Raw genomic sequence first — 72,089 nt, 5'->3', positions numbered from 1 at the left:
TCTTAGGGCTGGTCGGAGGCTTGAAGTTTTTGGACGGACTCAGAGTCGGCTGTGGTCGGGTGCTGGTGCTGCATCGGCAAGTTTGCGGCGCTGGAGGTTCATGGCAGGGAGAGTTTCTCCCTTCTACCATCTGCCTGAGATGATGGGCTATCGGGACCTGAGACTTTTTTTTTTACCGTGCCCATGGTCTGCTCTTTATCAAATTATGGTATTGCTTTGCACTGTTGTAACTATATGTTATAATTATGTGGTTTTGTCAGTTTTAGTCTTGGTTTGTCCTGTGTTTCTGTGATATCTTTCTGGAGGAACATTGTATCATTTTTTAATGCATGCATTTCTAAATGACAATAAACGAGGACCGAGTGTCCTCATAATCTAAAAAAATATGCAAACAAGATCAGTCTTACTGTAAATTCATTATTGTTGAGGACCTCCTTGGGTCTGTAGCCCAAATTCATTGACGATCAACGTCCTCTGACATCATGCTGCATTTGATATTGAGGGATAGTGCAGAGAGCACACCAGGAGGCCCACAGCGAGGATATTGAATTGAACTTTATTGATAACCCTACTTGTACAGTATCTGACCTCCTCCCATGTGGGAGTGGCTAATCGAGTGGCACAGGAATAAACCGTTAACTACCACTATAACAACCCTTTGCCTTTACAACTGCATCAATTTACAGAGATTGACTTCTGTGCAGATTATAAGAAAATCGGCTGGTAGCCCTCAAACACGTCCAAGTCACTGGCCTTTCAGTGCTGTGCATGTCCTTTCTTACATGTTGATGTTACTGGCCTTCAAGCGCAGAGTGCGGAGCAGAGGCCTTGACACCAGACTGACCTCCAACTCCCCCCACATCCTTAAACAGACAGCATTGCTCTATGACTCTATGGCTGCATGTGTTCCCAATATCTTGAGGCACTTTACAACCAGGGATGAATTTTGACAGGCATAACTACAGTTTGGGATCATAAAGTAATCATAATGTCACAGAACACTGAACATTTATGACACAGTCAGAGTCCATTCTACTCATGTTCTCCAGTTGGCCAGACAAAATTAGTTAGATTAATCTTACTTTCTATCTCTTGCTCACAGGCTTATTGGGGAAAAAAGAGTTGAATAATTGTTAACAAGCGTTGAATCAGATAGTGGGCCATGTATTCACAAGGTTATCTCATTTCTTATTACAAATTGGGCCCAAAGTACTCAATATGTCAGATAGAGAGAAAAACAGAGTTAACATTCCAGGTCAAAGACATCTCTTCAAGAGCATCTCTATCCAGAGATGCTGCCCAATCTGTTATTTCCAGTACTTTCTGTTTTATTTCTCAATTCTAGCATAAGAACATATGACAGAGAGGCAAAATTAGGTTATTCAGCCCATTAAATCTGCTCTGCCAATCTATCACGGCCAATTTATTATCCCTTATCTCCATTCTCCTGCCTTCTCCCCATAACCTTTGATGCCCTGACTAATCAAGAACCTTTAAATATACCCAATGACTTGGTGTTACATACCTCATGGATATCTTGTGACTGTCTTATGACCATGATGTAATTGAGTATCTGATGAGCATGAGGTAATTAGATTAGATTAGATTAGATTCAACTTTATTGTCATTGTGCCGAGTACAGATACAAAGCCAATGAAATGCATTTAGCATCTGACTGAAATGCAAAGAATAGTGTTATTTACAAAATAACTGTGAATAAAAAAAGTGCTACAACACACAAATATAAAAGTACTGAGACAGTATAATATGGATGCAGTACTGCTTAGCGCTGTGATGAGAGGTTCAGCAGTGTCACAGCCTCAGGGAAGAAGCTCTTCCTGTGCCTGCTGGTGCGGGAGTGGAGGCTCCTGTAGCGCCTACTGGATGGGAGGTGAGTAAAAAGTCCATGGTTAGGGTGAGATGCATCCTTGATAATGCTTTTCGCCCTGCCCAGGCAGCGTTTATGGTAGATGTTCTCAATGGTGGGCAATTGGGTGCCAATAATCCGCTGGGCAGTTTTCACCACACGCTGGAGTGCTTTGCGGTCCGATACGGGACAATTGCCATACCACACTGAGATGCAGTTGGTGAGTATGCTCTCAATGGTACAGCGGTAAAAGTCCGTCAGTATCCTGGGACAGAGGTGAGCTTTCTTCATGCTCCGCAGGAAATAAAGGCACTGTGGCCTTTTTGATCAGGATGGAGGAGTTCAGGGACCAGGTGAGATCCTCGGAAATGTGGACACCCAAGGAATTTGAAGCTTGATACACGCTCCACTACAACTCTGTTGATGTAGATGGGGACATGAGTGTGGCTCCTAGCATGCCTGAAGTCCACAATGATCTCCTTGGTCTTCTGGGTGTTTAGGGCCAGGTTGTTGTCGGCACACCACGCAGCCAGGTGCTGGACTTCGTCCCTGTAGGCCGTCTCGTCATCCCCTCTGATCAGGCCAACCACCGTGGTGTCGTCTGCAAACTTGATTGTGGAGTTAGAACTGCGCAGGCGCGTGACATAGCGCGCCAAGGTTTAAAAAGCAGAGCACCATATACAGCGGCTATCGTTGTAGCGGCCATCGTCGGAGTGGACTGAGTCAGAGTGGGACGGCTTTGGCTCAAACAGGCTTCGGCGAGAACAGGCAGAGGCCAGGGTAGGTTCTGGTAAGTTTTTTGTTCAGATTGTCTAGCGTAGAGAGAATGCCAGGCAGGATGTTGGAATGCTCCTCTTGCAGGATGTGGGAAGTCAGGGAGCCCTCCGGTGTCCCTGACAACGACACCTGCAAGAAGTGCATCCAGCTGCGGCTCCTAATGAACTGCGTTAGGGAACTGAAGCAGGAGCTGGATGACCTGCGGATCATTCGGGAGAATGAGGAGATTATAGATCGTAGCTACAGGGAGGTAGTTACGCCAAAGGAGCAGAAGACAGGAAATTTGGTCACTGTCAGGCGAGGGAAGAGGAAAGGGCAGGCAGAGCAGGGTTCCCCTGTGGCCATTCCCCTCAACAACAAGTATACCGCATTGGATACTGTTGGGGGGGATGACTTACCTGGGACTAGCTGCAGTAGCTGGATCTCTGGCACTGAGTCTGGCTCTGCAGTGCAGAAGGGAGGGGGGAAAAGAGGAGAGCGATAGTGATAGGGAACTCGATAGTTAGAGGTGCAGATAGGAGGTTCTGTGGTCATGACAGAGAATCCAGGATGGTTTGTTGCCTCCCAGGTGCCAGGGTCAAGGATGTCTCTGATTGATTGCATGACATTCTGAAGTGGGAGGGTGACCAGCCAGATGTCGTGGTGCACATAGGCACCAATGACATAACAAGGAAGAGTGAAGAGGTCCTGGACAGCTTGGTAGGAAGTTGAAAAGCAGGACCTCAAGGGTGGTAATCTCAGGATTGCTACCTGTGCTAGGTGCCAGTGAGGGTAGGAATAGGATGCTCTGGAGGAGGAACAAGTGGCTGAGGAACTGGTGTAGGGGGCAGAGTTTCAGATTTCAGGATCATTGGGACCTCTTCTGGGGCAGGTGGGACCTGTACAAGAGAGACGGGTTACACTTGAACCACAGGGGGACCAATATCCTTTCAGGGAGGTTTGTTAGTGCTATTGGGGAGGCTTTAAACTAGACTTGCAGGGGGATGGGAACCAGAGTGCCAAAGCTGACAGTGTGGCTGGGGTGAAAATAAATGATATTGAAAGTTTAAGCAAATCCACTGATAGAAAGGTTGTGAGTGGTGGTAAAAATCTTCTGAGGTGTATATATCTCAATGCTAGGAGTATTGCGGGGAAGGCGGATGAGCTGAGGGCGTGGATTGACACGTGGAATTATGATGTTGTAGCAATTAGTGAAACTTGGCTACAGGAGGGGCAGGACTGGCAGATTAATATTCCAGGGTTCCGATGTTTCAGATGTGATCGAGGCAGAGGAATGAGTGGGGGAGTAGCATTGCTTGTTAGGGAAAATATTACAGCAGTGCTCAGGCAGGACAGATTAGAGGGCTTGTCTACTGAGTCCTTATGGGTGGAGCTGAGAAACAGGAAAGGTATGGCCACATTAGTGGGATTGTATTACAGACCACCCAATAGTCAACGAGACTTGGAAGAGCAAATCTGCAGAGAGATAGCAGGCAACTGCAGGAAACTTAAAGTTGTGGTGGTAGGGGATTTTAATTTTCCATACATTGATTGGGACTCCCATACTGTTAGGGGTCTAGATGGTTTAGAGTTTGTAAAATGTGTTCAGGAAAGTTTTCTAAATCAGTATATAGAGGGACCAGCTAGAGGGGATGCAATATTGGATCTCCTGTTAGGAAACGAATTAGGGCAAGTGACGGAAGTCTGTGTAAGGGAGCACTTTGGTTCCAGTGATCATAACACCATTAGTTTCAATTTGATCATGGACAAGGATAGATCTGGTCCTAGGGTTGAGGTTCTGAATTGGAAGAAGGCCAAATTTGAAGAAATGAGAAAGGATCTAAAAAGCGTGGATTGGGACAGGTTGTTCTCTGGCAAAGATGTGATTGGTAGGTGGGAAGCCTTCAAAGGGGAAATTTTGAGAGTGCAGAGTATGTATGTTCCTGTCAGGATTAAAGGCAAATTGAATAGGAATAAGGAACCTTGGTTCTCAAGGGATATTGCAACTCTGATAAAGAAGAAGGAGTTGTATGAAATGTATAGGAAACAGGGGGTAAATCAGGTGCTTGAGGAGTATAAGAAGTGCAAGAAAATACTTAAGAAAGAAATCAGGAGGGCAAAAAGAAGACATGAGGTTGCCTTGGCAGTCAAAGTGAAGGATAATCCAAAGAGCTTTTACAAGTATATTAAGAGCAAAAGGATTGTAAGGGATAAAATTGGTCCTCTTGAAGATCAGAGTGGTCGGCTTTGTGCGGAACCAAAGGAAATGGGGGAGATCTTAAATAGGTTTTTTGTGTCTGTGTTTACTAAGGAAGCTGGCATGAAATCTATGGAATCAAGTAGTGAGACCATGGAAACTGTACAGATTGAAAAGGAGGAGGTGCTTGCTGTCTTGAGGAAAATTAAAGTGGATAAATCCCCGGGACCTGACAGAGTGTTCCCTCGGACCTTGAAGGAGACTAGTGTTGAAATTGCGGGGGCCCTGGCAGAAATATTTAAAATGTCGCTGCCTACGGGTGAAGTGCCGGAGGATTGGAGAGTGGCTCATGTTGTTCCGTTGTTTAAAAAAGGATCGAAAAGTAATCCGGGAAATTATAGGCCGGTGAGTTTAACATCAGTCGTAGGTAAGTTATTGGAGGGAGTACTAAGAGACAGAATCTACAAGCATTTGGATAGACAGGGGCTTATTAGGGAGAGTCAACATGGCTTTGTGCGTGGTAGGTCATGTTTGACCAATCTGTTGGAGTTTTTCGAGGAGGTTATCAGGAAAGTGGATGAAGGGAAGGCAGTGGATATTGTCTACATGGACTTCAGTAAGGCCTTTGACAAGGTCCCGCATGGGAGGTTAGTTAGGAAAATTCAGTCGCTAGGTATACATGGAGAGGTGGTAAATTGGATTAGACATTGGCTCGATGGAAGAAGCCAGACAGTGGTGGTAGAGAATTGCTTCTCTGAGTGGAGGCCTGTGACTAGTGGTGTGCCACAGGGATCAGTGCTGGGTCCATTGTTATTTGTCATCTATATCAATGATCTGGATGATAATGTGGTAAATTGGATCAGCAAGTTTGCTGATGATACAAAGATTGGAGGCGTAGTAGACAGTGAGGAAGGTTTTCAGAGCCTGCAGAGGGACTTGGACCAGCTGGAAAAATGGGCTGAAAAATGGCAGATGGAGTTTAATACTGACAAGTGTGAGGTATTGCACGTTGGAAGGACAAACCAACGTAGAACATACAGGGTTGATGGTAAGGCACTGAGGAGTGCAGTGGAACAGAGGGATCTGGGAATACAGATACAAAATTCTCTAAAAGTGTCGTCACAGGTAGATAGGGTCGTAAAGAGAGCTTTTGGTACATTGGCCTTTATTAATCGAAGTATTGAGTATAAGAGCTGGAATGTTTTGATGAGGTTGTATAAGGCATTGGTGAGGCCGAATCTGGAGTATTGTGTTCAGTTTTGGTCACCAAATTACAGGAAGGATATAAATAAGGTTGAAAGAGTGCAGAGAAGGTTTACAAGGATGTTGCCGGGACAAGGATATTTCTGCCAGGGTTACAGAGAAAGGTTGAATAGGTTAGGACTTTATTCCCTGGAGCATAGAAGAATGAGGGGAGATTTGATAGAGGTATATAAAATTATGATGGGTATAGATAGAGTGAATGCAAGCAGGCTTTTTCCACTGAGGCAAGGGGAGAAAAAAACCAGAGGACATGGGTTAAGGGTGAGGGGGGGAAAGTTTAAAGGGAACATTAGTGGGGGCTTCTTCACACAGAGAGTGGTGGGAGTGTGGAATGAGCTGCCAGACGAGGTGGTAAATGCGGGTTCTTTTTTAACATTTAAGAATAAGTTGGACAGATATATGGATGGGAGGTGTATGGAGGGATATGGTCCGTGTGCAGGTCAGTGGGACTAGGCAGAAAATGGTTCGGCACAGCCAAGAAGGGCCAAAGGGTCTGTTTCTGTGCTGTAGTTTCTATGGTTCTATGGTTCTATGTACAGGAACGCAGTCATAGGTGAAAAGGGAGTACAGAAGAGGGCTCAGCACACAGCCTTGAGGCACACCAGTGTTCAGGGTGAGAGTGGAGGAGGAGAGGTTGTCTAACTTAACTGATTGGGGTCTGTTAGTCAGAAAGTCCAAGGTCCAATTGCAGAGGGATATGCTGATACCAAGCTGGCGAAGTTTGGTGATCAGCTTGGAGGAGATCACAGCATTGAATGCCGAACTAAAGTCAATGAACAGCATTCTGACGTAATGGTCCTGTGGAGGTCACATGATGTAATTTTCCTGCCGATGTGAGGTCACGTGATAACATGTTCACCACAGGTATATAAGGAAACCCCTGATGTGACGCAGTTAGTTTTCAGTTTAGTTTTGTGTTAGATACTCCGTTTTGCTGCGTATTCAGCTTATGACGCAGTTTTGTTTTAAAGTGAAGTTCTACTTTCTATTTTAAGTAGTATTGGAGAGTGAAGACCTTCCTTATCAATGTGCAGGAATTTGCCGAGCCGAGTAAAGCTGATATCATTTGGCGTTTTTGAAGAGGATCGACCTTTATTGAATCTTCGTTCAAGAAAAAGTGACCTGCAACTGAGATATCCCCTGCTAAAGTAGGAAGGGTAGTGCAGTGTCGAAACTCCAGAGGAAAAGGTCAGTTCCTTTCAACCGTTTTATTTCCGTCGCCGTGAATCCTGCGGACAAGGCAGGTTCCGGCTGGGATCAGCAGTAATGACACGCCTTCAAGGAATTCTTTACTTCAGGAAAGTCTCTCCTAATTGACTGTATAAATCTCTTGGACTTTCGAATTTACCATTCTAAGAACTGTGTTTGAATTTACCACTTTAAGAACTGTTTTCACATTTACCCTTTTAAGAACTGTTCCAGAGTTGCCATATAGCAGTTAACTTCCGGTTAAGTTAGTCGTTTAAATACATTTCGCTATTTTTGAGCAAAGTTTAATAAATGTTTGTTGGTTTTTATAAAACCTGACTCAATTCTATATTCATTGTTGCCGGTCACATGACACTTGGCCTCCACAGCCATCTGTGGCATAGAATTCCACAGATTCACCAGCCTCTGACTAAAGAAATTCTAACCCATCTCTGTTCTAAAGGGAAGTCTTTGTATTCTGAGGCTGTGCCCTCTGGTCCGAGACACCCCCACTATAGGAAACATCCTCTCCACACCCACTCTATCTGTGCCCTCTGGTCCGAGACACCCCCACTATAGGAAACATCCTCACCATGTCCACTCTATCTAGGCCTTTCAATATTCTGTGGGTTTCACTAAGATTCCCCCCTCAGTCTTCTAGTCTCCAGTGAGTACAGGCCTAGAGACATCAAATGCTCTTTATACATTAAGTAAGTGGTGTCTTGCTTTTGGCTTTCTATGTAAGAAACATCAAAAACTTTATGGTTTAAAAAGCAAAACAAAAAAATTGACAAGTTTTGCTTCATTTGAAACCAATAGTTGATTCAGCCATAGTACATGACAACCAGAGGAAGCTGAGACACAGCCACAAAGGCCAAATGATTCTCAAAAGGAGATTAATGACTTATGAACAAATAAAATCAACTAAGTTGGCTGATGACAATTAAGATCAAGTTATAATCTTAAACAACAGATGGGTGTCAGGGTGTAGATATATCCCTACCGAAGGAGGTTAAGGTGCTCCTTCGCTCCGCTAGCCTGCAGGTCACCTTTGTGCAAGGTGTAGCACCTGCTTTGCCCCCGATCAGGGTAACGTGAAGCCATGGGAGAAGGTGGTGGATAGTTGTATGAGCAGCTGGTACATATCACAAGTCATGGTGATGTGACCACTGACATCAGGCAGACAATCTCTGAGAGTATTGATAATGGCTGGGGTCACTCTGTCTTGTAAGGGCACTGACCAAAAGATGGCAATGGCAATGGCAAACCACTTCGGTAGAAGAGTTGCCAAGAACAACCAAGGTCATGAAAAGACCATGATCGCCCTCGTCATAATGGTACAGCACATAATGAACAAATAATAATCTTAAAATCACAATCTTTTTGAATAAAATCATATTTGTTCAATCTTGATTAAAAATGTGTCTTGTCCCCATAAATGCTCAATTGTATAATATGTTACTCCTCTACAAGTTGTCCTGGGATTCTCAGTGTACATAAGACCATGAGATATAGGAGCTCATCGAGTCTGGTCTGCCATTCAGTCATGGGTTGATTCAATTCTTCCAGTTATCCCCACTCCCCTGACTTGTCCCCGTACCATCTGATGCCCTGGCTAATCAAGAACCTATCTATCTCTGCCTTAAATGCACCCAATGACTTGGCCTCCACAGCCGCTCGTGGCAACAAATTCCACAGACTTATCAACCTCTGACTAAATTTCTCTGCACCTCTGTTCTAAATGGACATCCTTCAATCCTGCCAGCATACTCAGAAGAGTTTAATTTTTGTGAACTGTCCAGCTAACTTCAATTTTATTATTAAGGTCTCATTGGCCTTAAGCTTGGGATATGCATACTCTTGATTGAGCTTTGGTGAATAATGAGTAACAAATTCCTGGGCAGTAACACTTCAGATAACCTGTCCTGTGCTACGCCCATAATGCAATCATGAAGAAGTTGTGCCAAGACATTTGTATTTTCTCACAAACTTAATGAGATTTGGCATGTCACTAAATACTTTAACAAGTTATGATAGATGCATTGTTGAAAGTAGCTTGACTGACTGCTTGATGGCTGGTACAGCAATTCCAAAACACAGGAGTGCAGGAGATTGCGGACGATAGCAGACACAGCCCGGTTCCTCACAGGCACAGACCTCGACACCATTGACACCATCTACAGGACGTGCTGCCTCAAGAAGGTGGCATCTATCATCTAGAATACCCACCATCCGTGGCATATTCTCTTCTCACTGCTACTATATCAAGCAGGAGGTAAAGAATGCTCAAGTTTCGCATGGTAGGCTGATCCAAAAGATTAAGATATGCAAGATCCAGATTGAATTGTAGTCTGGATTCGAAATGGGCTTGCCCATACAAGACAGAGGGTGGTGGGGCATGATTGGAGATCTGTGACTAGAGGTACATCACAAGGATTGTTGCTGGGACCACTGTTGTTTGTTTATATATTATTTGGATGAAAATACATATCAGAATCGGATTTAATTTCATTGACTTATATGGCATGAAAACGAAAATAAAGTGCCAAACAAGAGGAACAATGAAGTAGAATACACAGGTCGATAAACTGCTCAGAAATCTGATGATGGGGGGAATAAAACTGTTTCTGGATCATTGAATGTGGGTCGTTGGGCTCATGTACCTCCTGTCTGATGGCAGTAACAAGGAAGCATATCCTGCATGGTGAGGGCCTATAATGAAGGATGCTGCCTTCCTGAGGCACTGTCTCTTGAGGGTGTCCTCAATGGTGAGGAGTGTTACACCGCGGTACGGCTGGGTGTGACATCGTGATGGAGTGTTACACCGCGGTACGGCTGGGTGTGACACTGCGATGGAGTGTTACACCACGATGGGGCTGGGTGTTACACTGCGATGGAGTGTTACACCACGACGGGGCTGGGTGTTACACCGCGATGGAGTGTTACACCATGACGGGGCTGGGTGTTACACCGCGATGGAGTGTTACACCGCGGTACGGCTGGGTGTGACACCGCGATGGAGTGTTACACCGCGGTACGGCTGGGTGTGACACCGCGATGGAGTGTTACACTGCGGTACGGCTGGGTGTGACACTGCGATGGAGTGTTACACCACGATGGGGCTGGGTGTTACACTGCGATGGAGTGTTACACCATGACGGGGCTGGGTGTTACACCGCGATGGAGTGTTACACCGCGGTACGGCTGGGTGTGACACCGCGATGGAGTGTTACACCACGATGGGGCTGGGTGTTACACCACGATGGGGCTGGGTGTTACACTGCGATGGAGTGTTACACCACGACGGGGCTGGGTGTTACACCACGATGGAGCTGGGTGTTACACTGTGATGGAGCGTTACACTACGATGGAGCTGGGTGTTACACTGTGGTGGAGTGTTACACTACGATGGAGCTGGGTGTTACACTGTGATGGAGCGTTACACTACGATGGAGCTGGGTGTTACACTGTGATGGAGCGTTACACTACGATGGAGCTGGGTGTTACACTGTGATGGAGCGTTACACTACGATGGAGCTGGGTGTTACACTGTGATGGAGCGTTACACTACGATGGAGCTGGGTGTCACACTCTGATGGAGTGTTACACTACGATGGAGCTGGGTGTTACACTGTGATGGAGCGTTACACTACGATGGAGCTGGGTGGGTAATGGTGATGAGTGGATCAGCAAGTTTGCAGATAGCACCAAGATTGGTTGTATTGTTCAGATTGTAGATGGCTGTCAAAGGGTACAGCAGAACATAAGTCACAATCAAAATCTCTGGCATACTGTATATCACGAAATTTGTTAACTTAGTGGCAACAGTACAATGCAAGACATGATAGATATAGAAAAATAAATAAAGTCACTAATTACTACACACACATATATTGCATAAGTATTCCCCCCCCCCCCTTTAATATGACACACTAAATCATCACTGGTGCAGCTAATTGGTTTTAGAAGTCACATGAAGCACTACAGACCACTTTTTGCACTATTAGGGACTTACACTCAGGACTTTAAGAAGGCACCTAATATCGTGGCCTGATTTCATCTTTTTTATTATTGTCTTACTTTTTAGTTTGCGTTCTCTCTTCACTAATATAATTAAAGTATAATTTACTGTATGTTCCATTTATTATGTGAATCTACCTGCCTGGTTTGCTGCTGCAAGCAAGCTTCTCATGTTACAGTACCTACACCTCACCATATATGTGCAGACAATGATAAACTTGGCCTGACGTATTTGGCAGCTCCTTATTTTCAGTCCAGGTTTCCCATATCCAAGATGGCTAATGAGGCTGCTCTGGGGACTAATATAGAGGTGACTGACAGGTGGTCTCGGTGGCTCCAACACCTCAGGACATATTCAAAACCCGGACTCCAGCAACGACCATGGAGACATTCAAAGCGATCGCGCAACCACCAACTGCGACTCCAGCCTTGAACTCCAGGCCGGGTCTTTATGTGCTGCTGTTGTGACACCCATCTCCCCTTCCCCCACCACCACTCCGCAGCCCCGTCTTCCTCAGATCCCACCGTCAACTCCTGGGCCCTCAGAGGCTCCATCTTCCTCTCACCCCAACCCTCCCCTCTCTACTGACACCACCAGCCTCCCCCCTCCCCCCTCTGATCCGAGCTCTCATCCGTGCCGGGTCTTTACCATCCCCTCCGACCTTCAACTGTCGGAGGCAGAACGCTCTGTTCTCAGTAAGGGCCTCACGTTTGTCCCCCTTCGCCCACACCTCAGCGAGTTCCGTGTTCGCCATGATGCGGAACTTTTCTTCCGCCGTCTCCGTCTCCGAGCCTACTTCTTCGGCAAGGACTCTTCCACCCCCATCGATGACCCCTTCTCCCGTCTTCATCCCTCCTCTTCTTCATGGACACCCCGCTCTGGTCTTCTGCCTGCTCTGGATCTCTTTATTGCCAACTGCCGACGGGACATCAACCGTCTCGACTTCACCGCACCTTGCCCCCATTCCAACCTCACTCCTTCAGAACGCTCTGCTCTCCACTCCCTCCGCACTAATCCTAACCTTATTATTAAACCTGCTGATAAGGGGGGTGCTGTTGTAGTCTGGCGTACTGACCTCTACCTTGCCGAGGCACAGCGACAACTCGCGGATACCTCCTCTTATTTACCCCTCGATCGTGACCCCACTAAGGAGCACCAGGCCATTGTCTCCCACACTATCAACGACTTTATCCGCTCAGGGGATCTCCCATCCACTGCTACCAACCTTATAGTTCCCACACCCCGCACTTCCCGTTTCTACCTCCTACCCAAGATCCACAAACCTGCCTGTCCTGGCCGACCTATTGTCTCAGCTTGCTCCTGCCCCACCGAACTCATTTCTGCATACCTCGACACTGTTTTATCACTCCTTGTTCAATCCCTTCCGACCTATGTTCGTGACACTTCTCACGCTCTTAAACTTTTCGATGATTTTAAGTTCCCTGGCCCCCACCGCTTTATTTTCACCATGGATGTCCAGTCCTTATATACTTCCATCCCCCATCAGGAAGGTCTCAAAGCTCTACGCTTCTTTTTGGATTCCAGACCTAATCAGTTCCCCTCTACCACCACTCTGCTCCGTCTAGCAGAATTAGTCCTTACTCTTAATAATTTCTCCTTTTGCTCCTCCCATTTCCTCCAAACTAAAGGTGTAGCTATGGGCACCCGTATGGGTCCTAGCTATGCCTGCCTTTTTGTTGGGTTTGTGGAACAATCTATGTTCCGTGCCTATTCTGGTATCTGTCCCCCACTTTTCCTTCGCTACATCGACGACTGCATTGGCGCTGCTTCCTGCACGCATGCAGAACTCGTTGACTTTATTAACTTTGCCTCCAACTTTCACCCTGCCCTCAAGTTTACCTGGTCCATTTCTGACACCTCCCTCCCCTTTCTAGATCTTTCTGTCTCTGTCTCTGGAGACAGCTTATCCACTGATGTCTACTATAAGCCTACTGACTCTCACAACTATCTGGACTATTCCTCTTCTCACCCTGTCTCTTGCAAAAACGCCATCCCCTTCTCGCAATTCCTCCGTCTCCGCCGCATCTGCTCTCAGGATGAGGCTTTTCATTCTAGGACGAGGGAGATGTCTTCATTTTTTAAAGAAAGGGGCTTCCCTTCCTCCACTATCAACTCTGCTCTTAAACGCATCTCCCCCATTTCACGTACATCTGCTCTCACTCCATCCTCCCACCACCCCACTAGGAATAGGGTTCCCCTGGTCCTCACCTACCACCCCACCAGCCTCCGGGTCCAACATATTATTCTCCGTAACTTCCGCCACCTCCAACGGGATCCCACCACTAAGCATATCTTTCCCTCCCCGCCTCTCTCTGCATTCCGCAGGGATCGCTCCCTACACAACTCCCTTGTCCATTCGTCCCCCCCATCCCTCCCCACTGATCTCCCTGCTGGCACTTATCCATGTAAGCGGAACAAGTGCTACACATGCCCTTACACTTCCTCCCTTACCACCATTCAGGGCCCCAAACAGTCCTTCCAGGTGAGGCATCACTTCACCTGTGAGTCGACTGGGGTGATATACTGCGTCCGGTGCTCCCGATGTGGCCTTTTATATATTGGTGAGACCCGACGCAGACTGGGAGACCGCTTTGCTGAACATCTACGCTCTGTCCGCCAGAGAAAGCAGGATCTCCCAGTGGCCACACATTTTAATTCCACATCCCATTCCCATTCTGACATGTCTATCCACGGCCTCCTCTACTGTAAAGATGAAGCCACACTCAGGTTGGAGGAACAACACCTTATATTCCGTCTGGGTAGCCTCCAACCTGATGGCATGAACATTGACTTCTCTAACTTCTGCTAGGCCCCACCTCCCCCTCGTACCCCATCTGTTACTCTTTTTAATGCACACATTCTTTCTCTCACTCTCCTTTTTCTCCCTCTGTCCCTCTGAATATACCTCTTGCCCATCCTCTGGGTCACCCCCCCCGTCTTTCTTCCCAGACCTCCTGTCCCATGATCCTCTCGTATCCCCTTCTGCCTATCACCTGTCCAGCTCTCGGCTCCATCCCTCCCCCTCCTGTCTTCTCCTATCATTTTGCATCTCCCCCTCCCCCTCCAGCTTTCAAATCCCTTACTCACTCTTCCTTCAGTTAGTCCTGACGAAGGGTCTCGGCCTGAAACGTCGACTGTACCTCTTCCTATAGATGCTGCCTGGCCTGCTGTGTTCACCAGCAACTTTGATGTATGTTGCTTGAATTTCCAGCATCTGCAGAATTCCTGTTGTTTGCGAGTAATTTGTGAAGAGGTTTGCTCCTTCCACAACCTACATGGAGCTTTAATATGCTTTCTTGAAAGGTTCTCCCAAATCCCAAATCCTTTTTCTCCACATTCCCAGGAATCAGTGGGAATGCTGCATTTCTTCAAGGAACCTTTGAACATGCTATTGAATCCACACCAGCACCTTGTCTCAGGCCAAGATCCCCAGTACGAAGGATGTGGTCACTCTGAATTGTTTTTGTTAGGCAAGGTCAATCACTTACATATCTGACACAAGATTCTGAAAACAGGCACTCTGTTCTGAGCTCTGTCTTAAGAGGAGATTATCAGAGCGAGCAGATGAAGTGCATCATGAGCACTCAGTGGCTATTGGAAGCAGCGGAAGTAATACAGCACCTCACTTATCACCTACTTGCCCACCACAATGGCAACCACATGCCTTCATGGAAGAACCAAGCCTAATCTGAAGAAGCAACTAATTCATCTGTTCTCTGTGTAGAGAGAAACAGTGTTAACATATCATAAATGGAAAAGGGAAAGAACATTTTATGTTGCAGAGAGCTTGTCAATGCCTTGGGAGTTGTTTAGTTTTTACATGAATAAGGACAGTTAGCAGGGGAGGAACTTGAACTGTGATAGGCAAAACACATGTTGAAATTCTGAACAAAAGTGAATCATGGATGTAGCTGGTAAGTAGAGCAGCAAACGTAGAAAGAGAAAAACCAATGGCTGAATCACATCAGAATCGGCTGGCTCCGACAAACAGGAAAGACGATTTTTCTGAAATGATTGATGGTGAATCCTGAGAACTATAAAGGGAAGAATGAACTATAGATTCCAAAAGGGAAATATCCCTTTGGAATTCTGAAAGGAGATGGGATGGGAAGATATGACTGATGGTGGGATCTAACTGAAGACAGTGGAAATTTCAGAGAATGATCTATTCAGTATGAAGTCTGGTGCTGTAGAAGGCAAGGAAAAGGGAAGTCCGTTCTTGCTTTGGTTGGGAGGAGTGGGGGGGGGCGAAAGCAGAACTCTATGGAATGGCGTAGATGTGGTTAAAAGCCTTGTCAAACACTGTGGAAGGGAACTTATGGTTAGAAAAAAGGAAGAGACCTCAAAGGCACAACTGGAAGTAGCTTAATAAAGGATGATTTCAATCATACAACAGAAAATGAGGGTGGCGGGGGCTGGTTAACCCTCTGTTCCAGAAGTGGAAGGTCTTCTGACCATTATAATATGAAATGGAGATGTAGAGAGATAGGATGTCTAAAATATGGCCAAAAAAACTGAAGAAAATGTCAAAGTAGCAGAGGGCATCAGAGGTGTCGTGCATGTAAGTGAGAAGGGACTGAGCAAAGGGTAACAATAGAGAATGTATCAAGAAATACAAGAGGATATTGTGTCAACTAGAATAGTCCTAGCTGTACAGGGTTAGGGACAATGACGTTAGAAACTGTAGAGGGAAGATAAATGGGATACAACAACGTGATGTTCAGTACTGGAATCATAGTCCATTAGGAGATATAAGGAGGTGTCTGAGACCTGGTGCCAGACTTCTTTAAGATAGAGGTCAGTTTACCAAGCCACACTAGTACATTCCTCATCAAGGCGGATGAATTGAAAGTGCAGATTGTTATTAATGATTATGATATAGTTGGGATCACAGAGACATGGCTCCAGGGTGACCAAGGATGGGAGCTCAACATTCAGGGATATTCAATATTCAGGAGGGATAGACATGAAAGAAAAGGAGGTGGGGTGGCGTTGCTGGTTAGAGAGGAGATTAACGCAATAGAAAGGAAGGACATAAGCCGGGAAGATGTGGAATCGATATGGGTAGAGCTGCATAACACTAAGAGGCAGAAAACGCTGGTGGGAGTTGTGTACAGGCCACCTAACAGTAGTAGTGAGGTCGGAGATGGTATTAAACAGGAAATTAGAAATGTGTGCAATAAAGGAACAGCAGTTATAATGGGTGACTTCAATCTACATATAGATTGGGTGAACCAAATTGGTAAAGGTGCTGAGGAAGAGGATTTCTTGGAATGTATGCGGGATGGTTTTTTGAACCAACATGTTGAGGAACCAACTAGAAAGCAGGCTATTCTAGACTGGGTTTTGAGCAATGAGGAAGGGTTAATTAGCAATCTTGTCATGAGAGGCCCCTTGGGTAAGAGTGACCACAATATGGTGGAATTCTTCATTAAGATGGAGAGTGACATAGTTAATTCAGAAACAAAGGTTCTGAACTTAAAGAAGGGTAACTTTGAAGGTATGAGACATGAATTAGCTAAGATAGACTGGCAAATGACACTTAAAGGATTGACGGTGGATATGCAATGGCAAGCATTTAAAGATCGCATGGATGAACTACAACAATTGTTCATCCCAGTTTGGCAAAAGAACAAATCAAGGAAGGTAGTGCACCCGTGGCTGACAAGAGAAATTAGGGATAGTATCAATTCCAAACAAGAAGCATACAAATTAGCCAGAGAAAGCGGCTCACCTGAGGACTGGGTGAAATTCAGGGTCCAGCAGAGGAGGACAAAGGGCTTAATTAGGAAAGGGAAAAAAGATTATGAGAGAAAACTGGCAGGGAACATAAAAACTGACTGTAAAAGCTTTTATAGATATGTGAAAAGAAAAAGATTGGTTAAGACAAATGTACTCTACAGACAGAAACAGGTGAATTGATTATGGGGAGCAAGGACATGGCAGACCAATTGAATAACTACTTTGGTTCTGTCTTCACTAAGGAGGACATAAATAATCTTCCGGAAATAGTAGGGGACAGAGGGTCCAGTGAGATGGAGGAACTGAGGGAAATACATGTTAGTAGGGAAGTGGTGTTAGGTAAATTGAAGGGATTAAAGGCAGATAAATCCCCAGGGCCAGGTGGTCTGCATCCCAGAGTGTTTAAGGAAGTAGCCCAAGAAACAGTGGATGCATTAGTTATAATTTTTCAAAACTCTTTAGATTCTGGACTAGTTCCTAAGGATTGGAGGGTGGCTAATGTAACCCCACTTTTTAAAAAAGGAGGGAGAGAGAAACCAGGGAATTATAGACCTGTTAGCCTGACATCAGTGGTGAGGAAAATGCTAGAGTCAGTTATCAAAGATGTGATAACAGCACATTTGGAAAGCAGTGAAATCATCGGACAAAGTCAGCATGGATTTGTGAAAGGAAAATCATGTCTGACGAATCTCATAGAATTTTTTGAGGATGTAACTAGTAGAGTGGATAGGGGAGAACCAGTGGATGTGGTATATTTGGATTTTCAAAAGGCTTTTGACAAGGTCCCACACAGGAGATTAGTGTGCAAACTTAAAGCACACGGTATTGGGGGTAAGGTATTGATGTGGATAGAGAATTGGTTAGCAGACAGGAAGCAAAGAGTGGGAATAAACAGGACCTTTTCAGAATGGCAGGCAGTGACTAGTGGGGTACCGCAAGGCTCAGTGCTGGGACCCCAGTTGTTTACAATATATATTAATAACTTAGATGAGGGAATTAAATACAGCATCTCCAAGTTTGCGGATGACACGAAGCTGGGTGGCAGTGTTAGCAGTGAGGAGGATGCTAAGAGGATGCAAGGTGACTTGGATAGGTTAGGTGAGTGGGCAAATTCATGGCAGATGCAATTTAATGTGGATAAATGTGAAGTTATCCACTTTGGTGGCAAAAATAGGAAAACAGATTATTATCTGAATGGTGGCCAATTAGGAAAAGGGGAGGTGCAATGAGACCTGGGTGTCATTATACACCAGTCATTGAAAGTGGGCATGCAGGTACAGCAGGCGGTGAAAAAGGCGAATGGTATGCTGGCATTCATAGCAAGAGGATTTGAGTACAGGAGCAGGGAGGTACTACTGCAGTTGTACAAGGCCTTGGTGAGACCACACCTGGAGTATTGTGTGCAGTTTTGGTCCCCTAATCTGAGGAAAGACATCCTTGCCATAGAGGGACTACAAAGAAGGTTCACCAGATTGATTCCTGGGATGGCAGGACTTTCATATGATGAAAGACTGGATCGACTAGGCTTATACTCGTTGGAATTTAGAAGATTGAGGGGGGATCTTATTGAAACATATAAAATCCTAAAGGGATTGGACAGGCTAGATGCAGGAAGATTGTTCCCAATGTTGGGGAAGTCCAGAACGAGGGGTCACAGTTTGAGGATAAAGGGGAAGCCTTTTAGGACCGAGATGAGGAAAAACTTCTTCACACAGAGAGTGGTGAATCTGTGGAATTCTCTGCCACAGGAAACAGTTGAGGTCAGTTCATTGGCTATATTTAAGAGGGAGTTAGATGTGGCTAAAGGGATCGGGGGTATGGGGGGAAGGCTGGTACAGGGTTCTGAGTTGGATGATCAGCCATGATCATACCGAATGGCGGTGCAGGCTCGAAGGGCCGAATGGCCTACTCCTGCACCTATTTTCTATGTTTCTATCAATAGGACTAAATGCAGTGATGGGATTGGTTCTCAGGGAGGAGAGAGTTGCAAGTTGAAAGTGGAATGGGTTAGAGTACAGGTGGTGAAACTGAGTTAGCCAACGTTGCCTTGGAACTTGGATCCACAGAGGGTAAGGAATTAGGAGGGTGCAAATAGACTGTGTTATTCTGGTGGTGGAAGAATTAATCCAAAGGTTGGTTAAAAAGAAATAGGCATGGGGTCAAAGGTGATAGTAGAGCCTGACAGGCTCAGTGTTCATTCCGAAGAGGGTAATGAAGGTTGAGGCCTACACTGAAGACCGACCTTTTGGAGTCAGACAGAGGAAAATCAAAAAGGATGGTGAAGACTTGACAAGGAATGGAAATGAGGGAGCAATAGGGTTAGAGAAAATATAGAAGGGAAAAATCCAGAGGAATATTAAAATCCAAGAGTCGGTGAAGTTTTCAAAAGTTGATGCCCAAAAGGAGGGAATAGTCTTACATTATGCAGCTTTTGTAGAAGTGCTAGCAATCAGATTCAAGTTGACAAAAAATGAAGATTGGTTGCTCAAGGCTGTGGAGAGATATTGAGAGATCTATATAGATGGCAAGGGCATGGAATAGAATTCAGATAATAGAGCTACGTCAGAGTGTACAAAATAGAAACAGGTATAGGAGGTAAAGTATTAGACAATCTGCAGTCAATGGAGACTTGAGGTTGGAAAAAAATAAGATGACAATAAAGGGGATATAGAACAACCATTGTAAAGGTAAAATTAAGGAATCCAATAGTAAATAGAAGTAAGTTTAAATCAGAAGGTCATTTCTGCATTGTACAGAATGCCTGGCCAAGCATGAGTTGTCATCACTTCCCCAACATTTCTTTCAATCTTCTCACCGCAGTGCTCCATCTCACGTCCAATCTTGTTCAGCTTCTGGGATCAAGTTCATCCAATCATTGGTGACTGAACTGCAGCATGCTCCGAAGCCAAGATCCATTATCAGTTCATTCATTCTTACATTTGAGTGCATGGACCTTGCACTCAATATCTCAAACACTAACATGTTTCCATTCTACAACACCCCCCTCCAAAAATAATAGTTCATAGATGAAACAAGACCATTTCCCATATTGCATGAGATATTCCCTAGCCAATACAGTCACTGGAAGGACAAGCATACAACAGTTAGTATCCTTTCATGGGCCAACATCACCACTGAGGTCCAGATACATTCAGTTAGCTCCACTAGAAAGTCATATCACCCATCACTGGACTCCAGGAATTGACAGAGTGTTCCAAGCTCTTATTACAAAAAGAAGAGGAAATTGCAATAGAGCAATGCAGTTCACCACTAACTTCCCAAGAGAAACCAAGGGTGGACAATTAAATGTGGCTCAACCTGTGTAGCTAACTCCCCAAGAATGAATAAATACACTGTTTCAAGGATCTGCTCAAAGCCTCTTGAAGAAATAAAGCATTCCTCCATTTCTTGGAAACCTCTTGTCCACTGTTGCTCAAACTGAAGACAGACTACTGTACTCATGATGGTATTGAGGGCCTGAAGCTCTGGATACACATCAGAAGGTGTGAACCATCTAACAAACTACCAGCCACACAAGCGCTGATGTACCTTCAGCCCCATCCGCGATCCCCACATTGGACACAGCAGGTTCTTCAGAAGCAGAGCGGAAACAAGCCATCCTCAGTCTTAAAGGCCTGCCTTAGAGGAAGACTTCATCAATATCACAATGCATCAAAGGAAAACAGCCAGAAGGTAATATTAATACCATGGGTTCAATTCACTGCAGGAATATGGATTTGAATAGATGGCTGATGTTGTGACTATGACTAAGTCACTGAAAAAAACTATAGAAGTTGTGGAATGGAGGTTTGAGATCAAAGTTTTCCTCCTCCTAGCTGGGCTGCAAACTTGCCTTTGACTCCTTCAGGCTGTCATAGCCAGGGAGGTAGTGGAGATAAGCTCCCACTACTATTAAATTCTTGCAATGGCGTGCACCTCCAGTAACCTCTGACAACCAAATCCAGCTCCTTAGCTACTAAGCCCGGCAAAACCATTTCTATTGACAGAAGAAGAGGCAAAGTAAGGCTACTTGTGCCTCAAAATAGTCCCTTTGGGCAGATGGGCCTCGTCAGCTGTGTCTGGCAGCTCATCTAGGAGAAGGAAAACTCCGATCTCAAACCTCCACTGCCTTGCAGCTATACTCACTCATGGGGAAGCCTTCAGGAGTAAACCCTGAGGGAAAATCCGGAGCTGGAATCCCTAAGGCAGTCCTACATTGAGTTCAATGATGACTGGCAACTCCAAAGACATCACTGGAGTCAAACTGTAATGGTCTCTGCTGTTTTTTGGATTCATCAGCTGCATGGAGAGAGGGGATCTGCTCCATGGGCAACGGCTTACTCTCCAAATCGTACTGCTCTGGCTCGTCTATCATGTAGAAAACAAGCACGCAACATCCATGGTTGACCCAGACCAATGGTAGTCTTCAGAAACCAACTTTTCCCCTTCTCGAGTGTAGAAGTGGTTTTGCCAGGCTGAGTAACTAAGCCACACTTGAAGGCCGGGTGCTGGATTTCGTTGTCAGAGGCTGTTTGAGAAGCCCTTCATTGGGAGCATTTAATGGGTATTGGAACTCGTCCCCATTGCCAGACACCCACCCCCAGCTATCGGTACCTTAGGAACCTTGCTTGAATTAATATGCACATAACTCCAGAATCTCCCTAAAAGGTGATAGTACCTTCCCCCAGCATCACAGGGCAAAAGAAGTCTGACATTTTTGAATCTCATTTCAATAGGTTCATACCAATAACAAAAAAAGGCAAAAAAAGTACCATTTCTAATCAGAAACCCAAGGGAATGTTTGAAACACTTCTGATTAACGAATATAAATGTCAAAAATCTCTATAATCTACTGATCAGCCAAATGTGTGAAATTGTCTGCACAAGCAACAGAATCATGAAAAGTACGTTTTTTTTTAAGATACACAATAGCTACAGCAGAAATGTGATAAGTATCTATCTCCATACCCAGAGGTGTAAATAATATAATACTGAAAACTGTGCCTTTCCATTCAATCTAATTTTGGTTATCACTATCTGACAGGCAATGACACATTATTTATCTTCAGTAGAACACAGCCATCTCCTAAAGAATAAATCATTTATGCTTTAAATATTGTATGGTAGTTTAATGAAACTACAGCCCCTGTAATTCTGATCTTTACGTACTCCAAGCCTATCCTTCTGAAGTTTACACTTTGTGATTAATGACCATTAATCAATGATTTTGGACTTGATCTTGTGCAGCGGCTGGGGCTTTGAGTAAAAGGTGACGGAGAGAGTCAGTGTTAAGGTGAAGATACGGCATTTGTTCTGCAACGTTAATGTTAGGTCAACTGGAGCTCTGTTTCACATCAGTTCTAAACGTGTAGATTAACTTTGAGTGAACCCAAAGAAAAAAGACATCTCAGTGTGCCACACTGCCATTCGGAAGAGTGCAAATCCAATTAAATGCCAAAGAAATATCTCTGCAAATATTGTAACTCTGAAAAGAAATACCAAAAATATTGGAAATGCACAGATTACTCAGCACCTATAGTGTTGAAATGTAAACAGAAAATTCTTCAAAGATATGGCAGGTCAGACTGCCGCTATAGAGAAAAATATATCATGTTACTACAGTATTTTAGTTCAAAGACTGGCAGCAGAAACTTTTCAAGGTTAAGTCTCAACCAGGAAGACCACAAGACTAAGGCCATTTGGCTCATCGAGTCTGCTCCCCAACGTTGAACCTGGTTATAAGTTATTTAATGAGTTCGCTGCCTCAAATATTAACAAGATTTAACTCTCCACTTCCTACAGTCCCAGTTTTTCAGCATCTATTTTTTGATGGATGCCATTGCCTTTGTGTGAATCCTAGCATTAATTAGAGCTCTAAACTAAACAATAAAATAAGATCTGTTGCGCAGGAAGGCATACGGAGCATTAGCTATCATCAATCGTGGGACTGAGCTTAAGAGCCGAGAGGTAATGTTGCAGCTATGTAGGACCCTGGTCAGACCCCACTTGGAGAACTGCTTTCAATTCTGGTCGCCTCACTACAGGAAGGATGTGGAAACCATAGAAAGGTTGCAGAGGAGATTTACAAGGATGTTGCCTGGATTAGGGAGCATGCCTTATGAGAATAGGTTGAGTGAACCCGGCCTTTTCTCCTTGGAGCAACGGAGGATGAGAGGTGACTTGATAGAGGTGTACAAGAGGCATTGATCATGTGGATAGTCAAGGCTTTTCCCCAGGGCTGAAATGGCTAGCACAAGAAGGCGCAGTTTTAAGGTGCTTGGAAGTAAGTACAGAGGAGATGTCAGGGGTAAGTTTTTTATGCAGAGAATGGTGAGTGCGTGGAATGGGCTGCCAGCAGGGTGGTGGAGGTGGAATCGATAGGGTCTTTTAAGAGACTCCTGGATGGCTACATGGAGCTTAGAAAAATAGAGAGCTATGGGTAAAGCCTAGGTTGTTCTAAGGTAGAGACATGTTCGGCACGGCTTTATGGGCTAAAGGGCCTGTATTGTGCTGTAGGTTTTCTATGTTTCTATGTTTGACAAAGTAGTACAAATTCAACATTTGAACATACTGGTGGTGGTTGTCTCTTGGGGTCCGAGGAAGACTAAACGTTGTTCAGTCATCTGTGGATACACATGGCTTCGGAGGCTGAAGGCCGAAGCACACATACGGTTGCAGGTTGGACATGGAATGGTGGTTGTTAGAACAGGTGCATACACAGCTTTGTGGCGTTGGTCTCGTGCCGATGCAAGGCGCTGATTTCGGTCATCCTCAAAGTCAGATGCAGCTTTTCTGGTCAGGGCGCGCCACACAGCCCTGGCGGCTGCGGACTCCTCAAGTTGTCGAGGCTGGAGGTCTGCCCATTTGATCTACTATTTCAGATGTCTTTGAATCTTTTTTTGGGGCAACCCTGATTGCGACTGCCATGCTCAAGCTCCCCGTAGAGCAGCTGCCTGGGAATTCTTGTTTCACCCATGCGGATTACGTGGCCAGTCCAGCATAGCTGGGCCTGGACGATCCTTGCCTCAATGCTTGTGCTGTTGGCTCTGTCAAGGACTTCCTGGTTGGTGATTCCGTCCTGCCATCGGATCCTCATGATCGACCGCAGAGAGCGCATGTGAAACTGCTCCAGCTGTTTGATGTGCCTGCAGTACAGGGTCCAGGTTTCGCAGCCGTACAGGAGGGAGGTGAGGACCACAGCCTACAAATCACTAAACTCTCATAGGTGATACACTGAATTAATCACAGGATATTTTATGTGGAAATACAAAAGATGAGAAAAATAAAGACAAGGGTGTTCAGCAGGGGATTCTGTATAGAGCTGGCAAGCTATAATCGCACCTGGTGAATTTTTCAAGTGTGTTTCAAACCACTCGAGCATTGGATTTATTTTAAATTACATTTAGTTGAATGGACCTCACACCTACCATTGTCATCTGATCTTTATCATCCAACAATAAAGGTTCTGAAAAATTAACAGGGGTACCAGCTCTGTGGCATACAGGGCACAGTCCTGGCATGATTTGAAGCTCATTTCACCCCTGCATCAGAAGCACACAGTTCAATTTCTTTATGAGCTATTTCTTGTGTTAAAAAGGCAAAATGGAAGGAAAAGGTAAATATTTGATGGAATGGGAACATCATTGGAGGTTCAGATCTCAATTAGTTTGTCATTTGCATTGTTCACCTATAATAACACAGTGAAATCAAAGATCAATTTTATTCACCAAATACACTTACGAGTATTAGGAACTTACTGTACTGTGTTGGCGCAACATGCAACAAAAAATGCTATTTAACAATTATAAAAATAATAAATTATATAAAGTTCGTGTCATGGTCTGGTCCGTGAAGTCTCCATTCCGGTTCACAGTCCAGTCCGTGGACGCAGGACTCCGGGTCTTCCAGCTGTCCCTTGCTTGAGTTAATCATAGGCACCTGATTCCAATCTTTGGGCTTGCAATATAAGTAGCCCTGGGATTGAGTGTGGGCTGCTTGGTGGTAATGCACCATTAAGCTGGATGCCAACTGCTGTAAAACAAGATACAGACAGTGTGGGCTGCTGGTTTGTCTTGTCAGTCCCCCATGGAGCACCCTGCTGATGGAAGGCTAGTGAAACCATTTGTGATTTCTAGGCCTGGTTGGAGGATCACTGCTTCATGGAGCCTTGTTGCCACTTGTTGGAGTGGTCTTTGTGGTATGGATTTGGCTGTTTCCTGGGCCAGCTCAGTGGCTGCCAGCCACTCTGAGCTAGGTAGGGATCTGGCTGTTTCTGTAGCCAGCTGAGGTTGCTGGCTGAACTGAGACTTGGAGCTTCTGTGGAGCAGAGATGGAACTGTCTGTTGTTCTTTGGTGTTTGTCTCTTCTTGTCCTTGCCTCTGTGGGGTAAGTCAGGCTGTTTTACCATTGCCCTGTTGGGGGGGGGGGTGTGGGGGCAGGGGGGTGTCATGTCTTGTGTTGTCCTTGCCTCTGTGGGGTAAGTCAGGCTGTCTTGCTGTTGCCCTGCGGGGGGACATATCTTGTCTTTGCCTCTGTTAGGTAAGTCTGGCTGTCCTGCTGTTACCCAACAGATGGACCTGTCCCTCCCTGGTGTGCAGAAGTTGAGTCCTGACTTGTCTTAGGATAAGTCCTAGCTCTATGCCTATGTTCTCTCCTGTCTCATGTTAGTGTCATGTTAAAGATGAGTCCTGGCTTGTTGAAGGATAAGTCCTGGCTCTATGTTGATGTTTAGTTCCCAGTCTGTCTCTGAGCTCTGAGAGCCCCATCCTCGATGACCCCGCAGCCAGCCTCAAGAGCTAAGACCCCAGCCTGTCTCCAAACTCAGGCCTCTAGTCCCCAGCCACGTCCTGTCCTGAAGCCATGTCATGTCCTTGCCTGGTTCCAGTTCTGAGCCTGAGGCAAGACCCAGGTTCTGGGTCCTTGCCCAGTCTCTGGCTCGGAGTCCAAGCCTTGTCTCCTGGTCCATGGTTCCTAGTCCTGGTCCTGCGTTCCCTAGCCCAAGTCTGTGTTCTTGTCCCTGCTCCTGGTCTGAATCCTGTCACGTCCCTACTCTAGTCAAGTCCTGTTCCTTGTACTTCAGTGTCTGTGTCTTGCATTTGGGTCTGTTCCCAGCACCCCATTGTGACAGTTCGAGATCAAAGTACGGACATGGAATAAAATGTGTCTAAATACAAAATACAAGCATGTATTTACAATATACATAGCATTATAAAAAATGGTTTAAAGTGTTTACAGTTCAGTGCTGTGAATGGGGTAATAGATAGAGGGTGTGGGGACAGGGTTTCTTGGAATGGTCAATCAGATTAACTGCCTGGGGGAAGAAACTTTTAAAATGGCATGAAGTTTTTGTTTTAATAGCTCTATAGCACTTTCCAGAAGGGAGCTTTTCAAAAAGGGGTAGCGTCCACAATGATGTTTCCTGCCCGCTTCTTTGTCCTGGACACGTACAAATTCTGTAGTGATGGTGGAATACAGCCAGTGACGTTTACTGCTGACCTGACCATTTGCTAGAGTTTTTGTATGTTGTGAGAAGATACTGCACCAAACCAGACAATGATCATTGTATTAAACACACTTTTCCTTGCAAATGATTTGACAATTGAACCTCTGAAGAATGTTGTATCATGTGTTTTTCTACCAGCTGTAATTCTGATAAGATCTTTAATAAATAAGATGTATTTCTAGGGCCATCATTTTTCATAAAATAGAGCCTTAAAATTCTGGACCAATTGAACATCCATTTTACCAGTAAAATCATCAATAACAAGATAATAACTCAGCTTGAAGAATCTGGGGCTCCTTTTTGTTCCAAGTTTGTAAAACTGTGTAACGCTCAGGGCTATTGGCTCATGTTTATCTAGGGGAGCCATTTTTATTATAACATAAGACAGAAGCCATTTTATTAGCCTTGGCAGTAACATAAAAGAAGAAACCCCTTACAACTGGTACCTAAATCACTTTAGCAAGAATATTATATAAGCACCAAACATAAAAAGGGGTTTTAAGCTAACAACCTTATCCCAATGCATTTTACGGAAGTGTTAACATTTGATACCAAGTCACCTAAGGAAATAGTAGAACAGATAATCAAAGGTTTTAAAAGAGATAGGTTTTAAAGAGAATTAGCAAGTAAATTGATCATTTTCAGATCCCACTAGTTGATGCAAGGCTACTAACAGTGGAACAATAAATTTAGAGTTGATCACAAGGTCTGAATTGTCAGAGCAATAGTAAACTCGGCCTTTTCTCCTTGGAGCGACGGACAGAGGCTTTTCCCCAGGGCTGAAATGGCTGCCACAAGAGGGCACAGGTTTAAGGTGCTTGGGAGTAGGTACAGAGGAGATGTCAGGGGTAAATTTTTTTTATGCAGAGAGTGGTGAGTGCATGGAGTGGGCTACCAGCAATGGTGGTGGACCAAAGGGCCTGTATTGTGCTGTAAGTTTTCTACGTTTCTATGTAATAGATATTTCAGAGAGTTGCAGAGCTGAACTAGATTTCAGAGATAAGGAGGAGTGAAGCCACAGAAGGATAAGAGAAGGGTGAGAATGTTAAAGTCAACATGTTGATTGACTTGGAACAAATGTAGGTCAAGACACACAGCGTGGTTGGCTGAATGTTTTTGATCCTCTGTCTCTTTATTTTCCATCACGGATCTATCCACCAAGGAACTTCATCTACAGTTTACCCCAAAGTAACCCAGCCCTTGCTTAATCAGAGCTATTCATTCACTTTTTCCATCCCTGGTCACTCTCAATAAGCAGTCATGGAAGGACAGAGTGAGATGTATTGAGAAGGTCCAAAAGATTGCACATTGTTCTAGGGCTAGCAGACTCCATGTTACAAAATGCTTTTTATGTGCAGAGCACATTCCCATGTCATTATCATTCCTCCAAGTTCTGATCTCTCCTCCTACCTCTGACCCTCCCTTAATAGCTCCTTGGGAAGCACCAATACAAACAGTTATGATTATGAGGACACGCAGTCCCCTTTTATTGTCATTTAGTAATGCATACATTAAGAAATGATAAAAATGTTTTTCCAGAATGATATCACAAAAACACATGACAAACTGACTTTAAAAACTAACAAAAACCACATAATTGTAACATATAGTTACAACAGTGCAAAGCAATATCATAATTTGATAAGAACAGACCACAGCACAGTAAAAGTCTGAGTCTCTCAAAGTCCCATCATCTCACGCAGACGGTAAACCTCCAGCGCCGCCAACTTGCCAATGCAGCATCCCGGAAGCATCCGACCACAGTCCGACTCCGAGTCCGTCCGAAAAACTCTAAGCCTCCGACCACCTATTTGACACCGAGCACCATCTCTGCCGAGCGTTTTGGCCCCGGCCCCGGCAACAGGCGATATGCAAAGCTGAGGATTTGGGGCCTACGCCTCTGGAAATTCTTGACGGCACAGTAGCAACAGCAGCAAAGCAGGCATTTCAGAAGTTTTCACCAGATGTTCCTCTGCGCTTTCACGGCTGTCCCCATCAAATCTGGATTGATGCGCGGCCCCTAGTTACACGTAATCAATATTCATTTGGAACGGCTGCGTCGCGCCACCATCTTCTCCCTCCGTCAGTTGATGTTCAACCAACAGCTTGACTCTTATTACAGTAAAATACCAAAACTGTGCCAGCCAATTATTCACAATTCCTGACAGCATTGGTCACAGCTGATATTTTCCAGGGCTCCACTGATACTCACCAGTAAGCTCCATGGGCAGTCACACAGACCCTGGGTTCACTGGATAAACTGTTGTTACGAGAATACACATAAAATTAAGATGTTTGCTGGCCTGGGTTAGCATCAGTGACATCAGCAGTTGGTCTGCCACCTGCCCTCAGGGGAAGGAGAGATAAGGAACAATGGAGCAGCGTCTGGAGATGTGTAATGAAGGGACGTGGGAGAGAGAGAGCTGTCTGGAGCGGCTCCCCCTTTGAACCCTGAACTGTTTGAAGTGATGGACAGGCGATACCCCAGCAGGGGGATAAAAAGGGACAGGTTCGCTAAGACAGACAGACACGCCACCCGAGGTAACGAGACCCTGGAAGCGGTGCGCCTCTCACGAGTGGGTGAGAAGTATCAGACAACGACCAGGGTGGAAAGGTACGATCAGCGGGAACCCGGTGTGTGTCCGCCCTTGCCTGGGTGCCGGGTTCACTGCAGAGGATCGACCGCATCTGGAGGAGGGGTCACAGTCGGTGACCTCAGGTGACATCACCAAGGACCCGCCCAAAAGTTGCTTGTGAGCCATATCGCCGGTCTGTGAGTGAAGCCGTTCTGAATGATCAGTTGTTCCTGTTCTATCTCTCTCTTCCCCCACGTTGTCCATCGCCATGGCAACGATTACTGCGAACTGAACTTTGAATCACTTTGAAATTTGGTCATTTACCCCTAGACAACGATAGAGCTTGATTGATGCTGTTATCTTAATTCTGTGCACGTGTGTTTATCGTCGCTGAACTGTTGCATTTATTATCCTTTCGATTACTGTGTTGCTTGTTTCTTTAATAAAACTTTCTTAGTTCTAGTACTCCAGACTCCAACTGAGTGATCCATTTCTGCTGGTTTGGCAACCCAGTTATGGGGTACGTAACACTGTCTATCATCTTTGCAGTATTAATAAATTAACATCCAATAGTCCAGAAAGTCTACCAACCCAGATAATTGGTGTTGTATTCAACAACTGAATTTCCTTTAAAAGCCAAATTCTCTCACACTACATTCTGCAAAATTGGCTCAAATGATCTAGAATTCAGCTCCCTGTTGGCTGTGGAACCTGCTTCCCTTCCCAAGCTTACTTTATCCAATGCAGAGGGCAGACCACACTGCCATACCACATCCATTAGGCAAACCACAAGCCCTGAGCCCCAGGCAGTGCTATACTTCACCCATGGAAAACCCCAATGATCAAAGTTAATGACAAATTTACTGTTATATGCACAAGTACACATAAAGATAGATGCAATGAAAAACTCACTTGGGCACCATCACGGGCACACAGCATTAGATAAGCAGTATTCATAAGAAAAATTTCAATTAAACATAAATTTTCCATTTTTTTTTACAAGTAAACACCATTAGAATGTAAAAAAAACAAAGTCCATTTTAGTTCAGTGGTCAAAGTGGTCATAGTTTAGCTGAACTGCAATGATTTGAATTTTGTTGTTTGGTTCTTGACCAAAATAGTTGAAGGGAAGTAGTTCCTCTCGAACCTGGTGGTGTGGGGCTTCAGGCTCCTGTACTTCCTGCCTAGCTGCAGCTGCAAAAAGACAGCATGGTGTGTGCCTCGTGTAGATACTATCAATGGTGGAGATGGATGCGCTCGTGATGTATCAGGCAAAGTTCACCACTCTCCACAACTTCTTGCCTTTCTGCACATTTGAATTGCCATGCACAACTGCTTAAGTTTTTATATAGTATTTCAACTGATAAACTTTCATCATGTGTTTGGAAAAATTAGAACAAAAATATCATTAGGAAAACAAGTAACCTCAAAGCTTTTTACATATATTTCTTATTGTAATTTCTAGCTGTTGTAATTATTATGTATAGCAATGAACTACTGCCACAAAAACCAAATGTCACGCCAAATACCAGTGATGTTAAACCTGATGCAGCTTCCAGTGAATTCGCTTAGGATATAAGTGCTTATATCTGCACTAGTTTCCTTTCACCATTTTTAAGAAATGCGTTAAGAAATTTCAATGATTAAGAAAGCATGCCAGTGGCTATACTTTATTGTGAGTTTGAGAAGAATTTTGCATGTCACCGAAGACTCCAGAGAATTTCTGATGACGTACAGTGAAGAGCATTCTGACTAGCTGCATCGCAATGGGGGCTCCAATGCAGGGAGGATCATGAGAGGCTACAGAGGGTTGTAAATTCAGCCAGCTCCATCACAGGCACAATCATCCCCACCCTTAAGGCTATCTTCCAAAGGTAACACCTCAAGAAGGCAGCATCCATTGTTAGGGAGCATCAGCCTCTGGGATATGCCCTCTTCTCATTACTAGCTGCAGGGAAGAGAGACAGGAGCCTGAAGACCAGCACTTCATGTTTTAGGAACAGCTTCTTTCCCTCCATCATCAGATTTCTGAGTGGTCCATGAACTCATGAGCACCACCTCACTATTCCTCTTTTCCACTATTAATTAATTTATTGTCATGGCTGCACAGTACAACCACCATAAAAAATAATTTCATATTTTACATCAGTTACAATAAACCTGACTTGGATTCTGATGTAATATTGTCACTAGTGGATCTCAAAATTCTCCTATCATTTCCAGTAAATCTCAAAAACAAAATCACCTCCAAGGACAGAAATAGCAAAGGAACTGCTTCCACCAGCAGCCCATACATACATTACTGTACATATCTATAGTTAGGGTGCATACGACTTTTGCACAGTGCTTTCACTTATTGGCCAAAGGGATGAGGTACAACATCCAGTAGGCATTGTTAAGTTGAATTGACTCCAGAAATAGTGACAGCTGATTTGCAAGTAACTGTAGTTGGGATCAAGCATATAGATCGTCACAGAGAATTGATCACATGTTGATCACATGTTGATGAAGAAATTTAATGAATCTGTGAAAGCAACATTGAAAGTATGAAGAAAACAAATCATATCATTGAGCACATGTTGATTTGACAAATTCAGTAATAGTTTCTTTTTGGCAACTACACTTGTGACGAATATAAGTTCACTAGAACTAAGCCAGATTACACAGATTCAACACAGCACCCAAAACTTTGACAAACTTCTAGAGGTGCACAGTGGAGAGTATCCTGCTAAGTTCCTCCAGCATTTTGTGTGTGTTGCATTATTTTATCTTTTTTTGTAATTGCAGTTTGTCTTATGCATTTGTCTATCTTTGTCTGTAGCTTTTTATGGATTCTATTGTGTTTCTTTGTATCTATTGTGAAGACCTGCAAAGACCTGCAAGAAAATGAATCTCAGACTAGTTAATGGTGAGCTATACGTACTTTGATAATAAATTTACTTTGAACTTTGAATGACATGACATATCCTCTAGTCATTGAACACTTAACTATCCTCAATTGCAACACAGCAGACTCCAGAGTTACAAAGATGACCTGTATTTAGTTATCCGAAATCCCTGTGAATGTTGAAATGTCATGAGAAAGTCTTTAGGAAGATGTCATACTTAAGTCATAACAAGCCATTTCTTAGAACACACAGAGACTAATCACTTACCAAAAACTCAGCTAATGATCATTCTGGAACTGCAGACATTGCTACAAAGGAATTTCAATGTTTAGAAACATTGCAGATGAATTTAATAATACTTCCTATATTCACTGAAATGAGCGCATGATCTGTAAAGCTGACGTTGCTCAGCTTGTGGCTTTTCCTCTTCACACTTTGTGGCACATCAGGTGGCAACTTTGCCGTTTCTTTGGCATTTTATCTATTTTCTTTACGAGGCTGACTTGCTAGCTCGATGCTCAACCCAGCACGGATGGAAAGCGTGCAAGGAGCCGGCCAGATTCGAACCTGGGACCACTGGCCTCAAAGTCTGGTGCATCACCAGCCATATTGCGAACTGGCTAGAGTTAAATCCCTGTATACTTCCATCCCCCATTAGGAAGGTCTCTCTCAAAGCGCTCTGCTTCTTTTTGGATTCCAGACCTAATCAGTTCCTGTCTAGCACCACTCTGCTCCGTCTAGCGGAATTAGTCCTTACTCTTAATAATTTCTCCTTTGGCTCCTCCCACTTCCTCCAAACTAAAGGTGTAGCTATGGGCACCCGTATGGGTCCTAGCTATGCCTGCCTTTTTGTTGGGTTTGTGGAACAATCTATGTTCCGTGCCTATTCTGGTATCTGTCCCCCACTTTTCCTTCGCTACATCGACGACTGCATTGGCGCTGCTTCCTGCACGCATGCAGAGCTCGTTGACTTTAACTTCGCCTCCAACTTTCACCCTGCCTTCAAGTTTACCTGGTCCATTTCCGACACCTCCCTCCCCTTTTCTAGATCTTTCTGTCTCTGTCTCTGGATACAGCTTATCCACTGATGTCTACTATAAGCCTACTGACTCTCACAGCTATCTGAACTATTCCTCTTCTCACCCTGTCTCTTGCAAAAACGCCATCCCCTTCTTGCAATTCCTCCGTCTCCGCCGCATCTGCTCTCAGGATGTGGCTTTTCATTCTAGGACGAGGGAGATGTCTTCCTTTTTTAAAGAAAGGGGCTTCCCTTCCTCCACTATCAACTCTGCTCTTAAACGCATCTCCCCCATTTCACGCACATCTGCTCTTACTCCATCCTCCCGCCACCCCACTAGGAATAGGGTTCCCCTGGTCCTCACCTACCACCCCACCAGCCTCCGGGTCCAACATATTATTCTCCGTAACTTCCGCCACCTCCAACGGGATCCCACCACTAAGCACATCTTTCCCTCCCCCCCTCTCTCTGCATTCCACAGGGATCGCTCCCTACACGACTCCCTTGTCCATTCGTCCCCCCCATCCCTCCCCACTGATCTCCCTCCTGGCACTTATCTGTGTAAGCGGAACAAGTGCTACACATGCCCTTACACTTCCTCCTTTACCACCATTCAGAGCCCCAAACAGTCCTTCCAGGTGAGGCAACACTTCACCTGTAAGTCGGCTGGAATGATATACTGCGGCCGGTGCTCCCGATGTGGCCTTTTATATATTGGCGAGACCCGACGCAGACTGGGAGACCGCTTTGCTGAATACCTACGCTCTGTCTGCCAGAGAAAGCAGGATCTCCCAGTGGCCACACATTTTAATTCCACATCCCATTCCCATTCTGACATGTCTATCCACGGCCTCCTCTACTGTAAAGATGAAGCCACACTCAGGTTGGAGGAACAACACCTTATATTCCGTCTGGGTAGCCTCCAACCTGATGGCATGAACATCGACCTCTCTAACTTCCGCTAATGCCCCACCTCCCCCTCGTACCCCATCTGTTATTTATTTTTATACACACATTCTTTCTCTCGCTCTCCTTTTTCTCCCTCTGTCCCTCTGAATATACCCCTTGCCCATCCTCTGGGTCCCCCCCCCCATCTTTCCTCCCGGACCTCCTGTCCCATGATCCTCTCATATCCCTTTTGCCAATCACCTGTCCAGCTCTTGGCTCCATCCCTCCCCCTTCTGTCTTCTCCTATCACTTTGGATCTCCCCCTCTCCCTCCAACTTTCAAATCTCTTACTCACTCTTCCTTCAGTTAGTCCTGACGAAGAGTCTCGGCCTGAAACGTCGACTGTACCTCTTCCTAGAGATCTGCCTGGCCTGCTGCGTTCACCAGCAACTTTGATGTGTGTTGCTTGAATTTCCAGCATCTGCAGAATTCCTGTTGTTAGAGTTAAAATCTTGGTATTTTTTCTTGGGTTTCTTCAGTTTCTGAAACATGAAGCTTGCAATTGGTATGTAGATCCTGGGCTCAGATCTCTGATGGGCAAACACTTGTCCATAAGACCACAAGACATAGAAGCAGAATTAGGCCATCCAGCCCATCGCATCAACTCTGCCAATCCATCATGGCAGAACCCAGATCCCACTCAACCCCATACACTGTCCTGGCTGCCTACTGAACTGAACTGAAATTATGAGGTGAAATGAGACCGAGGTTCAACACCACTGCCTTTTAGAGTCTTACCTGCTAGTCTATTCCTGTGAGAGAGACACCTGTTGGGGGCTCATTGAAGTTTCCTGGTAAAATATGCATACCAGGCCTTCATGAAGCGTGCATTTAATGAACTATACTGTTTGGTCAACAGCTTTGAAACAGGATACACTGAGTGGCTCTTCGTCATTGCTGGTGACTTCATGAACGTGTTACCAAAATACTCCTGAACTGCCAAAGGGCCAAATATCCTTGATCATTGTAATATAACCACCAAGCCAAAGTCTGACCACACTTTGGTCAATCAGCCCACCAGGGTGAGTTCCCAGTCACTGCACACAAATAGAAACTGAAATAGGAAGATCCAGTACAGAAAGTCATACAATGCTGGTCAGAGGAAATAGATCAGCTTCCATGGGACGGGCTTTAAGTCGGACTGATCTGTGTTCAAAGACTCAGCTGCCAGCCAAGATTATATCCCATGACTGCAGCCCTTATTAGTAAGTACATTGAGTACTGTGTACCAAAGAGATCAGTCTGGGTGTTCGCAAACCAGAAACCATCAATGAACCAGGAAATCCACTCGCTTTTGAAGTCAAGGATTACAGTGTTCAATTCAGGTGACCCTGACCTTTATAAGAAGATATAATTTCCATAAAGCTATTGGAGATGCCAAGAGACAATACCAGTCCAAAGTAGAGTCCCAAACAAGCCATCAGCTGTGGCAGGGATTACTGGCTATAAATAAATTCAAGCAGCATTACATCCCTTCCCAATGACTTAAGGCACAAATTGGATGTTCTGAACAGAAGGGGATTTCAATCTCATCACCCAGTTTGATGGCCTCCAATGCACCTGAACCCATAATCATGGCTGCAGATCTAAAATCAGTCTTGTGGAAAACATCCTGGTGCACCTGGCCCGTCCCCAGATCCCGGTGCCCCCGGCCCGTCCCCAGATCCCGGTGCCCCCGGCCCGTCCCCAGATCCCGGTGCCCCCGGCCCGTCCCCTGATCCCGGTGTCCCTGGCGCATACCGAGATCCTACACAGATCAGCCATCAGCAGTATTTACAGACATTTTAATCTCGCCCTGCTTCAAATCTGAGGTGCCCACACACTTTAAGAAGACCACTGTCTTCCCAGTAACTAAGAAAAATGAGATAACGCACCTTAGTAACTACCACCCAGTGGCTCTGACACCCACCGTCATGAAGTGCTTTGAGAGGCTGGTCATGGCATACGATACCTACGGTGATCGAGAGGCTGGTCATTGTTTTTTATAAAACGATAAAAGTTTATTTACAGCACATATACAGAAGGTACAGACATTCAATATTTACAAGACAGTAAGATACTCAGATTAAAATATGGTTACAATTGTCTATTAGACAATCAACACGCCGAGGGGCCCAGTGCACCCAGAAGTCCTCCATCGTGCCCATTGCGACCGCATGCTCCCTCTCCCGGGACAGCCGGGCACAAACGTATCCTCGGAAAAGGGGCAGGCTGTCAGAATGGGCGCGCTCTCCACTTTCCGCGCAAGCCCACTGTCACGTACCCCGTGAGGGGGATAAAGAAACCAGCAGAGATGGAAAACACTTTGGAGTCTCGTATTGCTATAAACTACTAATATTTATTAGTAACTACGCAATACAGTAATATAAATGTAGATAAACAGGTTAGCAATGATTATATATAAAAGTAAGTGTGGAATATATATGTGTGAAAAAACCAAGTTGCTTTAAGTCTAGGGGTAAAAAGATACAGTCTTACGATGTTGAGTAAAGTTCAGTTTGTGGTATTGAGTTGAGTGGTGATGGAGAGAGGGAGGGAGAGAGAGAGAGAGTTGAGTTTTCAGGTGAGCTGGTGCCGTCAATCTTCTTGTTGTCCTCCGAAATCCTTTACAAGTCACCGACTGTGACTTTAACCAGGGGGACCGGTTTTCCTGTGGTGGAGCTATCACTCAGGCGAGGGTGGACACATAGACAACTCCCCACCAGTCAACTCCTTCTCCTCTAACTGGAATAGCAACTTGGAATCGATTCGCCTGATCGATCCTCCAAGACCCTCTTTCTCTGCTGGCACAACAATGCTCATTCAGTGTCCAGATCATGTGTCATGTGTCTGAGGTCTGTATCATCTGACCTCCCATTTATTTCACCAGGCTGAGTATCACCTGCCATTCAAAGAGTCCCTCCTTCCTGAGTGCACAAGCAGGCAACAAGTCCTTGAAGAAATATCAACAATCTGCCTTTGGTCACCATAGCAACTTTCGAGCTGCTCGGAGCTGTCTCCAACTCCAAACTCAGTAAAAATCCAGAGTTACTTCCAATGCCTTAAAGTGACAGTCCAATGTTAATCTTCGTCTCTCTCTCTCTCTCTTTTCAAACAAACCATCAATGATGAATGTCTCTCTCTGTCTCTCTTCAAACAGTTAATAGGGGCACTCCAGGATCCCCTCACACTCCCCTTCCTCAAGGAAAAAAAAATTGTCGAAGACAATTTTTTTAAAATGTCTATCGCAGGGTTTTAAACAATACAGGGAAAGAACATCGGACGACAAAGCAAAAAAGGGTTACAGTTTTGAACTTAACATCTGGATAAGCAATCAGCTATGATGTTATCAGTACCTTTTACGTTTTATTTTTACGTCACCTTCCTGCAATATCAGACTCCAATTTAACAACCTTCTATTCTTATCCTTCATCTTAGTTAGAAACATCAACGGATTGTAACCCATGTAAACCATAAGTGGTTTTTGAGCAACAGAATGGTTTTGAGGTCTCTGATCATAGGCCTCAAAATGTTGTAAAGCCAGAATAAGTGCTAGTAATTCCTTTTCAACAGTTGAATAATTTTTCTGGTGTACATTAAAGTTCTTTGAGAAATAAGCTCCTTTTTGTTCAATATCATCCACTCCCTTCTGTAACAGTACTGCCCCAGCAGCTTCGTCACTGGTGTCTGTTGTTATAGAAAATGGCTTTGAAAAATCAGGTGCTTTGAGCACAGGATGGTTTCCAGAAGTTCAAATGTCTCCTGGCAAAGGTCACTCCATTCAAATCTTTCACTCTTCCCTAGGAGTTTTGTTAGGGGGAGAGCAATGTCAGCAAAGTTCTTACATAATTTTCTATAATACCCAACCATCCCTAAAAACCTTCTCAAAGGTTTCTTGTCGGTCGGAACAAGAACTTCAGCAATTGCTTGAACCTTAGCCTGTACAGGAGCAGCTGGCCTTGGCCCACCACATACGCCCAATATGTGACTGTGGCACGGCCAAATTCACTTTTAGCAAGGGTCACCGTAAGATTGGCCTTAGAAAGTCTATCGAACAGTTTCTCTACCGCTGCAATATGTTCTTCCCATGTGTCACGCCAGACCATTAGGTCGTTGATATGAATTCCTGTGCTTTCTAACCCTCCAATCACCGAACTGATTATTTTTTGAAATGTTTCTAAAGGATTTTTCATCCCGAAGTGTAAAACATTGTATTCATACAGTCTAGATGGTCTCACAAATGTTGATATCTCTCTAAGCCTCTCTGTTAAAGGAACACCCCGGTATCCTTTTAACAAGTCAATCTTAATAAGGTGTTTAGCCTTCCCCAATCTATCAATACAGTCATCCATTCTCTTCCTTTGTTCTTTCTTGTTTCTAATTCCTTCTTCACCCATTTTACTTTTCTCAAAGCTCACTCTGTGAAGATACCATTTCATAAGCTGGGCTAAATTCATAATGATGTCATGCACTGCACCTGTGCCCCATTTCAAAACACCAATTAGTCCTTTTTCTTGTTTTTTCGGCTTTGGGTCCAACTGGTGGACCTTATCAGTAATATTTTCCAAAACAATGGAATTCTGACATCTTGGTGCGTCTAGATTCAGTGGGCAAACATGTTTTTCCATTCCATTATCAGATTTCACAATTCCATTTTGTACTTCAATAATTCTCACAGCGGCAATTCCAGTAAACAAGTGTCTTATTTTGACTCGACCATTTTGTAAACTTTCCTTAGCAAAGCCACAAAGCTTACTAAATCCCTTCCAAAGTTCTCTGAGTCGGGTCAAAGGTCCTTTTGGCCTGTAACTGAACACAGGTTCCAACAAATTACCCTTCACTGCCTTCTGAATCGAATCTCCAACAATAAATAAGAAGAGGGGAACCCCCTCGTTCCAATTTTCCTCATTCCTCACACAATGATGTCCACCTAAAGGCATACTGTAAGCCATGTTTAAAATTTCAGCCTTGTAACCTTCCAGAACCACCACGTGACTTGCAGGCACTGTGGCTGGTCTCCACTTCCTCATCAACACCCCATCTTTAAGGTAGCATCCTACTGACTCTCTCTGAACCTCCTCTCCTGTGACAGCCATCTCCCTTAAAGCCACCATTCCAGAATCTCGCTTCTGTTCCTCGATACATTCCTTTCTCAACAAGGACAAACCTTTCTTATACACCTTACCCTTATCAATTGTGCTACCCTCTAAGTCCTGCTGAAATCTGGAAGGTAGAAAAGTCTCTGACACATCATTATAATTTAAACCTTTGGTCTTGCTACAGGCCTCAACAGCAGCTTTGCTCATTAGCTGAATTGCTGAAACACTGTTATCCTGGGGAGCTGTCAACATGCCTCCATGGTTTATTAAACTCAGTACCATCATCAGGCTGATCAGAATCATGTATACATTATGAAAGAGACCAAATAAACTCCCCATCTCATTACGACCTATACTTCGACTTGTATCCATGGCAACTTCCACTCCAAAACCACAACAATTTTTCCTCCTCTCAATAATATCACTCTGAATAACAGCATGACCTTGCAGGTGCTTACTTCCAAATGTCCAAACAAAATCCAACAAACTAGCGCATCCTGTCTCAGCAGGCCTTTGTCCTGCAAGCAGGGTCAAAGGTCGTGCAACCAATCCAACCTTTTCCATCACTTTATCCAAAAGTCCAGGAACAGCACTTTTGCTATTACTTTCAACAACACTGACCTCACCAGGTTCCACTTCATAACCAACTTTTAAAACACGGTCTACTACAAATGACTGAGAATCCTCACATTCCACTGATACCAAGGTTAACCCTTTACTCACTGAACCAAGTCCATCTGACACAAAAGGACTGCATTCCTTTCCAACCAAGTCAGCCACCTCAGACTTCAACTGAGCCTCAACATGAGGTTCAGAATCCTGTGAACTCACAGGTACTTCAACAACCTGAACACAGGCAATCGGGACGACTGCCTCTTCTGGGCTGTCATCACTTGTCCCAGTTTCAAATTCAAGGTCATCTCGAACCTCCCAGCTTTTCTCTGGCCAACTCCCTTCTGGAGCAAACTCAACCTCGTGAGTTAAAACTTCTTCGTCTGCTTTCTCAACAGACCCCCTCAGGGTAGGGGCATCCTCTGCCACTGGATATGCCCTTACTTTATCAAGAACACAACTTTTAAATTCATCACACAAAACTAGCCCCTCCGAGCTGTAAAAATCATCAGGGTCCAACTCCAAACCTGTTTGCTGCAACCTCTCCCTTTTAAACTGTCTCTGCCTTCCTGCCACGTGATCTTCACATTGCCATTTCTCCCGTTCGAGCTGTCTCTTTCTGCCTCTCTAGCCTCTCTCTCGAGCTGTTTTAATTTCAGTTCATGCTCCCTGTTTACTATTTCCAACAGAAGCTGAAGCTCATCCTCAGTAGGTTCACCTTCCAAGAACACCTCTAACGCCTCCTCATCAAATGTTCCCTTATCAATATAATAGTCAACTATTTTCCTTTGAATTTCTTCCTTACTCACAGGCTTCTTTACCTCAATTCTCAATTCTTTAGCAATGTCCCACAACTCATACCTTTTAGCAAACTTCAAAGTCCCCAGGTCTGGTGATTTCAGAAAGTCTCTAACACCCATTTCTGCTGTTTTTCCACACAACCAAATCAACAGTCCAAATTCAAAAGGGATTCCCCCCAGGCAAATCAAACCAGCCTCCTGACCAATTTGTTCATACCGCGGACACAGGCCCCAATTAATGTCACGCACCCCGTGAGGGGGATAAAGAAACCAGCAGAGATGGAAAACACTTTGGAGTCTCGTATTGCTATAAACTACTAATATTTATTAGTAACTACACAATACAGTAATATAAATGTAGATAAATCACACAGGTTAGCAATGATTATATATAAAAGTAAATGTGGAATATATATGTATGAAAAAACCAAGCTTCTTTAAGTCTAGGGGTAAAAAGATACAGTCTTACGATGTTGAGTAAAGTTCAGTTTGTGGTATTGAGTTGAGTGGTGATGGAGAGAGGGAGGGAGAGAGAGAGAGTTGAGTTTTCAGGTGAGCTGATGCCGTCGATCTTCTCGTCGTCCTCCGAAATCCTTTACAAGTCACCGACTGTGACTTTAACCAGGGGGACCGGTTTTCCTGTGGTGGAGCTATCACCCAGGCGAGGGTGGACACATAGACAACTCCCCACCAGTCAACTCCTTCTCCTCTAACTGGAATAGCAACTTGGAATCGATTCGCCTGATCGATCCTCCAAGACCCTCTTTCTCTGCTGGCACAACAATGCTCATTCAGTGTCCAGATCATGTGTCATGTGTCTGAGGTCTGTATCATCTGACCTCCCATTTATTTCACCAGGCTGAGTATCACCTGCCATTCAAAGAGTCCCTCCTTCCTGAGTGCACAAGCAGGCAACAAGTCCTTGAAGAAATATCAACAATCTGCCTTTGGTCACCATAGCAACTTTCGAGCTGCTCGGAGCTGTCTCCAACTCCAAACTCAGTAAAAATCCAGAGTTACTTCCAATGCCTTAAAGTGACAGTCCAATGTTAATCTTCGTCTCTCTCTCTCTCTCTCTTTTCAAACAAACCATCAATGATGAATGTCTCTCTCTGTCTCTCTTCAAACAGTTAATAGGGGCACTCCAGGATCCCCTCACACCACCAGGAGATCCTCCTCCCGAGCCACCCCCTTCCGAACTAGGTGCCTGTATATCAGGAACGCAGGGTTGAGTGCAGATAGAACCTGACCTACAGCCCCTTGGGAAACTCAAACAGCGGCTGCAAGCTCCCACATTCTGTGTGAGCATGGTGCACTCACCTCTCCCGCCCACAGAATGATCAGGTGGACGGGGTGTTAGTGAACCTGCCTGATGCATCACCTTCCACCCAGGTCCCCAATGAACAGAGAAAGCATCCCTGTGTAAAGAGATTTCCACAGGGGACCTCCTCCGCTGCCAGATGGTAACACAGACCACCAAGAAGTATCTGGCCAGCAGACGAAGGCAAGGAAGCGGAAGGTGTGCAGGAACAGCCCGTACAAAAACCACTTCTGAGTGTCACGGAATGGTCTTGGCACAGATGAACTACAGTGCTCCTTGAACCTGAGGGGGTAACTTCACTCACCCCAGTACTGAACTGACCCCACAACCTGTGGACTCAATTTCAAGGATTCTACAACTCACATTCTCAATATTTATTGCTATCATTATTTTTTTTCCCTTTTTGTATGTGCATAGTTTGTTATCCTTTGCACACTGGTTATTTTTCTGCCTTTGATCACTAATCGTAAGCTCTGATCCAAGCACATTGATACAATGACCAAGAAAACTCACCAGTGCCTCAGCTTTCTTAAGAGGCTAAACAAATTTGGCATGTTCCCTTTGACCCTCACCAATTTTTATTGACGCACCATAGAAAACAACCTATCCAGATGCATCATAGCTTGGTATGGCAACTGTTCTGCCCGTGATTGCAAGAAAATGCAGAGAATCATGAAAATCCACATTCCTTCAATGGAATCTGTCTGCACCTGCCAATGCCTTGGTAGGGCAGCCAGCAGAATCCAAGATCTCACCAATCCCTCAGCGATTCTCTCTTTTCCTCATTTCCATCAGACAGAGGATGCAAGTTTGCAAGCAAGTACCACCAGGTTCATGGTTAGTCAGGGAATCAAAGGTTATAGGGAGAAGGTAGGAGAATGAGTTTGAAAATGATAATAGAACAGTCATGATGGAATGGCAGAACAGACTCAAAGGGCCGAGCGGCCTAGATCTGCTCTTATGGCTCAAACCAGGTTCATCGCACAGTTATAAGACTATCGAATGGTTCCCTAGTACAATAAGGTGGGCTCCTGACCTTAGAATCTATCACATTGTGGATGAGTGTGTGCCTACACAGACATACTGTACATTCCCAAACCAAAGCCATGGATGAACCAACAGGTACATCATCTGCTGAAGGCTGGATCTGTGGCATTTAAGTCTGGCGACCCAGGCCTGTACCAGAAAACCAGGTATGATTTGCAGAAGGCTATTTCAAGGACGAAGGGACAATTTCAAATGAGGTTGGAGGCAATATCAGATGCATGGCAACTCTGGCAGGGTCTGCAAGACATTACTTTCTACAAAGCGAAACCCAATAGTATGAATGGCAGCGATGCTTCACTACCAGATGAGCTCAACGCCTTCTATGCCCGCTTTGAAAAGGAGAACACAACTACAGCTGTGAAGATCCCTGCTGCACCTGATGACCCTGTGATCTCTGTCTCAGAGGCCGATGTTAGACTGTCGTTAAAGAGGGTGAACCCTCGCAAGGCGTAAGGTCCCGATGGAATACCTGGTAAGGCTCTGAAAACCTGTGCCAACCAACTAGCGGGAATATTCAAGGACATTTTCAACCTCTCACTGCGACGGGCAGAAGTTCCCACTTGCTTCAAAAAGGCAACAATTATATCAGTGCCAAAGAAGAATAATGTGAGCTGCCTTAATGACTCTCACCCGGTAGCACTCACATCTACAATGATGAAATGCTTTGAGAGGTTGGTCATGACTAGACTGAACTCCTGCCTCAGCAAGGACCTGCACCCATTGCAATTTGCCTATCGCCACAATTGGTCAATGGCAGATGCAATCTCAATGGCTCTTCACACGGCTTTAGACCACCTGGACAACACAAACACCTACGTCAGGATGCTGTTCATCGACTATAGCTCAGCATTTAATATCATCATTCCCACAATCCTGATTGAGAAGTTGCAGAACCTGGGCCTCTGTAACTCCCTCTGCAATTGGATCCTCAACTTCCTAACCAGAAGACCACAATCTGTGTGGATTGGTGATAACATATGTGCTGACAATCAACACTGGTGCACCTCAGGGGTGTGTGCTTAGCCCACTGCTCTACTCTCTATATACACATGACTGTGTGGCTAGGCATAGCTCAAATACCATCCATAAATTTGCTGATGATACAACCATTGTTGGTAGAATCTCAGGTGGTGACGAGATGGTGTACAGGAGTGAGATATGCCAACTAGTGGAATGGTGCCACAGCAACAACCTGGCACTCAACGTCAGTAAGATGAAAGAGCAGATTGTGGACTTCAGGAAGGGTAAGATGAAGGAACACATACCAATCCTCATAGAGGGATCAGAAGTGGAGAGAGTGAGCAGCTTCAAGCTCCTGGGTGTCAAGATCTCTGAGGATCTAACCTGGTCCCAACATATTGATATATTCATAAAGGAGACAAGACAGTGGCTATACTTTATTAGGAGTTTGAAGCAATTTGGCATGTCAACATATACACTTAAAAACTTCTATAGTTGTAGCGTGGAGAGCATTCTGACAGGCTGCATCACTGTCTGGTATAGGGGGGCTACAGCACAGGACCAAAAGAAGCTGCAGAGGGTTGTAAATCTAGTCAGCTCCATCTTGGGCACTAGCCTACAAAGTACCCAGGACATCTTTAAGGAGTGGTGTCTCAGAAAGGCAGCGTCCATTATTAAGGACCTCCAGCACCCAGGGCATGTCCTTTTCTCACTGTTACCATCAGGTAGGAGATACAGAAGCCTGAAGGCACATACTCAGCGATTCAGTAACAGCTTCTCCCCCTCTGCCATCTGATTCCTAAATGGACATTGAATCTTTGGACACTACCTCACTTTTTTAAATATACAGTATTTCTGTTTTTGCACATTTTTAATCATCTATTCAATATATGTAATTGAATTACTTGTTTATTTATTATTATATTTCTCTCTCTCTCTGCTAGATTATGTATTGCATTGAACTGCTGCTGCTAAGTTAACAAATTTCACATCACATGCCGGTGATAATAAACCTGATTCTGATTCTGATTCATTGTGATTTTCCACCTTACTGTCTACCTACACTCCACTTTCTCTGTACTGTAACACTTCATTCTGCACTCTATTATTGGTTTACCTGTTCTACTCAACCAACTGAGCCACAGAACGGGATGCAAGATATAATTTAAACTTACCTCAGTATATGTGACAATAATAAACCAATTTACCAACAGATATTCGACAAAACAATTGCAATGCTAACATGACACCTACACAGGGAAGTTTCTGTGATTACCAACACCATCCTGAGAGGTGGGACTAGTACATCCTTTGCTTCTACGGATGTTGTTTAACCTACCAAGTTCCTCCAAAGTTCCTTTTTGCTCAAAAACTCTGCTCCCTTTTTTGTTCAAAAATTTATGGTATTGATGTTGATAGAGAATTGGTTGGCAGACAGGAAGCAAAGAGTGGGAATAAACGGGACCTTTTCAGAATGGCAGGCAGTGACTCGTGGGGTACTGCAAGGCTCAGTGCTGGGACCCCAGTTGTTTACAATATATATTAATGGCTTGGATGAGGGAATTAAATGCAGCATCTCCAAGTTTGCAGATGACACGAAGCTGGGCGGCAGTGTTAGCTGTGAGGATGATGCTAAGAGGATGCAGGGTGACTTGGATAGGTTAGGTGAGTGGGCAAATTCATGGCAGATGCAATTTAATGTGGATAAATGTGAGGTTATCCACTTTGGTGGCAAAAACAGGAAAACAGATTATTATCTGAATGGTGGCCGATTAGGAAAAGGGGAGGTGCAACGAGACCTGGGTGTCATTATACACCAGTCGTTGAAAGTGGGCATGCAGGTACAGCAGGCGGTGAAAAAGGCGAATGGTACGCTGGCATTTATAGCGAGAGGATTCGAGTACAGGAGCAGGGAGGTACTACTGCAGTTGTACGAGGCCTTGGTGAGACCACACCTGGAGTATTGTGTGCAGTTTTGGTCCCCTAATCTGAGGAAAGACATTCTTGCCATAGAGGGAGTACAAAGGTGGTTCACCAGATTGATTCCTGGGATGGCAGGACTTTCATATGATGAAAGACTGGATCGGCTAGGCTTACACTCATTGGAATTTAGAAGATTGAGGGGGGACCTTATTGAAATGTATAAAATCCTAAAGGGATTGGACAGGCTAGATGCAGGAAGATTGTTCCCGATGTTGGGGAAGTCCAGAATTAGAGGTCACAGTTTGAGGATAAAGGGGAAGCCTTTTAGGACCGAGATTAGGAAAAACTTCTTCACACAGAGAGTGGTGAATCTGTGGAATTCTCTGCCACAGGAAACAGTTGAGTCCAGTTCATTGGCTATATTTAAGAGGGAGTTAGATATGGCCCTTGTGGCTAAAGGGATCGGGGGTATGGAGAGAAGGCAGGTACAGGGTTCTGAGTTGGATGATCAGCCATGATCATACTGAATAGCGGTGCAGGCTCAAAGGGCCGAATGGCCTACTCCTGCACCTATTTTCTATGTTTCTATGTCTGGTCCCTTAAAGAAACCCTGTTTCCTTCGCTATTCCCTGTCTACTGACCCAAGCGCCCACTCCTCCATCATCTGCACTATTAAACTCCGCACCCTCCTTCACATTTAGTGTCCCCACCCCCCACAAAAGTATGTGAGTATTCCCTACAACGTGGTAATACTAACATCAAGTGATTCATCAATCTATATGAATGAAAAGAAGGGCATGTAGTTTCTGAGGCCTCAGGTGCTGAAGGAGAAGATGTTCAGACCATTCCCACAGAACCTCTACAAGAGCAACTACAACAGCATTGTACTGATCTTCAGGTACAGGGGAGTCAGGAATTAAGGACAACAGGCAACAAATGGGGTTTATTTATCTATCTATCTATCGATTGATTGATTGATTGGGATACAGATTGGAACAGGCCCTTCCGGCCCTTCAAGCCACACTACCCAGCAACCAACTGATTAACTCTAGCCTGATCACAGGGCAATGTACAGTGACCAATTAACCTACTAACCAGTATGTCTTTGGACTGTGGGAGGAAATGGAAGCACCCAGAGAAAAAATCACACATTCCACGGGGAGGACATACAAACTCCTTACAGATGACGTTGGAATTGCCCTGAGCAGCAATGGTGTCACACCAACCACTACACTACCATGGCACCCAGATAAGGACAAGATCAGATCATCTGGGACCTTATTGAATGATTGAACAGGGCTAGATACTATATGGCTTATTCTTGCAATTTTTATCCATTCTGATTCACATACCACAGAAATGTCATTTTGTATTGACCCCAAGACTTAAATAAATGGCACTAACCAGTCTACACGACAAAGTAGGTACCAGTGCCTGGTTAAGTGCTTATATAAATTAGTTCTGGTGTTAAAAGAATTGAACAAAACCCCTTAATGGTAAATTAGACAGAAAGACTATTGAAAACAGATGAGGACTGGCAATCACACACATGTATTGTGTAAAAAGACGACAAAATGGACAAATGAAATACAATGGATTCTGATTAATTGGGCCATTGGTTATTTGGAACAACTGTCGAAGGACAAAAAATAATCAAGAATATAGGTGGGATTCCCTTAGTTAATTTGGGACACTGTGCTGCCTAATTGGGGCAGGATAATCTTGCTAAACAGTTTCTAACTAGTTTCAGTCGCCTGCACCTGCATGGCCATTAGGCATTACATTGTATTTAAAGTGAACAGTTTTTAAATAGCGTCTGTTGTGCGTGTTTGTGTTCAAAAAGGAGTGATTTTTGTCACTGATAGTTGGCGAGAAATAAGCAGTAAGACAAATTAGAACTGTTCTTTTCACTGCAGTTTCAAGCATTCAGGCTTGGTGATGCCAAAATCAGCCAGGAGTGAAAATCAAACAATTTCACTACTTCAACAAGTTAGAAACTATAAAGAATTGGAAAGCATCAACAATCGTCTTGAACATTAGAATGAAAATGAAGATTTGGAGAATGCCATCATCGAAAGGATTGTATGAAGGCAGTCCATAATCTATTTTGACCTTGTTCATTTATTCAATCAAAAGAACATGGCAGCGCACATTGGATTAATTTTTCTGTCGATATCTGTTAGGAACTAATACAGTTTTATAGGACTGTAGTGGTATTGATCATCATCATCATCATCATCAGGTGCCGTGCCCAGTTTGAGCTTTGACTGCCATGGCCCACACACTCCTGTTTCGGGTCAAGTAGATAAATTCATTGGTATTCATTTCCAGTTCTCTGGCTGCTGTCTCCATCATCATTTGTCTTTGTCTTCCTCTTGCTCTCTTCCCTTCAATCTTTCCCATAATTACCGTGCATTCTAACTCCTCTTTCCTAATCACATGTCCAATGAAGTTACGTTGCCTTTTCATGATCTCATACATTATTTCTCTCTTTGTGTTTACTCTGTTCATGACATCCTCGTTAGATATTCGTTTTGTCCATGATATTCTTCGCATCCTCCTCAAAAACCACATATCTGCAGCTTCAATTCATTTCCTCATGTTACTAGATATTGTCCAACATTCTGAGCCATATAACATAACTGGATAAATGTTTAATATTTCAGTACTCTGAGGTGGGTTGTCATGCCTAGTTTAGTGTTGGTCAGTATACTCTACATTCTCGTAAAGGTGTCTTTTGCCATCCCTATTCTTCTTTTGATATCCAAGTCACACCTGCCATCTGATGTCACCCAGCTTCCTAAGTAGCAAAAGTTCTGTGCTTGTTTTATGTCTTCCCCGTTTATTCTCAGCCTGCAGATAGGATTCTCCTTCTTAATGGATATCACCATACATCCTGTCTTTTTGCAATTCATAGATAGACCCATTTTTGCACTTTCTTCAACAATTATATCAATTACGTTTTGTAGTTCTTCCTCCGTACTTGCAACTAACAGTATCACCTGCATATCTGAAATTATTGATGTTTTCACCACCAACTTTGATTCCCAAGATGTCTCTTATTTTTTGTAATATTGTTTCATTGTACACATTAAATAAATCAGGGGAGAAAACACACCCTTGTCAAACACCTTTCTTGATTTTCATAAACTGACTCACTTCTCCATCAAACAACAGGAATTCTGCAGATGCTGGAAATTCAAGCAACATACATCAAAGTTGCTGGTGAACGCAGCAGGCCAAGCAGCATCTATAGGAAGAGGTACAGTCGACGTTTCAGGCCGAGACCCTTCGTCAGGACTAACTGAAGGAAGAGTGAGTAAGGGATTTGAAAGTTGGAGGGGGAGGGGGAGATCCAAAATGATAGGAGAAGACAGGAGGGGGAGGGATGGAGCCGAGAGCTGGACAGGTGATAGGCAAAAGGGGATACGAGAGGATCATGGGACAGGAGGTCCGGGAAGAAAGACGGGGGGGGGGTGTGACCCAGAGGATGGGCAAGAGGTATATTCAGAGGGACAGAGGGAGAAAAAGGAGGGTGAGAGAAAGAATGTGTGCATAAAAATGAGTAACAGATGGGGTACGAGAGGGAGGTGGGGCCTTAGCGGAAGTTAGAGAAGTCGATGTTCATGCCATCAGGTTGGAGGCTACCCAGACGGAATATAAGGTGTTGTTCCTCCAACCTGAGTGTGGCTTCATCTTTACAGTAGAGGAGGCCGTGGATAGACATGTCAGAATGGGAATGGGATGTGGAATTAAAATGTGTGGCCACTGGGAGATCCTGCTTTCTCTGGCGGACAGAGCGTAGATGTTCAGCAAAGCGGTCTCCCAGTCTGCGTCGGGTCTCACCAATATATAAAAGGCCACATGGGGAGCACCGGACGCAGTATATCACCCCAGTCGACTCACAGGTGAAGTGTTGCCTCACCTGGAAGGACTGTCTGGGGCCCTGAATGGTGGTAAGGGAGGAAGTGTAAGGGCATGTGTAGCACTTGTTCCGCTTACACGGATAAGTGCCAGGAGGGAGATCAGTGGGGAGGGATGGGGGGGACGAATGGACAAGGGAGTTGTGTAGGGAGCGATCCCTGCGGAAAGCAGAGGGGGGGAGGGAAAGATGTGCTTAGTGGTGGGATCTCGTTGGAGGTGGCAGAAGTTATGGAGAATAATATGTTGGACCCGGAGGCTGGTGGAGTGGTAGGTGAGGACCAGGGGAACCCTATTCCCAGTGGGGTGGCGGGAGGATGCAGTGGCAGCTTGTTCCCAGTACAGATTTCTGATTAGGCGGAGGTCTTTTGAATCTAGATCTAGAGTTTCCTGCAATATTTCAAATAACTTATTGTGCTTCATTTTATCAAATGCTTTTGTGTAGTCGATAAAACAAAAAAACAAATCTTTTTGCACTTGAATAACTTGGCTCCTCCCACTTCCTCCAAACTAAAGGTGTAGCTATGGGCACCCGTATGGGTCCTAGCTATGCCTGCCTTTTTGTTGGCTTTGTGGAACAATCTATGTTCCGTGCCTATTCTGGTATCTGTCCCCCACTTTTCCTTCGCTACATCGACGACTGCATTGGCGCTGCTTCCTGCACGCATGCTGAGCTCGTTGAGTTTATTAACTTTGCCTCCAACTTTCACCCTGCCCTCAAGTTTACCTGGTCCATTTCCGATACCTCCCTCCCCTTTCTAGATCTTTCTGTCTCTATCTCTGGAGACAGCTTATCCACTGATGTCTACTATAAGCCTACTGACTCTCACAGCTATCTGGACTATTCCACTTCTCACCCTGTCTCTTGCAAAAACGCCATCCCCTTCTCGCAATTCCTCCATCTCCGCCGCATCTGCCCTCAGGATGTGGCTTTTCATTCCAGGACGAGGGAGATGTCCTCCTTTTTTAAAGAAAGGGGCTTCCCTTCCTCCACCATCAACTCTGCTCTCAAACGCATCTCCCCCATTTCACGCACATCTGCTCTCACTCCATCCTCCCCCCACCCCACTAGGAATAGGGTTCCCCTGGTCCTCACCTACCACCCCACCAGCCTCCGGGTCCAACATATTATTCACCGTAACTTCCGCCACCTCCAACGGGATCCCACCACTAAGCACATCTTTCCCTCCCCCCCCCCTGCTTTCCGCAGGGATCGCTCCCTACGCGACTCCCTTGTCCATTCGTCCCCCCCATCCCTCCCCACTGATCTCCCTCCTGGCACTTACCCGTGTAAGCGGAACAAGTGCTACACATGCCCTTACACTTCCTCCCTTACCACCATTCGGGGCCCCAGACAGTCCTTCCAGGTGAGGCGACACTTCACCTGTGAGTCGGCTGGGGTGATATACTGCGTCCAGTGCTCCCGATGTGGCCTTTTATATATTGGTGAGACCCGACGCAGACTGGGAGACCGCTTTGCTGAACATCTACGCTCTGTCCGCCAGAGAAAGCAGGATCTCCCAGTGGCCACACATTTTAATTCCACATCCCATTCCCATTCTGACATGTCTATCCACGGCCTCCTCTACTGTAAAGATGAAGCCACACTCAGGTTGGAGGAACAACACCTTATATTCCGTCTGGGTAGCCTCCAACCTGATGGCATGAACATTGACTTCTCTAGTTCCGCTAATGCCCCACCTCCCCCTTGTACTCCATCCATTATTTATTTTTATACACACATTCTTTCTCTCACTCTCCTTTTCCTCCCTCTGTCCCTCTGTCTATACTCCTTGCCCATCCTCTGGGTTCCCCCCTCCCCTTGTCTTTCTTCCCGGACCTCCTGTCCCATGATCCTCTCATATCCCTTTTGCCTATCACCTGTCCAGCTCTTGGATCCATCCCTCCCCCTCCTGTCTTCTCCTATCATTTTGGATCTCCCCCTCCCCCTCCCACTTTCAAATCTCTTACTCACTCTTCCTTCAGTTAGTCCTGACGAAGGGTCTCGGCCCGAAATGTCGACTGTACCTCTTCCTATAGATGCTGCCTGGCCTGCTGCGTTCACCAGCAACTTTGATGTGTGTTGCTTGAATTTCCAGCATCTGCAGAATTCCTGTTGTGTGCATATGTTGATTGCTAGTTTTCCCATATTATAGCCATGACTAGATTTCAGAAATACTTCATTGTCTGTGAGTTGAGATATTGTCAGGAGGATAGCAGCCACAAAACTAGGTATAATTCAAATCTTTATGACAAGTGTTTAATTAACCCAATAAAATCGTCACATCAGGTTCAGCAGAAGCACACTATCACTGGTGCACTACATGGGACCAGATGGTTCATTCTGCCAGATCCTATACTATAACAGTAGGAATAGGTGAAGAAGAATTTCTTTCAACCAGTCCAGTTTTAGGTAACCCTAATTTTATATTCTACCTGCACTGTACTTTTGGGTAACTCTAATACTATATTCTGCATACAAAAGTTTTTTTTGCGTTTGTACTGCCCCATCAGGAATGATTTGCTTGGATAGCATGCAAAACCAAGGTTTTCACTCCATCGCTATAATAAACCAATTAATAATCTATAGTAATAATAATAATATTTTTACACGCTTTACTTAGCATTTACCTCAAGATTCCAATTTAGAGCAACCGATTCTGACAGAGGATAAAGACCTTCACATTTAATGAATTCTGATGTAAAACTGAATCTACAGCATCCATTTACTGACGGACATCTGAGTCACCGGTTTAACTGCTGGGTGTGTACGATAGGTTAATGACGGTGAGATCATCGTTAAATGTTATCAGATTGTAACAGTGCAACCAGTGTATAGGAGCTGGGACCGTACTTCTGAAACATAAATCTGGACTTTCTTAAAAATAACAGTAAGTAGCAGTTGTATTGAACGTACTCCGGATTCAACATATCAATACTGGTCATCCATTGCTCACTATCAGTAAAATGTTAAGAGAAAAATTCTAAATTTTGATTATTTTAATGTTATCTTAATGCATTTGTATTGCGTAAACGGTGAGTGGATTTTTTGTGTAAGTATATTTTAAATATACCTGAAAGATGACACAGCCTATGTAGTCCTGGTGGTTTTAGTTATCGTAAATGACTTCTCGGGCCGCAAACTTCGTGATTGCGGCCGGTGTTCGGCCGATCCCACCCATCCGCACTGACCAGATTCATTTCCAGTGCTCTTCTGGAAAAGCTGGGATAGGATGAGCCTTTTTGCAGACTACTGTGCAACACATATCTACGGATTATCAAAAACAAAGCCTTCCGTAGAAACACACACACAAAATGCTGGAGGAACTCAGCAGGCCAGGCAGCATCTATGGGGAAAAAAAGCACAGTTGAGATTTGGGCTGAGACCCTTCATCAGGACTGAAAGCTGAGGAGTAGATTTGAGGGGGAGGGCACCTAACCCTTCCGTAGGAACTTGGCTTTTTACAAATGGTGTGATGTGAAACTCTGGGCTTAAATTAAGAATGCTTAAAAACTGACATGTGACCAACTTAATTTAAAGCAGAAGCAACCAGCCATGCTATCTTCCCAATTAATTAATTTAAATGCTAAACTACTTTGACATCGGTCCTTTGCTTGGGATACAGTGTGGGATAGACCCTTCCAGCTGAGCTGCCCAGCAACCCACTGGTTAACTCCAGCCTGGTCACAGGACAATTTACAGTGAGCAATTAACCTACTAACTGGTGATGCCTTGGGACTGTGGGAGGGGATAGGAGTAGCTGGAGGAAAACCGCACATTCCACGGGGAGGACGTACAAACTGTGCTCAAATCAGTTTAGAAGCTAAAACTTGTTGCCAGGCTTGGTCTGATGAGGAGATGGGGATGGAAGAGGGGCTTCACGGGCTTAGTTACCTGGGGGCATCGAGAAATGTTCCTATCTAAATAGTAAGCTTAAATTTAACATCTGAGGTAAGTGATTTTAAAAGGACATTTAAGGGGAAGATAAGGGGAAACTTCTTCACTCAGAGAGTCGTGAGAGTGTAGAATAAGATGCCAGCACAAGTGGTGCATGTGAGCTTGATTTCAATGCTAAGGAAGTTTGGATAGGTGCATGGGTGATGGGGATGTGGAGGGCTATTGTCCTGGTACAGGTTGTTCGGAGTAGGGAGTTTGAACAGTTTTGGCATGGACTAGATGGGCTGAAAGGCCTGTTATATGCTGTACTTCTGTATCACCTCAAAGACAGCTTCACGTAAAGGGTGCTGCTATTTGGACTGAGTTGCCAGAAATGGGGCTTGAGGTTGGCACATCATTGAAAGTTATCTAGCTAAGCGCTTGGATAGGAGAGGGTTAGAGGACACAGACGGGGGGGACTAGCTCACTAGGATACCGTCAGCATAGGCTAGCTGGGCTGGAGGACCTGTTTCCAGCTGTGTCTTTTTCCTGCATAAGCATATTGGATTATATTCTAGCTCAGGATTCTGAGTAGATTTCCATAACGTGTAATTCAAGGATTTAAGTATTCATAGGTACCTCGGTAGCGCAGCGGTTAGGGTGGCACTTTAAAATTTGGTATTCCACAGTTCAATCCTGATGCAATCTGAACAGTGTGGGTTTCCTCTGGGTCCACAGACCTGCTGGTTAGATGGTTAATTGGTCATTGTAGCTGATCTTGTGATTAGGCTTGTGTCAACCGGGTGGGTTGCTGGGCAGTCCCGCTCCTTGGGCCAGAAGGGCCTGTTCTGTGCTGCAGCTCTAAATAGTAATTTCCAGTTTAGTCAAAGTCCATTCACCTATTGAAATATCTCCCCCCTTGTTCCATTTTTCTCTTTTCAACCCTCATCACTCATTGTTGAATTGGTCTCTGGCAGACTGATGAACCCTGGATGCTGGCATTTCATTTTCCCCTGGTGTGGTGAAGTAGTCAATGAAGAGTTACTGGCCTTTAATTCCCATTGCCCCTTTGTCTTTTTAATTGGTCTTTATTTTCCATGGTAGGATTATTGAGAAAAGCTTGTATGTAAGGAATTAAATGACTTGTTCTCCTGGGCAATGTGGCTTAAACTGAATCTGTTCCAACCTTTTACTTTTTTAAATGCCCTATCAGTCATACACATACACTTTGTCTCGTGTTTTGTGACGTGCTACATATACCAACCTGTTTCCTAATGCGACTGTTGATTTAGGTCAAGTGTCAGATCTGGGAAATGATTTTGCAGTAAATTTTTGTTGCTGAATAGGGTGATTCACTCTGACATCTGCATAAAAGAAAAATCTAATGTATACTCTTTGTGCTTTGAATTGGAGTGCTTTGTAATATCACCTTTGTGTTCATTCTGAAACTTTTTTTAACCAAAGCTTACTGGAATTTTTACTACATCTCTGATCAGTTGTCTTATTTGCAGAAATGAAGTGTGGCCTTAACCCACTTTGAATTAATTTGGATCATAAGAGAAGTAGAATGAGGCCATTTAGCTCATCATTTTTGCTCTGCTGTTGAGTCATGACTTCTTTTAAAACTCCCTTTCTCCTGCCAGTTTAATGCTAAACTGAATGGGAAGAGTGCCCCAGCTTCTAATGGCTGGAGTTCCTGAGTTGTAACAGGCACCCCAGAGTCTGCACTGTAATTGATCACAGTGATGATTTTAATCACCTTTGCTAAACCATGTCTGTAAGGAGTTTCTCCCAGTGACCATGTCTGTTTCCTTTGGGTGCTCTGGTTTCCTCCCACAGTCCAAAGACGTAACTACTGGATAGTAGGTTAATTATTCATTGTAAGCTGTCCTGTGATGAGGCTAGTGTTAAACAGGTATTTTGTTGTGCAGTGCGGCTCATTTGGCCTGTTCTGCATTGTATCTCCAAATAACTGATTCAGGGATTTTAAAGAAGTCCTGAATTCTGAATTTGTTTCAGAAGCAATCCAGTTATGTGCTATAATCCATTCCACTTAAGGATAGGCTGGAAGAAAATCATCCTTTCAAAATGTGAGGCTGTTAACACTGATCAACACTCCCTCTTTTACGCTTACGCAGTACTGTGGAGTAACACCAATTTAATACAGAACTTTGACCCGTTTGAGTCAATGACTACTGAAACAGTGAACTTTGGAATTACGGTCACAATCTGGAATGTGGGCAAATAGGAGAGACTTAAAACTTGAAAAGGAGGGTCTTAGTATCAGCCAAACTGTGTATTGGATTTTTACTTGTCTAGACATTCTGCTTGACACCAGGATATCTGGCAGTGTATTTTTGAATCTGTGCGAATTCATTTGCTTTCTGTGCCGTTCAGTTGAATCATTCTCCACAAATCACTGAACGTTTCTATGCATTGATGCTGTCAGTGTACAAATAAGGTGAGTCAGAAATGAAATCTTTCTTTATGGTGTAATGTGTATCTGTCCTGCTACAGCTCATGCTTAGTAATGATTTGGTTATAATTCCTATTATTGATGATGTGTTGTCTGAAGATGGTGAGTCCTTCATTCTTTGGAAAAGTTATCATTGACTAGATGAACGTGGGTTGTTGAACATGTGAGAGTCTGAGTGGGAGTGCCGAGAAAGAGATTTTTGAAATTTTCATTATTTTTTTTCTCCAATGGCTTTCTGAGAGGCGAGACTGCGCAGGCGTGTGACGTTGGGCAGTGCAGCGTGGCAGATTTAAAAGGAACAAAGCCTCATAGAGCGGGCAGCGTAGTTTGCGGGCGGCAGAGTGAGCCGGGAGCAGAGTGAAGACTTAAGGGCTTCGGCTCAACGGGCTTAGGCGGAAACGGGCGAGGCGAGGAAGGTTTGACATTCATTTTCTGTTGCTATTTGAGGAGAGGGGCATTATGAGTGTGAGGGCAGTTTGCTGTTCTCGGTGTCGGATGTGGGAGGCCCTGGAGTCTCCAAGCCTCCCGGACGTCTACATCTGCGCCAAGTGCATCGAGATGCAGCTCCTAAGGGACCGCGTTACGGAACTGGAGCTGCAGCTCGATGACCTTCGTCTGGTCAGGGAGAGCGAGGAGGTGATAGAGAGGAGTGGAAGGCAGGTGGTCACGCCAGGGCCACGGGAGGCAGACAAGTGGGTCACGGTTAGGAGGGGGAAGGGGAAAAGGCAGGTGATGGGGAGTACCCCGGTGGCTGTGCCCCTTAACAACAGGTACTCCTGTTTGAGTACTGTTGGGGGGGACAGCTTACCCGGGGGAAGCGACAGTGGCCGTGCCTCCGGCACAGAGTCTGGCCCTGTAGCTCAGAAGGGTAGGGCAAGGAAGAGGAGGGCAGTTGTGATAGGGGACTCGATAGTAAGGGGGTCAGATAGGCGATTCTGTGGACGCAGTCCAGAGACCCGGATGGTAGTTTGCCTCCCTGGTGCCAGGGTCCGGGATATTTCTGATCGTGTCCAAGATATCCTGAAGTGGGAGGGTGAGGAGCCAGAGGTCGTGGTACATATAGGTACCAATGACATAGGTAGGAAAAGGGATGAGGTCCTGAAAGGAGAATATAGGGAGCTAGGAAGGGAGTTGAGAAAAAGGACCGCAAAGGTAGTAATCTCGGGATTACTGCCTGTGCCACGCGACAGTGAGAGTAGGAATGCGATGAGGTGGAGGATAAATGCGTGGCTGAGAGATTGGAGCGGGGGCAGGGATTCAAGTTTTTGGATCATTGGGACCTCTTTTGGCGCAGGCGTGACCTGTACAAAAAGGACGGGTTACACTTGAATCCTAGGGGAACCAATATCCTGGCAGGGAGATTAGCGGGGGCTACTGAGGTGACTTTAAACTAGAATGGTTGGGGGGTGGGAATCAAATTAAAGAGGCTAGGCGTGAGGAGGTTAGTTCACAACAGAGGGATGGGAACCAGTGCAGAGAGACAGAGGGGTGTAAAGTGAGCGTAGAAGCAAAAAGTACAAAGGAGAAAAGTAAAAGTGGCAGGCCGACAAATCCAGGGCAAGCATTAAAAAGGGCCACTTTTCAACATAATTGTACAAGGGCTAAGAGAGTTGTAAAAGAGCGCCTGAAGGCTTTATGTGTCAATGCAAGGAGCATTCGTAATAAGGTGGATGAATTGAAAGTGCAGATTGTTATTAATGATTATGATATAGTTGGGATCACAGAGACATGGCTCCAGGGTGACCAGGGATGGGAGCTCAACGTTCAGGGATATTCAATATTCAGGAGGGATAGACATGAAGGAAGGGGAGGTGGGGTGGCGTTGCTGGTTAAAGAAGAGATTAACGCAATAGAAAGGAAGGACATAAGCCGGGAAGATGTGGAATCGATATGGGTAGAGCTGCGTAACACTAAGGGACAGAAGACGCTGGTGGGAGTTGTGTACAGGCCACCTAACAGTAGTAGTGAGGTCGGAGATGGTATTAAACAGGAAATTAGAAATGTGTGCAATAAAGGAACAGCAGTTATAATGGGTGACTTCAATCTACATGTAGACTGGGTGAACCAAATTGGTAAAGGTGCTGAGGAAGAGGATTTCTTGGAATGTATGCAGGATGGTTTTTTGAACCAACATGTCGAGGAACCAACGAGAGAGCAGGCTATTCTGGACTGGGTTTTGAGCAATGAGGAAGGGTTAATTAGCGATCTTGTCGTGAGAGGCCCCTTGGGTAAGAGTGACCATAATATGGTGGAATTCTTCATTAGTATGGAGAGTGACATAGTTAATTCAGAAACAAAGGTTCTGAACTTAAAGAGGGGTAACTTTGAAGGTATGAGACGTGAATTAGCTAAGATAGACTGGCAAATGACACTTAAAGGATTGACGGTGGATATGCAATGGCAAGCATTTATAGATTGCATGGATGAACTACAACAATTGTTCATCCCAGTTTGGCAAAAGAATAAATCAAGGAAGGTAGTGCACCCGTGGCTGACAAGAGAAATTAGGGATAGTATCAATTCCAAAGAAGTAGCATACAAATTAGCCAGAGAAAGTGGCTCACCTGAGGACTGGGAGAAATTCAGAGTTCAGCAGAGGAGGACAAAGGGCTTAATTAGGAAGGGGAAAAAAGATTATGAGAGAAAACTGGCAGAGAACATAAAAACGGACTGTAAAAGCTTTTATAGATATGTAAAAAGGAAAAGACTGGTAAAGACAAATGTAGGTCCCCTGCAGACAGAAACAGGTGAATTGATTATGGGGAGCAAGGACATGGCAGACCAATTGAATAATAACTTTGGTTCTGTCTTCACTAAGGAGGACATAAATAATCTTCCAGAAATAGTAAGGGACAGAGGGTCCAGTGAGATGGAGGAACTGAGTGAAATACATGTTAGTAGGGAAGTGGTGTTAGGTAAATTGAAGGGATTGAAGGCAGATAAATCCCCAGGGCCAGATGGTCTGCATCCTAGAGTGCTTAAGGAAGTAGCCCAAGAAATAGTGGATGCATTAGTGATAATTTTTCAAAACTCGTTAGATTCTGGACTAGTTCCTGAGGATTGGAGGGTGGCTAATGTAACCCCAATTTTTAAAAAAGGAGGGAGAGAGAAACTGGGGAATTATAGACCGGTTAGCCTAACGTCGGTGGTGGGGAAACTGCTGGAGTCAGTTATCAAGGATGTGATAACAGCACATTTGGAAAGCGGAGAAATGATCGGACAAAGTCAGCATGGATTTGTGAAAGGAAAATCATGTCTGACAAATCTCATAGAATTTTTTGAGGATGTAACTAGTAGAGTGGATAGGGGAGAACCAGTGGATGTGGTATATTTGGATTTTCAAAAGGCTTTTGACAAGGTCCCACACAGGAGATTAGTGTGCAAACTTAAAGCACACGGTATTGGGGGTAAGGTATTGGTGTGGGTGGAGAATTGGTTAGCAGACAGGAAGCAAAGAGTGGGAATAAACGGGACCTTTTCAGAATGGCAGGCGGTGACTAGTGGGGTACCGCAAGGCTCAGTGCTGGGACCCCAGTTGTTTACAATATATATTAATGACTTGGATGAGGGAATTAAATGCAGCATCTCCAAGTTTGCGGATGACACAAAGCTGGGTGGCAGTGTTAGCAGTGAGGAGGATGCTAAGAGGATGCAGGGTGACTTGGATAGGTTGGGTGAGTGGGCAAATTCATGGCAGATGCAATTTAATGTGGATAAATGTGAAGTTATCCACTTTGGTGGCAAAAATAGGAAAACAGATTATTATCTGAATGGTGGCCGATTAGGAAAAGGGGAGGTGCAATGAGACCTGGGTGTCATTATACACCAGTCATTGAAAGTGGGCATGCAGGTACAGCAGGCGGTGAAAAAGGCAAATGGTATGCTGGCATTTATAACGAGAGGATTCGAGTACAGGAGCAGGGAGGTACTACTGCAGTTGTACAAGGCCTTGGTGAGACCACACCTGGAGTATTGTGTGCAGTTTTGGTCCCCTAATCTGAGGAAAGACATCTTTGCCATAGAGGGAGTACAAAGAAGGTTCACCAGATTGATTCCTGGGATGGCAGGACTTTCATATGAAGAAAGACTGGATGAACTGGGCTTGTACTCGTTGGAATTTAGAAGATTGAGGGGGGATCTGATTGAAACGTATAAGATCCTAAAGGGATTGGACAGGCTAGATGCAGGAAGATTGTTCCCGATGTTGGGGAAGTCCAGAACGAGGGGTCACAGTTTGAGGATAGAGGGGAAGCCTTTTAGGACCGAGATTAGGAAAAATTCTTCACACAGAGAGTGGTGAATCTGTGGAATTCTCTGCCACAGCAAACTGTTGAGGCCAGTTCATTGGCTATGTTTAAGAGGGAGTTGGATATGGCCCTTGTGGCTACAGGGGTCAGAAGGTATGGAGGGAAGGCTGGGGCGGGGTTCTGAGTTGGATGATCAGCCATGATCATAATAAATGGCGGTGCAGGCTCGAAGGGCCGAATGGCCTACTCCTGCACCTATTTTCTATGTTTCTATGTAAAACATACAATGAAATGTGTAATTTGCATTAACAATAACCACAACCTCAGGATGTGCTGGGGGCAGCCCGCAAGTTTCACCACACATTCCGGTGTCAGCATGACATGCCCATAGAGTTTAGCATGAGAATGGGTAATGTGTGGCTCCTGCTACAAATATATCTTTTATACAGCATGTATGTGCGGGGGTTTGCCTTTGTATCCTAAGCAGATGCTCCTGTTTTTTGGAGTGGTGAGGAAACATATAAATGCTTTGAGTATGAGATCATATGGTGTAGAATCTCTTTAGATCTAGGCAGATTGAAGATTTTAATAGTCAACTTCTGTAAATTGTTTTAATAGGTGTGCTGGGCATCCGTAAGGGCTGAAAATGGAATATGCGAAAAAGTCTCTCAGTTTCTTATCTTCTAGTTCCATCTCCAGGTAACACCTCCACAGATGCAATGATCCTTCAGTGCACAGAGTTGTGACCATTGGGTCTCTATATTTCGATGAATGCTAACGGTTCAGATTTTGTGCTGTTGGTTCTGTATCATTCTCATTTGTCTCTCCTTCATGGCAACGTGTATTTAAATCTTCCTTTGCCGCGAATGGACTTAAACTATTCACTCTTGGGCAGTTCGAAATTTGCTGGAAGCTAGAGAGGCAAAATAAATCAAATTTTTCTGTGAATAGTTTAGGGGAAAATACTTTCTTGGATATGAACCAACATGCTGATTTATATTTCTTCCAAGCTGTTGAGAGAGACCCAATCTACAATAGTTCTAAAGACAAATGAGAATCAGATTCTGGTATGTGGAAGAAAAACAACTTGGCTGGCCAGCCATGATCTGTGGGATAAAAATATAAATTTCAATGAATCCCATCATAGTCTGCATCAGGACTGAGAGAAGAAGAAAGATCTAGAAGCATTAGAGGGTGGTGCAATAGGTGAACGAGTGAGAAGAAAGCTAGATGGATGGGAAAGGTGAACAAATTAGAAGAAGGCTAGATGGATGGGTGAGTGTTTTAAAGAAAACAAATTCAATCATAGCAACTTGTCTATCTAATTCTCCCATTTGCTTACGGAGAGATGAAATGCAGAAAGAAACATTCCTTTTGCTTTGAGGGCTTGCAACCCAATGGTATGAACATTTCAGTTTTCCAATTCGGGTACCAAAGTTTAAGTAATTTTATTATTAAAGTACATATGATGCCATTATCTACCCTGAGATTCATTTTCTTGCGGGCATTCACAGTAAATACAAAGAAACACAATAGAATCAATGAAAAAAGTACACACAACAAAGACAACCAATGTGCAAAAGATGACAAACTACAAATATGAGAAATAAAAAATACAAATTAATATTAACAAGCAACAAATCTCAAGAACATGAGTTATCCAGTACTTGGAAGTGAGTCCAGCAGAGAGGTCATCTGCTGCCACCCACCAAAGATGGTCTGTCAACCTACTTCCATGGATCACATTCTCACCTAGTTCCACGCTGCCCATTTGATTCCTCCTGTCATCTGCCAGCTATGCATTGCCCACTTACCCCACTGCTCTGCACCAACATTCTCTTCTGTTCTAATGCAGGATATAAACACTTTGCAACTTTTGCTGATTAACCAAAGTTGTTCCATATTCTATTGCTTTCCTCTACATTTCTCCTTTCTACCAGTTTGTATACTAGCAAGTAAGAACTCATTATCCGGGTACATCTTCAGTAAAATTTCGGTGCAATTGTTTGAATTACTTCAAGAAATAAAAAAGGGATGTCTGATGGAGGGGTAACTAAGATAGCTCACATCATGTGATCACTCTTTGATGCTTGTATTTGCATATTAAACAAAAGAACAGATTGAACCTGATGCACAGTAGAATACAGCAGTTGGCAGCAATCTTGAGTAAGCGAATGCCTGACATTCCCAGCAGATCAGTGAGTATCTACAGACAGAAGCTGAGTTGATGTTCCCTGTGGTGACTTGCCAGATTTTCATAGAAACAAGGAAGATTGGTTGCTTGGTGCCTCTCGTTTCTGTAACAAGACACTCCAGGACAGGCTAACACGAGGAATTCTGCAGATGCTGGAAATTCAAGCAACACACATCAAAGTTGCTGGTGAACGCAGCAGGCCAGGCAGCATCTCTAGGAAGAGGTACAGTCAGGACTGACGAAGGGTCTCGGCCTGAAATGTCGACTGTACCTCTTCCTAGAGATGCTGCCTGGCCTGCTGCGTTCACCAGCAACTTTGATGTGTGTTCCAGGACAGGCTGTTGTTTTGACTTGAACTGCTTTCTCTGACTGTCAAGCCTTCTCAGTAATTATCATCCCATAGTGGAAGGTTGTGAATGTTTGGTCAAGTTCAGTTTGTTGTGGCCATCAGAAAGGGGCTGTGAATGTAATCTTCCAGTCGTCAGCCGAGACATGGGAGCAGAATTATACCTTTTGGCCCATCGAGTCTGCTCTACCATTCCATGACTGATTTACTATCCCTCCCAACTCCATTCTCCTGCCTTCCCCTGTCACCTTGGACACCTTTTCTAACCAAGAATCATATCAAGCTCTGCTTTAAATATAGCCAATGACTTTGACTCCCCAGTCATCTATGGCAATGAATTCCAAAGACATGCCAACCTCAGGCTAAAGAAATTCCTCCTCATCTCCGCACTAAAGGGACATGCTTCTATTCTTGGGCTGTCCTCTGGTCCTAGAGTCTTCCATTATAGCAAACATCCTTTCAATATTCAGTAGGCTTCAGTGAGATTCCCCTCATTCTTAACTCCAGTGCGTACAGGCCCAGGGCCATCAAATGCTCTTTATACATTAACACTTTCATCCCCAAGATCATTCTCATACAACTTGTCTGGATCCTCCAATGCCAGCACGTCGTTTCAGATATGGGCCCAAAACAGCTCATGATGCTCTAAAAATGCTTTCTTTATGAAAAAGATGAGATAATTTAAAATTCACTACATCTTCAAATGGTAGTGTAGATCTTGTTTGCTCTTTGCTGAATAATCCAATGAAACCTGACTATCTACGGTGCTATTTTCTTAGGTGCGTGTCTGCCAGTGCATCAGTAACTTCTCACCTGTTGAATGGTGGTCCACATCAAAGACCATTCAGAGTATGCAACTGGGATCGGAGTTTGAAGAAAGGTATCATGGCAGAGGGTCTTCATGATCTACTGGACAAGGTGAAGATCATTTGAACAAGTTTTGGCTTGGAAGTTCTACTTGGGAAGCTGGACACTTCACACAAGAACAACCAGCCATAGGCTTTTCTTGATAGTGATCTAGAAATTCTTTATCCCCCAAAATGAGAATACAATTATCAAATTCAAATTCATGCAGTTTTTAAGATTTGGATTTTTATCTATGTACAAGTTGATTGAAAGGGATATTTTACCTGTTGAGGTTTTCCTGTGGATGGGACTGGCAGTAGCATTTTGATTGCAAATCCTAAATGAAAATAAAACTATATCGCTTTTTCTTTTGACTACATGTTTTTCTGAAATCATAATCATATGATGTTGGCCCCAGAGAAACACTGTTTCATTTGGCTATATTCCTGTATGGTTGAATTTTGAACTGCCATATTCCTTGTGCTAATTTGCAGTATTCCATCTGATGCGTTATAGGATTTTGTCCTATAACTGCAGTATGATCTTGTCAGTTTAAGTGGTTTCATAATATACTGGGTAGTTAAAGGCTAGGGAAGATGGGGCTTGCCAGCCATGATTGGCAGGTGATCTAGAAGGGAAAACTCTGGTCTCAAACATCGGCCCTGGGGCTATACCCACTCATTGGGAAGGCTTTGGGAGTAAACCCGGAGGAAAAATCCAGACCAGGAGTCCTATGCAACACACATCAAAGTTGCTGGTGAACGCAGCAGGCCAGGCAGCATCTCTAGGAAGAGGTACAGTCGACGTTTGGAGTCCTATGTTGAGTTCAGTGCTGACTAGGAATGCCATAGTGCCAGACTGTATCAGTCTCACTGTCCATGAGTTGCCAACATCATGCTACTAAGTTGCCAACGTCAAGCATGACTGAGGGATGCTTGACATTAGAAAACAGATGCAATGTCAATATTCCAGCATCAGCATTGGTAGAAATTTGAGGACCAGTAGAAATGCACTATTCTTGACTAAAGCTGCTCTGGGATCAGCTGAGAACATTACTGATAATGCAAAGCAATCCATTAGTTTTGTTTACGAAAAGTTTTTTTTAGAAACTATAGAATGCAAAGAGAACTATTTAAATTAATCCTATCATATCAAGTTTTAATAAACTAACTTGAAGTGTGAGGTTTGGCATTGTAACTTCATTTTGCACTTTCAGGTCCAAAAATCACTACATACGACATCCAGTGTCTCGCTTCTACTGGAGGAGGATGGGACCTTCATTGAGACTGAAGAATTCTTTCAGACTGTTTTAGACAACACCCTCTTTATGGTCATTGAGAGAGGGCAAAAGTGGACACCACCAGAGGTGTGGGCACTAGTATTATTTATTAATGAATTCTGTAACTTTGAATCATGATTTGAAGTAGCTTCAAGTGCAAATCCTTTATTCTTTAAATGGCCGCAAGTTATTTACGGAAAATTGACTATTCAAATCTATTCACCTTATTAAAAAAAGATCTTCCAATATTTCATAGCTCCATTGGTCCTGAATTCCATACAGATATTTTCTCCATAACTTTATTTTAATAATGTGAACCAAATCATCCCAGAGAGGATATGCATATAGGAAATTGTTTTCTGACACGGAATAAAATTACAAGTTTACTTTTAACAGAATACTGGCTTTCACCTGCGTTTCCCTGACAAATTGTGTAGAAGAAAAGATGTTGCCAGAATAACCTTTGACCTCTACAAAGAAAATCCACGTGATTTCATTGGTTGTCTGAATGTAAAAATGACTCTCTATGGCTCATATTCTCTATCATGCGATCTTCAATGTATGGGGGCAAAGAAAATAATGAGGTAAGGGCAGTTTTGAGATATAATTTTAAAAAAAACAACTTGAACTACTGAAATTCATTACTCTTGAAGGTTTTTTATTTGAATAGTTGTGTTGAGACTTGGTGTCATGGTAGCCTTTTAAGGATACTAACTCCTATTGCCAAACAACAGGAATTCTGCAGATGCTGGAAATTCAAGCAACATACATCAAAGTTGCTGGTGAACGCAGCAGGCCAAGCAGCATCTATAGGAAGAGGTGCAGTCAACGTTTCAGGCCGAGACCCTTCGTCAGGACTAACTGAAGGAACTCCTATTGCCAACTGCTTTCTAACAAAAATGAGTATTAAGTCAAAGTGGCTTGGGAAAATGTGAACTATTTTAACTCCAGTGATGTATTCATGTTCACCCATGGGTACTTAATGTAGACAGTTTTCCCAACAGCCTTGAGTTTTGAGAATCCAATTTGTTTTTGGGGTGGGATTTTTTTTGTCCATTCAGATACAGATTTTCCCGTATGATCAGGAAAATCACAGTAATCTCGGGCTTCCATGGAACTCTTCTAAAGTGTTCCTTTTCCAGTAATCTTTGTATATCCCCTTCCTAGTATATTAGAGATCCCAGTACACTTCATACACCACTTGCAAAATCCCAAATCACCAATTCAGTTTTTCTTTAACCACTTGACTCTCCCCAATTCCAAGATCTTTCCTCATGTGCAATGCTACTTCATAAATCTCTCCCAAATGGTCCCTTGCCAAACATATTTTGCATTCATCAACATCAATTTCATTTGAACTTTGCTTTCAGGTCAACCTAGCCTCTGTATCAACATCCAGTTCACCATGGACTCTGACTTTTATCACTGAATCCGTCATTTTGGATTCTGGCCGAATCCCCTCAATGCTTTATCTTCCATTGCCTCTGAACTTGGTATTCATGTGCTGTATTAACATACTATGTCATCTTCATTTATATGGAGCAATACGGCCCTTTGGCCCATTAAGCCTGCACCAACCATCAAGCAGTCGTTTACATTAGTCCTATATTAATCCTATATTTTGTCCACATCCCCATTAACTTTCCCTATCCCCAAATTCAACACCCACTTGCACACGAGGGGCAATATGCAGTGGCTAATTAACTTCAAACCCAGAAGTTTGGAATGAACCATGAAATTTGGATAGGTACATGGATGGGTTGGTATACAGGGCTATGGTCTGTGTGCAGGTTGATAGAATTGGGCAGATTTTATTTATTGAGATACAGAACAGGCCCTTCAAACCACGCCATGCAGCAACCCCAGATTTAACCCTAGCCTAATATGTGATCATTTACAATGACCAATTAACCTACCAATTGGTATGTCTTTGAACTGTGGGAGGAAACCCACACTATCACAAAGAGGACATACGGACTCCTTACAGACGGCAGCAGGAATTGAACTCGGGTCACTGGTACCGTGAAGTGTTATGCTAACCACTATACTACCATACAGCAGATCAATGGTTTGGCATTGACCAGATGGGGTGCATGGCCTGTTTTGGTACTGTAAAGCAGTGGTCCCCAACCACCGGGCCGTGGACCGGTGCCGGGCCACAAAGCATGTGCCACCGGGCCGCGAGGAAGCGATATGATTTGGCGATATGAGTCAGCTGCACCTTTCCTCATTCCCTGTCACGCCCACTGTTGAGCTTGAACACATGCAAGGTCATTACCCGCGCGTCATCCATGTCAGCGCGGGAAGGAGATCAACTCCTCCAGCTTGCAAATGACAGCAGGCTGGAAAGTATGTTTGACATAACATCTCTGCCAGCCTTCTGGATCAAAGTCAAAGCTAAATATCCTGAGATAGCCACAAAAGCACTGAAAATGTTGCTTCCATTTCCAACATATCTCTGCAATGAATGCAACGAAAACTAAATTGCGGAATAGACTGGAAATAAGGAACCCCCCTTGAGTATCGCTGTCTCCCATCACCCCTCGATAGGACCGTCTTGTTGCAGGGAAACAAGCCCAGGGCTCCCACTGATTCAGCGATATTGGTGTGTTGCAATGATTTTATATGTTCATACGGGGAAAATATGTGCTGTGTGTTTAATATCCAAACATTACTTAAAATGTTATGATGCTATTGACTTACTTATATAACCATATAACAATTACAGCACGGAAACAGGCCATCTCTGCCCTTGTAGTCCATGCCAAACGCTACTCTCACCTAGTCCCACCGACCTGCACTCAGCCCATAACCCTCTATTCCTTTCCTGTCCATATACCTATCCAATTTTTCTTTAAATGATAATATCGAACCTGCCTCTACCACTTCTACTCGAGGTTCATTCAACACTTACTTCAAGCTCCCCTCTCCTCACATGATAATTGACTTACCAGTACATTCATGCGAGGAAAATATGCACTGTGTGTTTAATATTAAATTTGTTAGATAATTTTAGAAACCAAATTGAGTGTATTAGCCATATCACCTATATTCCGGTCATGGTTAACAACCCCCTCCCCCAAACAGAATTGCCAAAAGCGATTTGGAGGGGGAAAAATCGGCATGTTCACGCATGCACACTGGTGCCCGCGCAAGGCTTCATGGTCATTGTAGTCTCTCGGGGTAAACAACGTATTTGACTGCTACTCTTGTCTGTTGGCAACCCTACCCCCCCCACCGGTTCAGCCGGTCCGCAAGAATATTGTCAATATGAAACCGGTCCGCAGTGCAAAAACGGTTGGGGACCCCTGCTGTAATGTTATCTGTATTCTCATTAAGTTGAAGTCTGTGTGGGCATCATAACTTGATAGGTGATGTATCAGTCCTAGACACTTCATACTGTAATTCTAAACCAATAATTTTTAATTTGGACTCTTCTGTTTATTTAAAGAAGAAAAATGCCATTCAGTTTTTTCATCGGTGTATGAGAGGTGGATAAAAGGCTTGTTTTGTTCTTTGCTGTAGCTTGTGGTGTTCTGAACATTGTGGGGCTCCTTTGCTGGCAGCAGAATGTGTGGTAACCCAGTCCACGTTGGGTGTTGTTAACACAAATGATGCATTTCACTGTTTTGATGTACATGTAATAAATTGAAGCTGAAGACCAGAGCAGCTAAGGGGAAACTGAGTGACCACACAATGTGCAAACTTCTCTCAGACAGTGCTAAAGGTCAGGCTTGAAGCTGAGTTGAGGCAAATAGCAGCACCACTGAACTGCCCACTTAGCAGTGACCTTCTTGATAATGACAGCTCTGGGATTTTCACATATCATTGCACACAATGCTGGAGGAACTCAGCAGGTCAGGCAGGATCTATGGAAAAGAGAAAACAGTCAACGTTTCGGGCTGAGACCCTTCATCAGGACTGGAGAGAAAAAAATGAGAAGCCAGAGTGAGCGGAGTAAAAAGTTCTTACTCTGACTTCCATTTTTTTTCTCTTCTGATGAAGGGTCTCAGCCCAAAATGTCGACTGTTTACTCTTTTCCATAAATGCTGGCTGGGCTGCTGAGTTCCTCCAGCATTTTGTGTTGCTTGGATTTCCAGCATCTGCAGATTTTTCTCTTGTTAGTGATTGGTCAACATATCATTGTTGGCTCTTCTACTATAGCTGCAAACATGCTTTTGCAGAAGTAACACTATTCAACCTTTTGCCTTTAATATGCCACAAAGGAAAAGGGTGGAAGAGGAAATGCAGAAATGAGAAGTTCTGGTTTCTATCAAACCATAAAGTAGTTATTGTATTGAAAATGGGGATGGATTGTGCTGTAATTGTACTAAAATAAGTTCTCAGTACAACACAGATTTGTCTGTTTACCAATGATCTATTAATCTGCTTTATTCCCTATTAGGGAAGCCCTGCGCTTGACAATGTTAACAATGCAAGCTACAGGACACATCCTACTTGGTACATCAAGCTATGTCCAGCAGCTTTTGGATGAAGTGGAACAACATGTAGCAGGGAGACCCTTGCCCCTTCTTGAATGAAGGACACCTGCCTGGTATATTCATGGAACATATTAATGACTTTTTCATACAAGCCTTGATGTTTGGCCCACTTTATGTAACCAAGTATGCCAATACTGAATACTGGAACCGTGAGGAACTTTGTAATCAGACCTTAAGTGATATGGCTCAACTAGTAAAGTTTTTTTGCAAAAAAACCTGTCAACTCTGAACACAGAACCATGCTAGCACAAATTTGTTCCTACATAAGGTGGCCGAACTGGTTTAGTGGAATAATTGTGCATTGACAGAATAACCACCTGTTACACACTAGAAATTTTCATATCAATGTAGTTAATCAATTTGAAATTGGATTATTAGAGCTTTATTTCCCTTTATGTACTTGGGTGGTGCACAAACCCAGTTGGTTTCTTTTAGCTTCCACTTATAGGAAAACTAAATGAACTCTAACAACATTTGTGTTTTACCTAAAAACCCGTATTTGTCATATTCCCATAAGATTATTTATTCAAGGTTTCACTTAAATCAGTAATTGCAATAATGCATTATAATCTAGGAATTGACTATTTATAACACTACTTTCCTCTCAAATGGGAAGGGAATTTCTATTAGAAGGATCACATGCTTTGCTGATTTGCAATCTGGATTTACTGTAGTAAGTTTATTCAGTGATCTTTTAACAGAGCTAAAACTATCAAAATAACAATGAGGTAATGTATTCATGTCCGCCTGTGGCAATAGCAAGTCCTCACCAGGAAAGATGTATTAATAGCAATTTAGTTGTAAATCTAATACTTCTAATTGATCATTAAACAACATACATCAAAGTTGCTGGTGAACGCAGCAGGCCAAGCAGCATCTATAGGAAGAGGCGCAGTCGACGTTTCAGGCCAAGACCCTTCATTAGTATGTTTGCTTCTATGTGAATACAGAATGTTTATCTGAAATCTAATCTTGGTGTACTAATTCATCCTTCTACTTCACCTTCAGTGAAACATGGTTTCAGGCAAAATCTGGATGGTTTTCAAAGTGCAAATCAGACCATTCACTTCCAAAATCCATAGAAAAGAATAGTCATAGTCATACTTTATTGATCCCGGGGGAAATTGGTTAAATAATTAAATAGTAATATGTAAGTTATGCCAGGAAATAAGTCCAGGACCAGCCTATTGGCTCGGTGTCTGACCCTCCAAGGGAGGAGTTGTAAAAATAAAGCCACAGGTGATGAGCTCAGTTTCCATCTTTTGCAAAACTGATATATTTATGATTAAAAACAAAATCTAGAATAACTCTCAAGTAGATAAAAGATAGTTGAAGTAAGTTTTATCCCCTTCATCAGAATTGATGGAAGTTCCTGGATGTTAGTATTGACTGTTTCACTTTCTGTAAATGAGGAGCATATCTAATTTGTGTTAGAACATAGAACTTTAGACCACAATTGTTGTGCCATACCAATTAAATTAGTAATTAAATGGCTAACTAAACAAATCCCTTCTGTCCACACAATGTGCATACCCTTCAATTTCCCTCACATTCATGTGCGTACTCAGGTCTCCGAAAGTCCCTAATGCATCTGCCCCTACCACGACCCCGAGCAGCCCATTCAACCCTCACACACCTTAATGCAAGCCCTCTGGTGTCAGATATTTCAGCCTGGGAGCAATGCACTGTTTGTTCATTTCAGATGTCTAGCAATTGTTTGTCTTTGGCAATTCAATCCATTGAAATGTTAATCTATTTCAAATTAGTTTAAAACTCCATAATAACTAAATAAAAATTAATTTGTGTTGCTGGTGCCATTGATACTTGAATTGACCTACTGAGTATAACCATGTAACCATATAACAATTACAGCACGGAAACAGGCCACCTTGGCCCTTCTAGTCCGTGCCAAACCTAGTCCCACCGACCTGCACTCAGCCCATAACCCTCAATTCCTTCCCTGCCCATATAGCTGTCCAATTTAACTTTAAACACAATATCTAGTGGTAATTCTAATTGCAAATATTTCATTACTGAAGGTCTCCTGAAGTTATTTTTTTCAAATTCTTGTTATCTTAAGTGTGGGTTTATTTTTTACAGCTCCTGCCTTGAAAAATAAATATAAAGCAAGTAACACCAGTAAGTTTTAGTTGTTAGAAAACTATTTGAGTGTGCCAGGTGCTGTTGCTTCTCTGAGGCAAACTGTTTGATCTTATCAGTTTGTTGTTCCTGTTTGTGTGTAGGGCTGTTCATTTGCTTTATATTCCCCAATTATGAGCAGTCTCATCATAGCCTTGATGCTGAGGAAGAATGGAAGCAAATGCTGGAAGATGACAATCTGTGCAAGCACATAAAAACTCCAGTGTGGAAGTTGTCCAGCTCTAGAGATTTATCATTTACTCCTGATGATTTTTCCAATATGATTTTTTTCCACCGTACAATAATCAAAATCCTGATTTCTTTGTTGTTATTCACTCCATAGCAACATGCTATTTCCAAGAGGTTCTCTTTTGTGAAGACTAAACTTAATTTTCATTTGCTTCTTCCCCTCTATCTGATCTGTGTATAGAAGATCATGTGGTTCTCACGTTATTTCCATATGCTACTCTCCTTGCAATGTCTTGCTCAATTGCTGTTAAATTCTAGAAATGTTCCCAACCCTCATCTTACTGC

At 44.0% G+C, this 72,089-nt stretch overlaps 1 protein-coding gene across 6 annotated transcripts; it reads left to right on the top strand.

Moving 5' to 3' along the window:
• The first annotated feature begins 49,005 nt into the window (after positions 1–49,005).
• On the top strand, positions 49,006–71,535 carry cidec (cell death inducing DFFA like effector c). 6 transcript variants are annotated; one of them, XM_063067637.1, is made up of 6 exons: positions 49,006–49,043; positions 60,868–60,948; positions 63,569–63,707; positions 64,852–65,001; positions 65,311–65,498; positions 69,320–71,535. In XM_063067637.1, the coding sequence occupies exons 2-6, from the start codon at positions 60,896–60,898 to the stop codon at positions 69,453–69,455; spliced, it is 666 nt and encodes a 221-aa protein (XP_062923707.1). In that variant the 5' UTR covers positions 49,006–49,043; positions 60,868–60,895; the 3' UTR covers positions 69,456–71,535. The 6 variants fall into 6 exon arrangements, with proteins under 6 accessions (XP_062923707.1, XP_062923706.1, XP_062923704.1 ...); XM_063067636.1 differs by lacking the exon at positions 49,006–49,043 and adding an exon at positions 52,042–52,062; XM_063067634.1 differs by lacking the exon at positions 49,006–49,043 and adding an exon at positions 52,472–52,540.
• The last annotated feature ends 554 nt before the right edge of the window (positions 71,536–72,089 follow it).

Source organism: Mobula hypostoma, chromosome 15 (genome assembly GCF_963921235.1).
Source record: "Mobula hypostoma chromosome 15, sMobHyp1.1, whole genome shotgun sequence".
NCBI classification, from domain to species: domain Eukaryota; kingdom Metazoa; phylum Chordata; class Chondrichthyes; order Myliobatiformes; family Myliobatidae; genus Mobula; species Mobula hypostoma.
Note: the sequence above shows the minus strand (reverse complement) of the source record. Positions and strands in the feature narration are given on the sequence as shown.

Bases quoted from the DNA above. Each gene is read 5' to 3' on its own strand.
- cidec (XM_063067637.1), top strand. From the start codon at position 60,896: ATGGAATATGCGAAAAAGTCTCTCAGTTTCTTATCTTCTAGTTCCATC. The intron at 63,708-64,851 runs GTGAAGATCATT...TTGCACTTTCAG, and splicing joins TTCATGATCTACTGGACAAG to GTCCAAAAATCACTACATAC. The intron at 65,499-69,319 runs GTAAGGGCAGTT...ATTCCCTATTAG, and splicing joins GGGGCAAAGAAAATAATGAG to GGAAGCCCTGCGCTTGACAA.